The 60948-nt window shown below is 36.1% G+C and overlaps 5 protein-coding genes and 1 long non-coding RNA gene across 6 annotated transcripts; 3 read left to right on the top strand and 3 right to left on the bottom strand.

The window, feature by feature from the left end:
- The first annotated feature begins 524 nt into the window (after window positions 1–524).
- On the top strand, window positions 525–10520 carry LOC133875885 (probable thiol methyltransferase 2). The gene is made up of 8 exons (XM_062314151.1): window positions 525–837; window positions 2759–2889; window positions 3696–3782; window positions 9017–9117; window positions 9197–9296; window positions 9488–9534; window positions 9680–9758; window positions 10447–10520. Exons 1-8 carry the CDS (start codon window positions 651–653, stop codon window positions 10498–10500), a joined length of 786 nt encoding a protein of 261 aa, XP_062170135.1. The 5' UTR covers window positions 525–650; the 3' UTR covers window positions 10501–10520.
- A 1089-nt stretch (window positions 10521–11609) lies between these two features.
- LOC133875877 (type I inositol polyphosphate 5-phosphatase 12-like) lies at window positions 11610–19201 on the top strand. The gene is made up of 11 exons (XM_062314139.1): window positions 11610–12697; window positions 13551–13803; window positions 14095–14911; window positions 15078–15202; window positions 15373–15457; window positions 16669–16831; window positions 16932–16972; window positions 17071–17338; window positions 17560–17683; window positions 17760–18120; window positions 18550–19201. Exons 1-11 carry the CDS (start codon window positions 11851–11853, stop codon window positions 18922–18924), a joined length of 3459 nt encoding a protein of 1152 aa, XP_062170123.1. The 5' UTR covers window positions 11610–11850; the 3' UTR covers window positions 18925–19201.
- Window positions 19202–19676: 475 nt separating this feature from the next.
- On the bottom strand, window positions 19677–29093 carry LOC133875870 (ankyrin repeat-containing protein At5g02620-like). Its single transcript, XM_062314128.1, has 3 exons — window positions 27944–29093; window positions 25659–26068; window positions 19677–21025 (listed from the first exon to the last, which is right to left on the bottom strand). The coding sequence occupies exons 1-3, from the start codon at window positions 28515–28517 to the stop codon at window positions 20168–20170; spliced, it is 1842 nt and encodes a 613-aa protein (XP_062170112.1). The 5' UTR covers window positions 28518–29093; the 3' UTR covers window positions 19677–20167.
- An 8788-nt stretch (window positions 29094–37881) lies between these two features.
- On the bottom strand, window positions 37882–41334 carry LOC133858631 (polygalacturonase-like). The gene is made up of 4 exons (XM_062294106.1): window positions 40879–41334; window positions 39531–39820; window positions 38466–38694; window positions 37882–38360 (listed from the first exon to the last, which is right to left on the bottom strand). The coding sequence occupies exons 1-4, from the start codon at window positions 41311–41313 to the stop codon at window positions 38142–38144; spliced, it is 1173 nt and encodes a 390-aa protein (XP_062150090.1). The 5' UTR covers window positions 41314–41334; the 3' UTR covers window positions 37882–38141.
- Window positions 41335–47754: 6420 nt separating this feature from the next.
- On the top strand, window positions 47755–49599 carry LOC133858630 (polygalacturonase-like). Its single transcript, XM_062294105.1, has 3 exons — window positions 47755–48291; window positions 48462–48751; window positions 48883–49599. The coding sequence occupies exons 1-3, from the start codon at window positions 47848–47850 to the stop codon at window positions 49328–49330; spliced, it is 1182 nt and encodes a 393-aa protein (XP_062150089.1). The 5' UTR covers window positions 47755–47847; the 3' UTR covers window positions 49331–49599.
- Window positions 49600–51836: 2237 nt separating this feature from the next.
- LOC133866122 (uncharacterized) lies at window positions 51837–54371 on the bottom strand. The gene is made up of 4 exons (XR_009899862.1): window positions 54285–54371; window positions 54030–54121; window positions 52149–52611; window positions 51837–52049 (listed from the first exon to the last, which is right to left on the bottom strand). It is a non-coding gene; the product is annotated as an uncharacterized LOC133866122 (long non-coding RNA).
- Between the last annotated feature and the right edge of the window lie 6577 nt (window positions 54372–60948).

Here is a 60948-nt window from a genome sequence, read left to right as displayed (position 1 = left end):
TAAATATTAGCAAACAACGGGAGGAACTCCATAGCAAACAACATGAGTACATGAATGTCATTGGGTACATTGCTATATGTAAAAAAAAAAAAAGTAATTATATCTTCATTTTATTTTTAAAATAATATTTGAAGATGTTGTAGCCAAAATGCTGACGTGGCATTAATGAGAATTGCAAAATTAGACAAAAAAGTGACGGAAGAACTTATTTCAGATTTGCGAAAAAGTTAACATTGATTTTCAAAAAATGAGAAATTAATTTCAAATCACGTTCCGATTCAAAAAATTATGATATACTTACCCTTTGTATGGCATGCAAGCATTACTCCAACAATAATTGCCTTGCCTATGAAAAAATTGGAGGAACGAAAATTGGTGGTAAAGATTGAAACCATGACTTTATTTAAGAATTTATAGAGGGAAAAAGAAGAAATAAATTAAGGTAAAATAGAATGAAACAAAAAGTTATAAAAAAAAAAAAAAGAAAAAAGAAAAAAAGAAAAAGAAAAACAGAATGAAACCGTAAACTTTCTTCTTTCCTTTTCGACCGATCCAAACGATTTAGTGCAGGGCCTGCGCGTTGAAACAAAACGGAACAGAAACTTTCTTCATTCCTTTTCGACCGATCCAGACGATTTAGTGCAGGCGTTATGTCCCTCTTATTGGGCCACACTCTCTTCCCGATACGAAACGTGCAGCTGACTCTCCGGGGCGTTTCGTCCCGAAACCTGGCGAGGATGAGGAGAGATGAAACCCCCCTGAGTACTGGGGTAGAGACGACCATAAGATCGAACCACCCCCGCATTGATAAGCTTCAAGAACTTGTGCGCAGCGACGGTATGTAATGTGCCTTAAAAAATTTAATGTCTTTTATTATTTTTCTTTGATTTTTGGTCTTTTAAGATTGTTTTGTCATATGGGTTTGTTATTTTTGTTCTAAAGATGTGGACTCTTCTGTTGGGTTTTATTGTATTCACGTTCTTTGATTCATTTGTGTCTTATGTTATGTGTTTACCTTTTTATGGTTCATGAGAAATGAAAATTACTGGGCTGTGTAAGATTATTTATACTATGATTTATATTCTTATGTTATGGTTACTTATTGGTCTTTTGGTGTAGTAAATGTTGATCAATTTTTGATTGGCAAATCATTGTCAAAATGATATAGTAATGAGGGAATATTGTTGATAATCCTGGAATACATAGTGGTGGAAGCAATCATGAAACGACTAATTGTTTTCGTTAAAATATATGCAAATATATATATTTGAATTATAAGAGAATGTCAGATTTTGCATAGCTTGATATACAGCCAAGAAGAAGTTGGTATATTTGTGATTGATTGGTAAGTAGTGTCTCTGATAAATGGAGATTACTGTCATTGACTTATTGCTTTATATCCTTGACTGCATATGTATATATATGTGTAATACGAATATGGTTTATGCATATGGATAGATCGATAATGGAGGTGTTTGAGCTGTAATAGTTTGCTTTTGGATTTGAGGTTTAATGGTTTTATCTTTTTCTTTTTTAATCATTAAGTTACATAGCACTCATCCAGTTGTAAACCCACGACCTCACCCTGCATCCTGTTCATAAGTGATGTAGGACAACAAACCCCCCCTAAGCTTGTGTTCCATGCTTCCTTTGCCGCATCAATAAGGGAGGAGGAAGTGCCCTATGAGTTGAGCTCATTGGCAAGTTGAATGGTTGTTTCATGGCTTGGGTTTTGCTTGATTTTTCTTTCCTTTAGAGAGAGTACTTTTGGAATGTTAGTTATGTACTTTGCTTCCGTTTTTCATGCATTTTAGTCATCTTGAGATACCTCATGGACTCAAATTTGAAGAATTTATTGAACTACAGTATACCTGATTAGAAAAAGGGTAAATATCCAACCCACTCAATTCCTTTATTGTCAGAATTGATTTTAATGGGGTGCCAGTTTGTTGATTAAGATTCTTTGTCGGAGTTATATTACTTTATTGGTTATATATCACGGAGCCCAGAATATATGAAAGTTTGATGGACAAATAGCCCAATCTTACCCTGCCAAGCTAGTTGGACATGCCTAATTCCTTTAGTTTTGAAAATTGTACCCTTTTCCAATCATATGCATAGCTCAAAGTTACCTTCTTTGGGGCCAGTCATACAGTTTCTCAACTAGAAGATCAGTCATCTGCCACAGAAGCACCTGGAATGCATGCTGGGTGGGCCATTGAAGTTAGTTTTAATGATAGTGGACTTCCTCTAGGAAATTTGACTTCAAAGTTTGATTCTCTCCTGGGGTTTTTTATTGGACTTGTGTGTGATATGAACTTTGTTCAATAAGTCTTCTGGGACCTCCACGTGTGTGCGCTCGTGTTAGTCTTGCAGGCACACGTGCATGTGTGATAGTGGGTGGGCCATTGAAGCCAGTTTCAATGATAGTGGACTTCCTTGAAGAAATTTGGCTTCAAAGTTTGATTCTCTCCTCGGTTTTCTTATTGGACTTGTGTGTGATATGAACTTTGTTCAATAACTCTTCTGGGACTTTCACGTGTGTGTGCTTGTGTTAGTCTTGTAGGCACACGTGCTTGTGTAATTATTTAAGAATGGTATCCTAGATTTATTTCAGTTCATGCAAAATAAAATGTCATTTATTTAGTGTTTGTGCTTTTGGATGCATTGAATGAATTGGATTAGTTTTATTTGGTATGGGGTCTTTTAGTATCCATTTGCTATCTGAGATTTTGTACTCGAGTTTTTAACTCATCAGGTAGTTGGGAAGCAAGTTGGGAGAAAGGTGTGACCCCATGGGATCTAGGACAACCAACACCTGTTATTTTACATCTTCATCAGACAGGAGCCCTTCCCAAGGGCAGGGCTTTAATCCCAGGATGTGGCAGTGTTAGTTCTATGGTTCTTTCTAACAAGATGTTAATGTATCAATTCAATTTCATATATTTCAATGCGAGTGTTTGAAACCTCTGCATATCAATATTTTTTTTTATATATATATATATATATATATATATATATATATATATATATATTTTGGTGTGTGTGTGGGGGGGGGGGGGGGTGATTAGATAAATTTCAAGAATGCCCGTGAGAACTGTAGAAAATATGCCTGTTAATCTGCATTTGATGATCGAATGAAAAAAGAAACATTTCTACAAGCAAATATAATTACTTATCAAAAAATGAATTAGTCAATGCTCATCAATTATAAGTAGAATTACTCACATCTTAAAACATGGTAGATACTTTCAAAAAAGAAAAAAAAAACATGGTAGATGAAGTTTAACATTATACCTAGCACACCCCAAAGGAAAAAGTTGAAAAAAATTAAAAGATTAAACAAAAACGATTGAGCATGATGAAATAAGCTTATCTGCTTGCATCTCATTTGCAATTGAGTATGAAGTTGAAGCTAAATTGAATGAATTTCTGATGTAACTATTCCACTATATCAGATCAATCAGTTGGTATATTCTTTCCCCTTGCCTTTTTTGACACATGGAGTTATAACTATTCCTTGATTGTGCATTACTGCAAAGGACACAAGTTGCAACATATATCAAAATTTTTGTAAATTGCAGCAATTGCTCCCTTTCCCCTGTCTACATGTTCCATTATTTATGTGCTATCTTAGCTTTTCATACGTTTTTTTGTATTGTTATCATGGCCAACAACACACTTTCACATGGCAGGGTTACGACGTACAAGCAATTGCATGCCCTGAACGCTATGTTGTTGGATTGGACATATCAGACAGTGCCATTAAGAAAGCACTGGAGGTAAGAGCAGTCAGTCAGAAAATTCCAACTTCAATAAGGCTTGAGATCTCTTAGTATGACATGAGGCATTGAAAGGTTAAACATATATTATTTCGTTTCTTTTACCTTTGGAGACACAATCACACATGTTGATTTAGTCTTTAAAACTAAATTACCCATGTTAATTTGGTCATTACTCTCTAACTTACCAACTTTGTGGAATGCCTCAATGAACTTGTTGGAATGCAGAATAACCTAAATAGTAATATTATTAGTAGTAATCGTAGCACTAACAATAAGAACAAAAATTGCTAGTAATAGTAGTGGCAGCAGCAGGAGTGCTAGTAGAAGTAGTAACAGTATACTAGCAGTGACAGGAACACTTGATGTTCTTTGTTTTATTGAATGACGATGCCAACATGGGTTTCCTGAGATGGAATTGAGATGTTGGACATGGTGAATTCAAAATATATTACTTTAAGGGAGAAAAAAAAAGAGGAAAGAAAGAAAAGCCTGGCGCTGTTGCCTGACATGGTTCTGCCACATGCCTATCAACATCTTCACTATGAACAGTAGAAAGATGCTAGTAATAGGAGGTTTTTTTTATAGGTTTAATATGTCCAACCCATAAAAAAAAAAAAAAAAAACCGCTATAGCAGGAGATTCCTTTCATAGCTCATAAGTGTATCTTTGTTTTTTTGATAACTAAGCGAATTATCATTAAAAGTGCAACCCAGGTACGCTGGAAGTATACAAGAGAAACACTTAATTAGGAGAAGAAAAAAGAACAAGGGAATCATTAAAACTAATCACTAAAGGAGCTAAGTACGCAGTTGTCCAAGTAAAAAGAGAATAAAAGAAGAAGGTCTTGAGCTCCTCTCACGCCCTTTCTTGATCCTTGAAATTTCTATCATTTTGTTCCCTCCATAGGCACCACAAAAGGCAAGAAGGCACCATCTTCCACACAACAACACTCATAAGTGTATCTTATTTCACGTAAGAATTTTTTTCTTGATGTAAATGCAGGTGGTCTCTTTTATCCATATAATTCTTAATTGACGTAGAACCACTTCTAACATGCCAAGGCAATATCTTTTATACCATCGCTGTAGCCTTTACGGTTACCTCAGCTATACCCAATTTTGTTATGTTAAGGACAGTGAATATAAGTATCTCACTGGTGATCTTGGTTGGATTGGAACTAGGAACTCTAGCCTGGTTGTTCTTATTTCTGAAAACACACCGTTATTCATTTTCAAATTAAAATTTATGTTTAGGGAGTTTGTGTTATAGAAAACTTTTTTTTTTTTTTAATAAGTAATAAGCCAATCTCATTAAAAGCGTGAGACGTCCCTTAATATACTAGTAGTATATAAAAGGAAACGCCTAACTAGAGAAACAAGTAAAAAAATCAAGAAAGCTAAAAGATAAGGGGAACACATAAGCCGTAGTCCAAAGATACAAAGTGTGATAAAAGCTCCCCAAAGGTCTGCTCCACGTCCTCAAAGCTTCGGTTATTTCTTTCCCTCCATAAGCACCAAAAGAGGCAAGTGGGCGCCATTTTCCACATCGTAGCACTCCTCAACCGGCCCGAAGACCACCAACAAGCAAGCAGATCGATAACCCGTTGTGGCATAATCGAAGACAACCCAAAGTGATTGAAAAGAGAATACCACAGAGCAAAAGCCACATCACAATGGAGAAGAAGATGGTCCACGGACTCCTCTGTCTTCTTACACATGCAACATCTGTTTATCACGATAACATGACGCTTTCTGAGATTGTCTAAGGTGAAGATCTTTCCAAGAGCATTTGACCACGAAAAGAAGGCTGCCCTTGAAGGGGCTTGGGTTTGGAACACACACTTCTAGGGAAAGCGAGTACCTATAGAACGAGCGAAGGAGTGGAAGAAAGACTTGACCTTGAATAAGCCTTTTTTAGAAGGGACCCACCAAAGCTTGTCTTCGCCGCCTCTTCTAACTATGATTGAATGCAACACCTGGAAGAAATAAGTAAAAATATCCACCCTCTCAATCATGCGCGTCTCTAGCAAAGCTCATGTTCCACTGGTTGGAACCACCAAAAAAGTCTAAATTATTTGCAACAGAGGCGTCCTTCGCAGAGGCTATACCAAACAGAGCTGGAAAAGCTGCCTTGAGAGTCATATCCCTACACCACAGATTGTGCCAAAAGCTAATCCTGGTCCCATCCCGCACTTCGAATTTGGTGTAGCCTAAAAAAGTCTCCCAACCTTTTCTAACATTCTTCCATAATCCCACCCCAAAAGCTCTTGCGGTAACATGGGAGCACCACCCGCCCCGTAAACAACCATATTTGGATTCCATCACAATTCTCCACCATGCATCTCTCTCAATACTAAAGTGCCACAACCATTTACCTAAAAGAGTGCGGTTGAACATCCTCTAAGTTACGGATACCCAACCCTCCCACAGAGATCGGAGAGCAAACCTTAGTCTAGCTAACAAGATGATATTTAAATTCTTCACCAATCCCTCCCCATAGAAAGTCTCGTTGGAGCTTCTCAATGCGATTAGCTACACTAGCCAGGATGGAGAAGGTGGACAAAAAGTACGTAGGTAGGTTAGAAAGTGTGCTCTTAATAAGGGTGACCCTGCCACCTTTGGAAAGATACATCCGTTTCCAACTTTTCCACAATGACATCCCAAATAGACTTTGCCTTGTAAGAAGCCCTTAATGGAATACCAAGATACTTCAGGGGCAGAGAAGAAGTCCCACAACCCAAGATGCCAGCCAACTTACCTATGTTGTCCACATTTCCCACAGGAACAAAAATAGACTTAGCCAGATTAACCTTTAAAGCAGAAACATCTTTAAAAAATAAGAGTAGAACTCGAAGACAACAGAGATGATTAGGGTTGGCCCCACAAAAAACCAAAGTATCATCTGCAAACAACAAGTGTGAGATATTTATGGCTGGAGGCCTAGAATCCACAGAGAAAACCTCTATCAACAGTAGCAGTAATCATTTTACTCAAAGCCTCCATGACTATTACGAAAAGAAAAGGGGATAGTGGATTGCCTTGCCTCAACCCACAAGAGCTATTGAAAAAACCAGCTGGAGAGCCATTTACCAAAACGGAGAAGCAAACCGAAGATATGCAATGCGCTATCCAAGATCACCATTTCTCCATGAACCACACCCATCATGTACAAAAGGAAATTCCAGTTGACATGGTCAAAAGCCTTTACAATATCTAGCTTGCAAAGTAACCCAGGATTGCTAGAATTGAGACGAATGTCCAAACATTCGCTAGCTATGAGGACCGAATCCAGAATTTGCCCACCTTTAACAAAAGCGTTTTGAGGCTTAGAGATGATCTTCTCCATAACAGGACTCATTCTATTAGTAAGGACTTTATTGATGATCTTATAAGCCCCACTGATAAGTCTAATAGGCCGAAAGTCAGGGATATCAATCACCCCAGCTTTCTTCGGAATTAAAACAATGAAGGAAGCATTAAGGCTTTTCTCAAAATAGCTATGAGCATGGAAATCTAGGAAAACCCTTATGAGATCGGTTTTGATTACATCCTAGCAGTCTTGAAAAAAAGCCATAGAGAAGTTATCTGGGCCTTATCTCTGTTCATACCTTTCACCACCTCTAAGACCTCCTTCTCCTTAAACGGGAGTTCTAGCCGAGAGGCCTCCTCCACCTTTAGAGAGTCGAAAGCAAGGCTATTCAATCTAGGCCTCCAGTTGTGATGTTTTGAAAATAAAGAGTCATAAAACTGAACAATGTGATCTCTGATAACTGTAGGATCGGAAGTAACTGAGCCGTTAACAGAAAGTGACTCTATAGAATTGAATCTTTGGTTCGAGTTAGCAAGTCGATGGAAAAACTTTTTGCATTTATTGCATTCTTTAAGCCAAAGACCCTTTGATTTTTGCTTCCAACTAATCTCTTCTTGAAGAGTAATTTTTTCCAGGTCACTAGAGATCAGACTTTTACTCAGCTTCTCTTTGGAGTCTAACACTTTCTCTGCCTCCGGTCTATCAAAAGTGTGCAGTTTCTCGAGGCGAGCTTGTTTAAGAGAGTCGACATTACCAAACACTTGAGTGTTCCACCTTATAAGATTGAACTTTAAAGCCTTCAGTATTTGAGCTAGAATGAAACTAGGAGAGCCTTGAAAACTTTAAGACGACCACCATTGCCTCTCCCTATCCACAAAATCAGCTTCTTTCAGCCAGATTCTCAAATTTAAAAGTCTTTTTGCCCTCTTGAATACCACCACAGTCAAGGAGAATAGGAAAATGATCCGAGCACAGTCTAGGGACCCTTTTATGAAGAAGCCTAGGATAATTAGCTTCCCAATCCGGAGAGACGAGAAACTGATCAAGTCTAGACTAAGAGGATTTGTTGGACCACGTAGACAGCCCCCCAGAAAGGGGATGATCCATGAGACCCTGCTCAGAAATTAAGTCTGAAAACTCTGTCATCGTGGGACTAAGACAAGCTTCTCCCGATCTTTCGCAAGGGAAATGGGAGACATTGAAGTCGCCTCCGATGCACCAAGGCAAATCCCACCAACAAAGAAGGCCAGCTAGCTCCTTCCAAAGAGACCTTCTATGACAATCGATATTGGGGCTATAGACCCCTGCAAAAGCCCAAATGAAATCATCTACAACATTTCTAAAGTAGCAGGCCACAACATACTCCCCCACACACACCTCAATCTTCTCCACAACCCTCTTGTCCCTCCATAGTAGAATACCACCTGACACCCCACTAGAAGGAAGGTAGCACCAGCCAACATGAAGAAAACCCCACAATTTCTCTCAATATTGATAGAAATAAACTCAAGTTTAGTTTCCTGTAAGCAAATAATGTCTGCCTTCCACTGCCTTAAACGGTTTCTAACTTTCAACCACTTGTCAACTTCATTTAGCCCTCTCACGTTCCATGAAAGCAATTTAGGCTTCATAAAATTCTGTTTGAGACTAATACCTATGGATGCATGCAATCATTTGCAAACCTCATGCATTGGGTTAGCCAAAAGTGAGTTGACGTGATGCATATGGTTCCTAGTTCATTGAGTAGCACTGTAAAGTGGAAGGCCTAGTGTGAGAGGATCATAAGAAGCTGGGATTTTGGTGACTTTAACTTGTGAAATCATGGAATCTTATTAGTTGGTTTTCAGTTAAATATGGTTCTTGTGTGCAGGTTTTCAACTCTTTCTCAATGTCTCATTTCTTCTGTTTCAATGTTAATGCAGTTGTCTTCCTCATCACTGAATGCAAGTAATTTTACCTTCTTGAAGGCAGACTTTTTCACTTGGAGTCCAACTGAATTGTTTGATCTTGTTATAGATTATACGTAAGTTGGCATGAACATTGGTTTTATTGGTCCATGAGAATAATCTTGCGATGACAACATTTTTACGGAGAATTTACAGGTTCTTCTGTGCCATTGAACGAGACATGAGGTTAGCATGGGCACAGCGAATTCATGATATTTTAAAACCTGGTGGAGAGCTCATAACGCTAATGTTTCCAGTAATTACCTTAATTTGTTCCTTCTTCCCTTTTTCTTCTCTTTTTGTACAACTGTTAAATAGTCATGCCCTTAAAATTTTAGAGTCCTTCCATTTTGCATATTGAAGTTCAGATATTGAAAATTTCAAAACAGATTTGTGCCAATATTTCCTAATGGCCCAATTGAAGACTAAAAGTTTATGTGGTGGCAGATCAGTGATCATGTTGATGGACCCCCTTACAAAGTATCAGTTTCAGAGTAATTATTTACCTTCTCATTTTTGTCCTCCAATTACCTGTTTCAGTGTTCCCTTGTCTATTGATATTACTGATGGAACTTTTGTGGAGATATTAATCTATCTCTAAAAAATAGTTTCAAACATTAATAATTTAATTCTTTGCAGTTATGAAGATGTATTGCATCCCTTGGGCTTTAAGGCAGTATCCATTGTGGATAATGAAATGGCTATTGGACCTCGCAAGGTATGTGAAAAAATTCTCCTACTTTTAAGTAGAAACTTACTATGTTGGGCTTGCAATGATGCTATTGATGTAACAAAATTTTCTTTAATTGGCTGTATGGCATGCTCTTCCAGTCTTATAAATCACTTCCATCTTTTCTCTCTTTGAATTAGGAAAAGAATGAAAATAAAATTATGGAGAAATTTTACTTAACCCCCCTTGAATTTGCATCACTTTTGCAATCTCCCCATCTCAAAGTTCAAAACCTCTCAATTTGGCGTATTCAACTTTCAATTTTTTACAATCTTTCCCCTCCTGGGATTAAATCAAACAGTCAAATGACACTCATACTCCTGTGATTTTTATTAAATTACAAAATTACCAGACAATTTTCATTTTTCAGAAGAAAAAAATGAGGGTATTTTTGTAATTTTCACGTCCCCTGTTAGGATTTAAACGGAAAATCCTAATAGAGTGTTGAGATTACAAAAAATTAAAAGTTTGATACACTAAATTGAGGGTTTTTGAACTTTGGAAGGGAAGAGATTATAAAAGTGATGAAAATTCAAAAAAGTTAGTTGAAATTTTCTTTAAAATTATTTAGTAACTTTCTGCTATATATATATATATATATAGAGGTTTAATTTTTTTTTTTCTGCAGATATCATAATACCTTCTAATTAAAGAGTGGCATTTTAAACTTTTACAGGGAAGAGAGAAGCTTGGCAGGTGGAAGAGATCCGTAGGCCAATCCTCTTTATGATAAAGATGGGGGGGGGGGGGGGGGGGGGGAGTTGTGAGCAAACATATTGTTTGAAGGAAAATCAATCATATAATTGATTGTTATTGTGGAAATACAAGCAAATATTGTTGCTCTACTAAATCATACACTATACGTTATTCAATCATGTACATCTCCAAAGTTAACAAGAAACTTGATTGTATTTTTACTTTATTGATTTTGTTATTTTCACAAATAATATAATTACCCAAAAATCCGCAAATATGCATTCACGACGAATACGATAATCAATACAGATGTAGGCTCCGTTTAATAACCCCCTCCCCTTATTTTCACCTCTCCGGGAGGGGGATTACTAAACGGCGCCGTATATTTTTAGGACAACTGCACTTAATTTCACTCCGAACACGACCTCTTTCAATTACCATTTGTTGGCAAAAAAAAAACTTTCCTGTTAGCCGAGCGCGTTAAATTTGACAGAAAAAAGCACATGTGACGTGCACGTGCTCTTTTTACTTGAAATAATGAAAATGCTCTCGAGTAAAAAAAAAAAGAATACAAAAAAAGAAGTTAAAAACTTAAAATTTCAAGATGCCACATGCTCTTTTTTACTAGAAATAATGAAAATGCTCTCAAGTAAAAATACAAAAAAAATGTTAAAAACTAACAAAATAAAAACTTAGAATTACAAGAAAAGAAGAAAGAAACAGAATATTGGATGGTTGAACCACTTTAGGTACTTGGGGGTGGCTTAGCCGCCTCTTAGAGGGGTGGATTGGTTGTCCTTAAGTCACATGAGGTGGATTAGTTCCAAGCGTGTTTTGGATGGTTTGACCAGACTTAAAGGTGAATCAGCTATTATCAAATAACACAAAGTAGTCTATGTTTGGAGAATGATTCTGCCAGTCACATGGTGGCTAACCACTTTTCACTTTCTTCTTCTTTCTTTTTTTATTCTTTTTTTTTTTTTTAATTTTTAATTTTTTTTTTTTAATTTTTTTAAAAATTATTATGATTATTATTTAACCACTTTATTTATTTATTTAGATATGTCTTACCTGTATATCCATATTTTGTATATTTTTATAATAAGAAAGACGTGCAAACAAGAGCGGGAAAAGAGGGGTGGAGTCGGAGACATCGATCGTTATCAGCCAACCAAAGAAACCTTCCTGTCCGTACAGCTCCCAGCATGCCCCGCCTCACTCCTCGCTCTTCTATGCAACGTGCTCCGCTTCCCTCCCTCTCCCTCGGATCGCCCTTTTGACTCTCTTTCTCTCTCTCTCTCTCTCTCCCCCATTTTCTTTCTTTCATTTTTTCTGAATTCTGGGTTTTGCTGAACTCTATCTTCTTTTGAAGCTTTTGTGCACTATGGACGACGAAGACGGCACGAGAGTTATCGAAGACGATGACATGGAGGCCTTGGCTGGCCTAAGCGCCGTACCTCCGCCCCGAAAGAATCAGTCTTACAGCCAACAACTCCGTGGCACATCGTCGCATAAACGCCACTCCCAACTGCGCAAGCACAGCCTCGACGATGTCCAAGTGGTTGGCCTTAAATCAGAACACCCCTTCTACGACTCTTCCGACGAGGACTTCTTCCCTTACTCCTCCACCACCACCACCCCCACCACCCCCACAACCCCCACAATCACCACTGCTTCTTTCGCTGGCGGTGGTGACAGGCTCTCCATGGAGGGTGCTGCTCCCGACGACTTCCGCCAATCCCAGCCATTGCCGGAGTTCATCGGCAGCGGCGGCGCCAGCGGAATCTTCAAGGTTCCTACTCGGGCGCCGGTCCATCCCGGTCGCCCGCCTTGCCTCGAGCTTAGGCCTCACCCGCTGAGGGAGACCCAGGTGGGAAAGTTCTTAAGAAACATTGCGTGCACGGAGACCCAGTTGTGGGCCGGCCAAGAGTGTGGCGTGAGGATGTGGGACTTCGAGAACGCGTATGAACCTGGCTGCGGGCTCGGTGGGTTCGGCGGGCGGGTGAGGAGGGGTGACGAGGACGCGGCGCCGTTTCATGAGTCGGTGAACACGTCGCCTACCATGTGTTTGTTGGTTGATTGTGCGAATAGGTTGATTTGGAGTGGGCATAAGGATGGGAAGATTAGATCCTGGAAAATGGACCAGCCTTTGGATGATACGCCTTTCAAAGAAGGTCTTTCCTGGCAGGCGCATCGTGGTCCTGTTCTTTCTATGGTTTTGACATCTCAGGGTGAGCCTTATTAGCATATGTTTCATATTTAGTCAATGAATTCTTCTCGAGGTTGATATGAATTGATGGAGATTATTATATTGATTTGGGCTAAGCGCTCTCTGTTTTTTGGTTTTAAGCATTTGAGGAAGAAATCTGAAGCATTGTTTGTTGTAGCAGGATCCTCTGGTGTAACTCCACGGTGGAGTTCTTGAAATCCTAGCCATTTTTAATTAGATGATTTAAAATTTTCCATTTCAAACTTTTACCAAATCTAGAAAATGTAGCAAAATGAGAAGCATTTAATTTTCTAAGAGAGCTGGCAAATTCTGAACCATTTTAATTATGATTTGGAGAGTTCTATAATGGAGTTACTCCCAAAAATCTAGAAGATCCTAATGGGTTATAGGATTGCTATGTCCTTGCAAATATTAATATTTCTTAATTTGCTAATTACTTCACCTAGTCATTTCTTATTCACTTGATATATTGTATCCTGGTAGTTTGGCACGTATTTTACATGTGCACATGAGAACTGATCTTTGTATGACATTATCTTAGGTGATGTTCCAAATCTAATAGAGATGATTATCTATTGCTTGAGGTTTCTTTATTAAAGATGCTAAAATACGAGGTGGTTGTTGTCAAAATGCTTTTTTATGTTGTTAAATCACCATTTATCTCAAAAGAAATATTTTGATTGAAATGAGAGATACATTGTGGGAGTCACTCTAATACTATGTTAAATTATCAATTATCCCAAAAGCTTAAGCTTGATAGGTAGGTGTGAATTTAATTATAATTTTAACATATGTCACATGCTACAGCTTTTTACACTTGCAAGTTTTTAAGTATTCGTGTTGCTTTGATCCAGGTGATCTATGGTCAGGGGCTGAAGGTGGTGTTATTAAAATCTGGCCATGGGAATCCATTGAAAAATCTCTTTCTCTAAAACCAGAGGAAAAACACATGGCAGCTTTACTGGTGGAGAGGACATATATTGACCTAAGAAGCCAAGTCACTGTTAATGGTGTCTGTAGTATATCTTCTCAAGAAGTAAAGTATTTGTTATCTGATAATATTAGAGCTAAAGTTTGGTCTGCTGGGCCCCTATCCTTCTCAATTTGGTACGGTTTTCTTTCATAGTAGCATTTTTGTTGGAGGTTTGATATTTAAAGAATGCAAGTGTAGAAATCTATGTACTGGCTTGCTGTGTGCTTCTTTTAACCCTGTAAGAACTTGAACATTCTATGGGGTGCTTCCATGGGGGGAAAAAAAATCTGCCCACCTTTACCATGTCGAAGCTGTGAATTTTCAGGGGAAAATATAGCATCTCAAAGTGCTTTATTGATTGTGAATAAATTCTTATAATATCAAAAATTACATCTTAATTACATCTAAAGTTGGTGTTCCCACAGGGATGCTCGTACAAGGGAGCTTCTGAAAGTATTCAATGTAGATGGTCAGATGGAGAATAGAGTTGAGATGTCATTGCCGCCGCAAGATCAAGCAGTAGAAGATGAGATGAAAGTAAAATTTGTTTCTACATCAAAAAAGGAGAAATCCCAGGGTACTAGCTTTTTGCAACGGTCACGTAATGCCATAATGGGAGCTGCAGATGCTGTTCGTCGAGTTGCAACTAAGGGGGCAGGGGCATTTGTAGAAGATGCCAAGAAAACAGAAGCACTAGTGCTAACAGTTGATGGAATGATTTGGAGTGGATGTACAAGTGGCTTACTTGTGCAGTGGGATGGGAACGGAAATCGACTGCATGAAGTTTTTCACCATCCTTGTTCTGTCCAATGCTTTTGCACTTCTGGGACACGAATTTATGTAGGCTATGTGAGTGGTGTTGTCCAAGTGTTGGATCTCGAGGGAAATATGATTGCAGGATGGGTTGCTCATAACAGTCCTGTGATAAAATTGGCAGTTGGGGCTGGCAATGTTTTTAGCTTAGCTACTCATGGTGGTATACGTGGATGGAACTTCACCTCTCCAGGGCCTCTTGACAACATAATACGGTCTGAATTGGCAGGAAAAGAACTGACATATACAAAACGGAACAATGTCAGAATCGTAGTTGGCACATGGAATGTTGGTCAAGGAAGAGCCTCTCACGATTCCCTTATGTCATGGTTGGGTTCTGTTGTATCAGATGTTGGCATTGTTGTTGTTGGGTTGCAAGAAGTAGAGATGGGCGCTGGTTTTCTTGCAATGTCTGCAGCAAAAGAGACTGTAAGATCCTGTTGACTGACTTCAGTAATGTTGCTGACCACTTGATTGTGGTGACTTCAGTCCTTTGGCAGTTTTTACTCTCTCTCTCTCTCTCTCTCTCTCTCTCTCTCTCGTGTGTATATCAGATTGTTTATTTATCTATTTACCACTTCTCTTTCAATTGTAGGTAGGACTTGAAGGGAGTTCTGTCGGGCACTGGTGGTTGGACACAATAGGAAAGGCCTTAGATGAAGGGAGTACTTTTGAGCGTATGGGTTCTAGGCAGCTCGCAGGCTTGCTTATATCTCTTTGGTAAGTAACTACATTTCATATGCATTGGAGATTTAGCCTGTTATTACAGTCGTGAATTTATACTACACTTTTCTTCGATGAGGCACCCGAATGTGGCCCTCTGGGTGTCCTTAGGGTTTCTATCCTCTTATAATGCTCCTTTCTTATGTAATTTAATATTCTTCAATTAGGGTGAAAAAGAATCTTAGACCATATCTTGGGGACATTGACGTTGCAGCAGTTCCATGTGGCCTTGGTCGTGCAATTGGTAATAAGGTTTGTATATCTTCCTTTGTAGCGCTTATTTGCCATGTATGAAGTAAGCAATCAGTAACTTAATGTGTGCAAAATAGACAAGAAATTAGTCAGTATGGAATTTTTAGTTCATTTTGTTCTCTCATAAAGAGCTATAAAGGCATTACTCTGTCTATTTTAAGAGTTTTTTGACTTCCAATGTATATGCCAACTGCCAAGTATAGCTTTGAGTTCATTTGATACATTCTTTTTCCTATTAAATGCCAAGTATGTCATTGCATTTTTTTTTTCTTAAACAATCTAAGAGTTGGGCACAATGGACATCTATTTTCCAATTGAGGGGAATATCTGGGAAGGGGCGTTTTCTTTATAGTTCAAAAACAACTAAACGCATATAGCTGTGAAAAAGAAGCAATATTATAAGTAGAAAGAGTAAAAAGACATGAGATGTCCAATCAAAAGAAGCCACATGGATGGAAAGAAGAAACCAGCAAAAGCATCCTCATGAAAAGTGAGGGACCTCTGGCAGGCGTATAATTTGCCATGCAAGTTCTCAGTTTTGATGCACTTGTAGATTTGCAAGAGTTGCAATCATTAGTAAAGTTTGTGATAAACCATCCTTTTGTGTCCTTAATTCCTTTCCATGGAGCAAAAATCTTTCTCAAATAGAAAAAAAAAATTAAAAATTAAAAAAAGAAAGAAATCTTGGTGAGAAACAAAACAACCTGATCCCTTATGATCCCAACTTCATTGTCATTGCCTATTGACTGTTTTTTTTTTTTCCCAATTTTTCTCCAAGAAGCACCTACTGGTGCTCAATTTCAGATCTCCCTCAGAGAGAAGCTTTCACTTCTTCATCAAGCCCACAAGGGTGCGGAAGCTCTTATATCATCTAATATTTGCCCTCTGGGGGAAATATTCTGCAGCAACTTGCCTTCTCTCTCTCTCTCTCTCTCTCTCTCTCTCCTTCCATAACTGATATTCCCACATCATTTCTGCAGAATCTTCCTTCTCTGACACCCAAAGCCAAGGACATAGCCGTAAAATGTGATTCATTTTCCCTAACCAAAGGAATGCAATCATCTTTTCCTAATAGTTGTGACCTGTGTGTTCGGCCTTAGCAGTACTTGACATAAATGTCGAATTTTTTTTTTTTCACTTAATAGCACGATTTTCTGTGTGCATTTGTTTTTCAATTTATAACATTGGCATGGCTACAACTGTCCAAACAGGGAGGTGTAGGTTTGAGAATCAGAGTATATGATCGGATAATGTGCTTTGTAAACTGTCACTTGGCTGCACATCTGGAAGCTGTCAATCGCCGCAATGCTGATTTTGATCACATATATCGAAATATGGTCTTCAGCCGGTCATCTAGTCTACTCAATGCAGCTGGTATGGTGCCATACTTGTTTTTGTATTGCTCTCGTCTTCTCCACATATTTATTTTGGCTGCTTTATTCTTCTGGCTTGCCATTGGTCCTCTCTGTTGCAGCTGGTGTCTCAACTTCTGCTCATATGCTTCGCGGTGCAAATGTATGCCCTTCTTATGATGGACATGATTTCTTGCCTTCTTATCAATTTTATATTCACCTTCATTGGCTAACAGTTGCAAGGGCTTGCTGCTTTCATAGGCTGGGGGTGGCAACTCTGAAGAACCAAGGCCTGAGTTATCTCAAGCAGATATGGTTGTATTTCTTGGTGACTTTAATTACCGGCTTTTTGGTATATCTTATGATGAGGCAAGGGACTTTGTTTCGCAAAGATGCTTTGATTGGCTCAGAGAAAAGGATCAGCTCAGAGCAGAGATGAAAGCTGGAAAAGTTTTCCAAGGAATGCGAGAGGCAATCATAAGATTCCCTCCAACATACAAGTTTGAAAAGCACCAAGCAGGTTTAGCAGGTACAAAGTAGAAACAATCATATGAGTTTCTGCATTAACTATATGAACTATCTGTGTCATGGTATTAGATATGAGTTTGGGCTTCTTGTTCAGAGAGTAGACAACATTTGAATTAGATTGGTACTCTGTATAAATTGAAATTGTCTTTGGATAGACTGTCCTGTCATCATGGGTTTTCATGGAAGCATTAATCTTGGAACTGTCACTATGTATTTTTCCAGGATATGATTCTGGTGAGAAGAAGCGCATTCCTGCCTGGTGTGACCGAATAATATATCGTGACAATCGGTCAGCTTCGGTGTCTGACTGCAGTTTAGAGTGCCCTGTGGTCTCATCAATTTTACAGTATGTTCTGTGGTAGGATTGTTTGCTGTTATCTTCATGATTTGTTTGTTGTAAATTTGGTCTTCCTCTTTGACAGGTATGAGGCATGCATGGATGTGACTGATAGCGATCACAAACCTGTCCGGTGTAAATTCAATGTGAGAATTGCTCATGGGGATAAATCTGTTAGAAGACAGGAGTTTGGGAAAATTTTCAGATCTAATGAAAAAATTAGGCCTATTCTTGAAAAATTAAGTTATGTTCCAGAAACCATTGTGAGCACCAACAATATAGTCCTTCAACACCAGGACTCATCCATCCTGCGAATCACCAACAAATGTGCGAAGGACACGGCTATATATAAAATCATTTGTGAAGGCCAGTTGACTGTCAAGGAGGATGGACAAACACCGGAGCATCGCCCAAGAGGTGGCTTTGGCTTTCCCCGATGGCTTGAGGTATCATGTTCTGCCTTTAGATTGGATTGAGACTCAACTGGCTTCAGAAACATGGGCTTCATGAATCATGGTTAAAATGAACTCGAGATACAGAATCTTAAAGAGACCACACCAACTTCATCCAAAAAATTGATCTGTATCTTCTTCCCTCACATGCATGTCTGCACTCAATAATTGGATAGAACTTGTACAATATGCATACAAGAATGTTCAGGACAGCAATTACCTGCTTTCACTTTCCCATTAGTGGTATCTTAAAGGCACACATACTCGATACATGTATTCTCATAGGTCCTGTACTTCCTTTTGCATACCCAATCTCCGAGGAAGTATAGCGTATGAGATTTTAACTCCATTCATAATTGTCACAAGGTGTACCTTTGCCTTCACTCTGAATTAGTGTTTGTTCTTGTATTGTGTTTGAATTAGGTTGTGCCAGCAGCTGGCATAATTAATCCTGAAGAATGCGCGGAGGTCTCAGTGAGTCACAAAGACTTTCATAACCTAGAAGAGTTTGTTGATGGCATCCCACAAAACTGGTGGAGTGAAGACACCCGGGACAAGGAGGTGATATTGGCCGTAACTGTGGGTGGCAGTTGCTCAATCCAAACATATAGTCACCGAATCCGTGTCCATCACTGCTACTCCGGCAAGACAATGCGCATTGACTCAAAAACCAACAGTTCTAGGAAGAATCAAGAAGGTTCAGTCCAACGGTCTGAATTCCGGCAACAAAGCACTTCCCATGTCACAGTTGATGACTTCCAAAATTTGAAAATCCATGAAGCTAGAAACAAAGACTAACAGTATGTGGCAGATGTAGATGCATTATCAGGGGGAGAAGTGCTTTGACTAGAAATGTTGGTGTAAATACTTTGTGAAGCCTGGTTCCCAGTACAATCATCTTAGGACAGGTTCAATTTGTTTATAATAATACGTTATATTATCAGTGTATCAGTTCTTACACTTCCAATTATTTAACTTCATGCTTTTAAGTCGAAGCGCATTGTAATTTTGGACAAATGATTCTTTCAAAACTGTAAGAAGCAGCGAAGTTGAGCTGCCTAGTTTCTTCTGAGTAGTACTAATATGTTGAATAAAATTCAGAATGTAAATCTTTCAAATTTAGTAACTTCACATAAAAAATTACTTAAAACACGTCACATCAACCGGTGAAAAACTGATGCGAAAAGTAGCATTACTAACCAAAAAAAAAAAAGCGCCAGCACACTCTAAACTAGCTTCAAGACTATCACATTTGTTCATGTTATTATAGGTATATTAGTTGTAAGCATCTCAACTGGCCATTGCAGCAAACAATATATAACAGCCAAAGCCCTAAAAATGACACAATAACTTTTATAACATAAACCCATTCTCTGTCTCACTGCCATGGTCACATGGATGCTGTTCTTCCTCAAAGTTGCTTTCATACGCACCCAAAATTACTCATTTTTAATGCCCCATGCCATGGTCACATGGCACACTTACTGAACCTCGAGATACACGAGTTCCAATCAAATTAAACACAAATTTGGAAGAGAAAAGCAATACCATGGAAAAAAAACAATTGTAAGCTGATTATAGAATAGATATCATAAGCCACTACAGCATTTGCACATAAAAGGAGTACCTATGAACTCCAAAGCTAGTAGTTGAATAGACATTAAATGTTGGCACCCCCAGCCTGCTCTTGAGCATCTAACAAATTCTATACTGATATCTAGGTTACAATTTGATTACTTCTAAATCATGGCAATGTCAATACCATAGAGGACCAGCAGGAGAAGGAAATTGTGGTACCCTTTTCATTGAAGTTTTTGTGTGTAGGTGCAAAGCAAGCACGAGATGAAAATCTGAACAACCTCATACCATCTCCACCTGATTGCTGATGACTAGTACTCTTTTCATTTCTTCTTGTACTCACCGAAACCTCAGCTTGAGCTCGTACAATCATATATTGATTACTCGAGCAGGCAGGGCAGATAGTTATATTGAGGTATATTAGGCTATCCAATCCTTCCAACTAAGCCTTATTCCAATGACATCAGAGTGCATACATCCTCTTATATCCACTGTTCAAAATCTCAGGTTCTGATGCCATAGAAACAGAGAAAGAACGAGATCGGCTCTCAGCTTTCCTTATGTTCCTCATTTTCTTCTCCTCCATTCTATGTAAAACGACGCAATAGCACATGGAGCCAATGGTAGTAAGCATGATTGTAGTACCTATTACTGTAGCACACACAGCAAGCCATTGGGCGTGTGAGCCCACCACCACATACGCCAGAGAAATGAAGGCAGCTGAAATGAAGAGACAAGCCAGCCACATAAGCTTGTTAATCACAAACACAAGCTGCCTCTTCGCCTTTTGTTCTATGACAACCACAGATGTTTGGACTACCACCACAGCCAAGGAAATGAATAATGCCAGGCTATCAAACACAACGAAGATTATGAAAGCCGGATTGTCTGCTATATTGGCCTGTCCAAGCGAAGTCCCCTTTCTTTTTTCCTCAACATACTGGCCAGGTACAGTAAAGATGGCAGCAAAAGCAACAGTAGCAATGAGAACTGCAACAACAGTTGCAGAGTTTATAGCATTGTTGAGACCACTAATGTGAAGCTTTTTTAGCTTCTTTGCAATTTTCTGGACCCTGAAACCAGTTTGACGGGTCTGTTTCAGTTGTGATTCGACATCGTGTTTTATGTCACTGACAGTCTGCTTAAGTTGCTTCACTGCACTTGGAGGTTTTCCATCTTTAGATTTGGTGGCCCCTGCTTCCCTTAAAATGGAGACGAGTTCTGGAGATCCACATTTTTCTGCAATGTCAAGTGGGGTCTCTCCATCCTTGTTCATAGCATTGATGCTAATACCCTCAACTAATATCAGACAACGTACATTCTGCAATGACATGAAGCCAACTTTCAACAGACTGTAAGAAACCGAGTAGAGACAGAAAATAGAAACAAAACTAAAATGAAGAAGTTAAGATATTTCAACATTTTATCTTATTATAAACAGAATTCATTATCTGGTCAGACATAGCTTCACTTTGGTTAAAATCCCAGTCACAAGGTAGTTTCATCCTATATCATTCTACCAAGATTCTTCCCTCAATCACGGCGGGGGGGGGGGGGATCCGATTGTATAATTGCAGAGAAAAAGACTGGTAACATAAGCAGTATAGCATCTGTCGTCGTAAGAAAATGCAATATTTCAAGACATAAGTTACATATGCACGCTTAAAACGAGAGAAATGAACAAGTATAGAACAGATTATATGTTATTTCTGTCGGGATATCATCTGAGACCCTGAAACAATAACAGATGTAAATGATTAAATCATCCTTTTATAATAACTGTGTTAGCTAGCATATATTTAGCCTTAATATCAGCTGTAGATATTCTGTAATTATAGGTTAATTATTCTTGCCTTATTTGGTTTCCTAGAATCATGTAATTGCTGATTTTCAGCATTGTAATTATCATTCTATTTTCTATATAAGATGTGAACCCTCACAAAAAGAGGTATTCAATCCAATTGACATGGTATCAAAGCAGGTTCTTTAAACGATGATGGGCATTTTCCTCTCGGTTGAACACGTGTTTGGCCAAAAGTTGTCACACGTGAGGGGGCATGTTAAAGTATCTCACATCTCTAAGAGGTACATAACTTGAGCACTTTATAAGCCATGGACACCCCTCCTCTCTCAAAGCGTTTTTTGAGAGTGAGTAAGGCCCATAGACTTTTACATGGTATCAAAGCTGACTACAGTGCGTACGATTCTTTCTATTGCCGCTTCCCAAGGCTGGCCACTTCACCAAATGGGCGTCAAAAATGCTTTTCTTCACGGTGATCTCAAAGAGGATATCTACATGAGTCCTCCTCCATGTTTATTTTCTTCCTCATCTTCCGCTGTGTGTAAGTTAAAGCGGTCTCTCTATGGATCAAAACAGGCTCCTCGGGCATGGTTTGAAAAATTCAGGTCTACTTTGATTCGCTTCTCCTTTGTTCAAAGCCAATACGACTCCTCTTTGTTTTTGTGCAAGACTCCGACTGGTCTTGTTCTCTTACTTGTATATGTAGATGATATTGTCATTATTGGCACTGACTCCACCATGATTGGCCACCTCAAGCAGAATCTTCAGGCTCCTTTTCATATGAAAGATCTTGGTCCTCTTAAGTATTTTTTGGGTTTGGAGGTGCACACGGATTCTTCAGGTATATTCTTGAATCAGCGCAAATATACCCATGATTTGATTGGGCTCGCGGGTCTTCAGGATTCGCCTTCGGTGGATACACCTATGGAGGTCAATGTGAAATATCGAAGTGAGGAGAGTGATCTTCTTGCTGATCCCACTATATTCCAACAGTTGGTAGGAAGCTTGAACTATTTGACTATTACTCGGCCTGATATTTCCTTCACTTTCCAGCAGGTTAGCCAGTTTATGCAAACTCCACGCCATCTTCATTTAGCTGCTGTTCACCGTATTATCCGATATCTTCGGGGGTCACCTGGTCGTGGGTTGTTCTTTCCGGCTGGCTCTCTGCTTCACCTTGTTGCTTATAGTGATGCGGATTGGGCCGGATGTCCTGATACTCCGCGGTCCGTCACAGGTTGGTGCATGCTTCTTGGTGATTCTTTGATCTCTTGGAAAAGTAAGAAACAAGCTCGCGTTTCTAAATCCTCTACTAAATCTGAATATCGGGCGATGTCTGCTGTTTGTTCTGAGATTGTCTGGCTCCGTGGGCTTTTGGCTGAGCTTGGTTTTCCTTAATCTGATTCTACTCCTCTTCATGCTGATAATATTAGTGCCATTCAAATCGCTGTTAATCCTGTTTATCATGAGCGTACCGAGCATATTGAAGTAGACTGTCATTCTATTCGGGAAGCAGTGGACACTCGAGTTATATCTCTTCCTCATGTTTATACTAATCTTCAGATTGCTGATGTCTTCACAAAGGCCATGACCTGATAGCGCCATCAATTTCTTGTGAGCAAATTGATGCTTTTTGATCGACCAACATCAATTTGTGGGGAGATGTTAGCTAGCATATATTTAATTATTCAGCATATATTTAGCCTTATATCAGCTGTAGATATTCTATAATTATAGGTTAATTATTCTTGCCTTATTTGGTTTCCTAGAATCATGTAATTGCTGATTTTCAGCATTGTAATTATCATTCTATTTTCTATATAAGATGTGAACCCTTACAAAGAGAGGTATTCAATCCAATTGACAAACTGGAGAAAAGAAGAAGATACAAAGACACTCCGGTTACGAAATATATCCTATTTCCCAAGACCCGTGAGATGCGAAAAATAAGAAGAAAGCAAAAACAAGCAATCACAAAAGACACAAAGATTTAAGTGGTTTCTTCAAGGTACGTCCACTGGCAGAGGCAATCATGAAAAAATTCAATATGAAGATGAAGTACAAAAATAGTAAAGAGAAAATCACTCAGAACCCAAAGTTCTAATACACTCAAATCTCACTATCACACAATAGAGATTATTCCCCAAAAGAGAAAACAAAAGATAGAAATACAAACTTTTCTTTTGCTGAAAACAGATGGCGGCTAGTCTCTCTATTTTCACTATAACACCCTTCTATTTTTCTCTTTTGTTTTGGCTCCTCCAAAACCAAGAAGAACATAGATCCGGCGCTGTGCGATGCGGCACCACAAAACCCAAAGACAAAGCTTGCAACAAAACAAACTCAAGCTTTTCTTTGTTTTTCCAAACATGCGGCGCCTCTCTTCTGCTCACTGAACAAAGGACTGATTGTATGTCCTTTTATTGATGTCTTATAGCCAGTTAGTGGTTCTCCTAATACAGGTCCAATAAGGACACATGAGAAACCAAAACCGTATGGGACTTCAACAAAAGGAGGTCGGTTAACACTCCAACTCCAAATAGAAGAAGGAATATACTGTTAGGAAAGAGAAGAAAGCGGAATGAAAGACTTTCAGGCAATCACACAAGAACAACAAGATTTACATGGTTCACCACTAAGGGCTATGTCCACAGAGTTGCAGCAAATTTCACTATGATAGAGAAAATAATACAAGAGACTTTTACAATCAAGAGACGCTAATTAAACTATTCAACTCTCAAACCCTCTATAGAAAACCTAGAAAATACTTCTCAATGTTTCCATTATTTTTTCATAGCAATAGAGTCTCATAACAAGTCTCTAAATAGAAAACTGGAGTTTTCAGGCGGCTGTGTCTGGACGCCCTCTTGGCGTGTCCGGACGCCCCGAGGGTTCCATAGCTTAAAGCCCCGCGTGTCCGAACATGCCAACGCCTTGTCCGAACATGCCTAAAAAGAACTGCTCCATGCAGCTCCTGTCCGGACGGGCCCTACTGCCTGTCCGGACGGGCTTGGCAGAAACTACTCCCTGGAGTGCCCTGTCCAGACAGGGTGTCCTACTTGTCCGGCCTAGGCTCCACTATCCAACATATACATGGGCCCACCAACTTCAGTAATTCACGTCACCCAAACGTCCAAGAACTCCCTGTATGTGTATCGTTTTTGAACTGTTTAGTTGTTGAAAGAAGTTTTGGTAATGACTGATGAGAATCAAGGTGTCAAATTTGCAGGTTTAGCTGATTTATGTCATCACTAAAGGCTAAAAGAGACATGGACTCCTCAAAATGTATGTGAGTTAAAAATGAAGACTTTGCTAAGTTTTCAAATTGAAGAAGTTCATGTAGTTGGCTGAATTTAGAGCATCAGTACAGTCAAGCAAACATTACTATCCTTATTTCCATGTCCTCTGGGAATGAGCAATAACCCCAATCCCAATCTAATCAATTTTACACTGAGCTTTCTACATTTGAAAACAAAGCTCCCCATTCCCTGAAATGCTGAGATTGTGGCATTAAGCAATCAGTTTAGTAAGTTTGAGTTTTGCTACACGCTTAGCAAATTGTATATTCAATCACACCTATCCACGTGCTTGCAAGTCCCCTCCTAAATAGGGACGTATATTTGGTATTCCAATGCCAAAGAACCAGAATTGCAGTTCTAGACTTCTCCAGAATTCTACCATTTGATTCTGCTTATAGTTGGAACATTTCCCAAAAGTGAGTAGAGTTTTATAGAAAGCTAAACCTTAAATTACTTGCTAGAAGAGGAAAAGAAAAATGTAAAACTGTCCACATAGATATTCAGTGGAGACTGAAGCCATTTCTTAGAATATAATTGCCTTGCGAAAAGAACTTTCAGAGGAAAAAAGAAAAAGGGAAAGAGAAAAGAAAAGAAAGAAGGTTCACTCTTGATGGACAGAACCAATGTTTTGGCCTCCATTTGAGTTCATATATCACATGCATATTAATTCTTGCTTTGACAGGTATCACAAAACTTATAGTTTACATTAGTGGAAACATCAACCAGTTCATATAATTGTTGTTTTAGACAAGAAAATAGAGCATCGACATATTTCATAGAGCAAAATTCACTGCATTGATTTATATAAAATTGAAAAAGAACGACAGTTGAAAAATAAAGAAATCAGGATGCACCTGAATACGGCCCTTTTTTATGGCAATATGCAACGCTGTGTTTCCCTTATTATCCTCCAAACTCAAAACCGATGGGTCAGGTTTTATCAGTTCCAGCACAATCTCCTCATTTTGCCCTTTCACAGCCATGTGCAATGCAGTTTGGCCTTTTTTATCAGTTCTAAAACCAGTGCTTACGTCTTTGTTTAGTAGGGACTTCACAACCTCCAAGTGCCCCATCCTCGCAGCAGAATGAAGGACAGTCTTGCCATTGTTCTTGGCTATCTTGACAAGGTTGGAGTCTGTTTCCAAAAGAAGGTTGACTATGTCAATGTGGCCCTGAGTAGCAGCTGTGTGTAAGGCAGTTGAATTGGAGAGATCTGTGGTCATGGCCAAGTTGGGGAATACGTTCAAAAGCTCCTTCAACACCTCTGAAAGATTTTTTTTTATTTATTTTCCCCTTGGTTAGGATAATGAGAGAGAAGAAAATCTTCAAGACAAGAAATAACATATTAATTGGTACTTACCTAAACAAACTTAGTATTTTTACACAATAATTTACAAATTTAAATGACAATAATGATCAGCATATTGAAGCAATACAACCAGTATCAAGTTGACCGTAGCATATTATGGGGTCTTATTGACAGCCTGAAGTAATCAAAAAGGAAAAAGAGTAACGCACATGCATGCACACAAACTTGCACATGCTTATCCACTCCCTGTAAATACAGTATTGAGAATTCCATGAAATTCCTCCTTTTTTCTTTTTTCTTTTTTTTTTTTTAATTTTTTTTTTTTTATGATAAGTAAACTACGGCCTTATTCCATTGAGAATTTCATGAAAGTAAATTCTATGAAATTCTCAATGGAGGGAGGGGAAAAAACAAACACGCAGAGATTGCTGATGCCATATTGGATGAACTCAGAAAACAGCAGTAGTAAGTTCAATTTTAAACTGATTAGCTGAAAATGAACGCACATATAGACTTCTTAACAATACAGAACACAAATATGGATTACTGCCACACACAAGCAGAGAAGCCTTTCACCAAGCTATATCTCTAACCTACACTATATCAGATCATCATTCTCTGAAATGAAAAAGTACAGTAATGAAGAATGTAGAGTTTAGAACACGTCCATAAATTAAGAGGCATGTAATATCATCGATTCTCTAGCTCAATTAGAGGTACAGACTCTGTATTCCATTTTGCAATATATATTTCCAGCACCTTTTTTCCCTTAAGCGTACATAACAGTGACCAAGGAAAGTATCTGGGTTCTTGTCACATTTAAAATAAGCACACTAGGTCATCATTAAGGAGACACTTTTTTTCCTCAAGAAATGACATCAATTATTTTGATCATCAAGCTTCTATAATTGCTTGTTCACGACTCAGGAAAGCACTAGTCACATCTGCGCGGTTACTCTAAAAAGACTAGTCGAAATTACAATTAGAGGTCCCTGAAATCAGCACTAGCTACATCTGTGTGGTTACTTCAAGAGGAATAGTCAATGTTACAATCAAAGGTCCCTGAAATTACTTATAAAATTCCGTTTCCCTTACTAAGAAACCAATGTGGAACTTAGCAGCCATGCAACAAGGTGAGACTGGACTTGGTGAGTGATTTTAGGGAGTTCCAATTGTAAATTTGACGAGTCCTTTTAAAGTAATAACGTAGATATAGCTAGTGCTTCCCAAGGTCGTGACAAACGGTATCAAGAGCAAGCTAATAACACCATGTGATGCTGGAGTACTATAGCATGACATGGGCCCTGACAAGAATGTAGGGGGATTAAAGTGGAGGAGATGACACCCTATATAGTTAGTCCTACATTAGGTAGGTGGATTGCAAAGTTGTAGAATAGGTACTACGTCCCATATTGGTTCCTTACTTTGATAAGTAAAATTTTTTTTTTGATAAGTATATTGGTTCCTTACTAAACGAGATTAGGCTTTATAAGTGATTTCAAAAGGCTCTAATCGTAACTTCAACTAGTCCTTCTTGAGTAAAAACATAGATGTGGCTAGTACTTCCTTAAGTCGTGATAGCTTGAATCTTTTGCAGCACCCTAATTGTTGTTTTTGGCTACCCACTTTAGATTATGCAAAAGAAATTCAACTCCTACCAAAGACAAATGGGACAAATAACTTTTTAAGGGAATCTACATGACAATCAAGCAAATAAAGAGAGCTAAAGAATGAAGGGGTAATCAACAAACTACGTATTAAGATTGGGTATCAAGAATAACAATAATGGGGGTTATCTGCACGAGACAGGCAATCGGAATACATTCTTACCAAGATGACCCTGCTTTGCGGTAATATGGAAGGGATCATACCCGTTCCTGGCAGTGATAGATGCAGTTTGCAGGTCCAAATGTTTCAACATCTCCCCAACAACCAAAGCATGCCCGCTATCCGCCGCAGCATAAAGGGGAGTCTCCCCCTCCTGGTTCTGCCTTGCCAACAAATTCTTTGCCTCATCACCATCACAACTCTGAAGAACCTCTCTCACTCGACTTAAATTCCCTGCCCGAGCCGCCAAATGAAGGGGCAAGTCTCCTCTTTTTCCCGGCGAATCCTTGCTCTTCCTCCTATCACCACTTATGAAACTCAGCTGTTTTTCCATCACTATGCGAAAGCTCTTCTGCTTCTCCATAAGTCCTTTAAAACTCTTCTGTTTCTCCATAACCCCTTTAAAACTCTTCTGTTTCTCCATAGCCCCTTTAAAACTCTTCTGTTTCTCCATAACACCTTTGAAACTCAGTTGTTTCTCCATTGCCCCACGAGCATGACCCTGCTTTTCATCTACCCCGCGAAAATCCTGTTGTTTCTCCATTGTGGCACCCCTAAAGCTACTCTGTTTCTCCATGATCACCCGCAAAATTCCACTGAACTTACCAGAAAATCTAAAAGAAATCCACTTCCTTGTATTTGGGATTCTATTTGTCCATGATCAGACAAAAAGTGTTGCAGAGGAATCACAGTATGTCTCGACACATGTCACCTCCCTAAGGTTGAGATTCTGATCACCAGATTTCTTGAAGCAAACACAACCTTGGCAGATAAATAAAACTACTCTTTCGCACTTGGAATTCCAATCTTCCTCCTACAGAGAAATCAAAACCTTTATTTTTCACAAGCTGACAATCAGTGTTAAATACCTTGATATTAAGCTCTCCAGCCAGATTTTTGATGTGCAGAAAGAACCCAGTTGACACCTGCACTGAATCTGAAAACCCAAAAACTGATTCCCACAAGTGACGAAAAAGAAAAGGATTCAGCAGATCAGAAGCTCAAAACCAGAAGTTCTTTCAGAGACCCACCAGGAAGTGTAACTGAGAGAACATCATCATTATTAGAGGGAGAGCAAGCCGCCCATCTTTGCTTTCTCTAATTGCTGAAAACAACAGGACCGCAGGCGCACACACGCTGCACCATCTCTTTAAGATAAAGCTACTTATCTCAACTTTTTACTGAGGGAGTGAGAGGATAAAGGACGTTTATTTATTTATTTTTGCCTTTTCATTATTTGACATTTTAATGCTCCAATTTCAACATATAAAATAACCCCAACAACGTTGCAGTAAAGAACAAACAGTCAAATACAACCTGCTGTTAAACTAGTATTAATTCATTATCAGAACAAGTTCATGAAAGCTTGAATATAAATGTGTAAATGTTGTACGGTGTTTAAATATCATTTTTCAAACAAATATTATCCATCGGATTCCATTCCGATCCAAAGAAAGTTGAGAATTTTATTATTACCTTCTTCTTTTCACTACAATCATCTGTGAATATGTGCGTATATACGTTAGTGATATTTATCGGCCGCCACTCCATTGTCGTCTACTTCAGAAATTGCAATGATAGTCGTTTGGAAAGGAGCCAACTAGCCAAGTGGATGGCTCCAAGACAAACCGAAAGGGCACCAGAACCAAAACAAAAGCAGGCAACAACGAACAATCCGACCCTTGAGTTGTGTGGTCCAGATTGTTTCTTTGTGCGGTCATTGACCCATTCGTTTATTTCTTCATACGTAACTTTAATTATTGGAAAAATATTATATATCACGTTTTAATTTGACAATTATTTTATAATGCTGAGACAAACTATAGTCTTGGTCAATCTTTGTATGTAAGTGGAAATTATTATTCGATTTTTAATTGGTTAGTTTGCATATGATAGAGAAATATGTTTGGTTTTATTCTTTTGTACGTTTCACAGATTCAATGATGGATTTGCGCATTTTTTATGAGAAAATAGACAATAAATGTTCAGGAGAATGAAACTAAATATTTTTCTATAATATATCAATAGTGATTTTTACTACTATGACCCTGTTTAGTGAATCCATTCCCCTCATTTTATCCCGTTTGTGTCGGTACGGAAAAGTAGTGAAGTCGGAAAAAGAATTCAACATTTATTTCTATTTCCATTTTACCCCCGATCTTTCGATATGAAAAAACGAAAAAAAAAAAAAAATAGACTAAAAGGTTGGGGGTAAAATGGGAATATAATGAAATGTTGGCTTTCAGTCGTCTGATCATCCGTACTGACAAATAAAAAAAATAAAATCTAAGCTTTAGCGATGTATAAAAATTCTTGAGACATTTTGGTAATAATCATGGACAAACTATAGTCTTGGTCAATCTTTATATGTAAGTGGAAATTATTATTCGATTTTTAATTGGTTAGTTTGCATATGATAGAGAAATATGTTTAGTTTTATTCTTTTGTACGTTTCACAAATTCAATGGTGGATTTGCGCATCTCTTATAAAAAAATAGACAATAAATGTGCAGGAGAATGAAACTAAATATTTTTCTATAATATATCAATAGTAATTTTTACTACTATGACCCTGTTTAGTGAATCCATTCCCCTCATTTTATCCCGTTTGTGTCGGTACGGAAAAGTAGTGAAGTCGGAAAAAGAATTCAACATTTATTTCTATTTCCATTTTACCCCCGATCTTTCGATATGAAAAAACAAAAAAAACCAAAAAAAAAAAAAAGAAAAAAAAGAAAGAAAGAAAAAGAAATAAAAAAGAATAGACTGAAAGGTTGGGGGTAAAATGGGAATATAATGAAATGTTGGCTTTCAGTCGTCTGATCATCCGTACTGACAAATAAAAAAAATAAAATCTAAGCTTTAGCGATGTATAAAAATTCTTGAGACATTTTGGTAATAATCATGGACAAACTATAGTCTTGGTCAATCTTTATATGTAAGTGGAAATTATTATTCGATTTTTAATTGGTTAGTTTGCATATGATAGAGAAATATGTTTAGTTTTATTCTTTTGTACGTTTCACAGATTCAATGGTGGATTTGCGCATTTTTTATGAGAAAATAGACAATAAATGTTCAGGAGAATGAAACTAAATATTTTTCTATAATATATCAATAGTGATTTTTACTACTATGACCCTGTTTAGTAAATCCATTCCCCTCATTTTATCCCGTTTGTGTCGGTACGGAAAAGTAGTGAAGTCGGAAAAAGAATTCAACATTTATTTCTATTTCCATTTTACCCCAGATCTTTCGATATGAAAATACGAAAAAAAGAAGAAGAAAGAATAGACCGAAAGGTTGGGGGTAAAATGGGAAGAGAATGAAATGTTGGCTTCTAGAAGAAGCCAACCATTTCAATCGTCTTACCTTCCGTACTGACAAGAGGGGAAAAAAAAAAATCTCAAAGCTTTAGCGAGGTATAAAGATTCTTGAGACATTTTGGTAGTAATCTTGGACAAACTAAAAGGGCGACTGAGTCTAGAAAAATTAAATTATTGAAACATCTTTCCATGTGAGTATAATTAAATAAATAAATAAAAGATAAAAATAATCAGGTATTTAAAACAAATAACGAAATAATTAAGGAGAAACTGAGAAACTAGAAAGTGAGCTCCATGTGGCTTACATGCAAATCTGCTGAATTAGGTAATCAATTAATGTTGTCAAATATGATATAAAATTATAAATAGATGACCAACCTTTTAAATTAAGGTAGCCAAATATCTCAAAGCACACAAACAACCCTTCTTTTTTTTTTTTTTTCTTTTTTTTTTCTTAAATTTGATTAAGAGCATTCTGAATAGTCTCACTAGATTTTAAAAGCTAAAATAGTTAAAAATCACATTTTTTATTTTAATTATCAATTTTTTTAAGCACTCTCAACAGCCTCACAATTTCAACTATTCACATTCATTATTCCATTTAAATATTTTTTTTCAAATATTTCTTTATTCTTTTTCTAACATTTATATTTTTAAATGGCTGTCTTTTCCTAACAGTCATATTTCCAAAATTTTTGTTTTATCCAAACGGTGGTATTTTTAAAAATTTCACTTTTCCTAATGGTCACATTTTTAAATATTTGTCTATCCTAACGGTAATATTTTTGAAAATTTTCCTTTTACAATCATATTTTTTAAGATGACTTGGCAGCCTTGGCTTGGCTTTGTGTTGCTCCTAGTTTTGGTCCAATGCTGCATAGAAATGAGCGTTTGCTTGAGCATAAAACAAAATATGAAAAAAAAAAAAAAAAAAAAAAAAAAAAGAAGTACAATTTTTTGAATAAATTTATATTTTTTATTGTAAATGAGGAAGGAAGGCCGGTTAAAGGTCACTTCAATTATTTCTCTTTGTAGACATAATTCTACTTGTATGGCTACAACCAAGCTTCCAACCTGTCATTTTTTATTATTTTTTTATTTATTTATTTTTTGAACAAACTCCAGAGTCTTTCATTGCAGAAAAGAACCCCAAAGGGGAATACGACAAGGCCAAAGCCACAGAGCAAATACAGGAGTACAGAAGTTGAAATCTCTGCCCGAAGGCAACAACAAGCCCGTAGGCCAATGCAGTGAATGAAGCTGAAGAAACTCCATCCACAAAGTCTAGAGAATCCAGATTTAAAGCAGCTACCAAAAAGGTAGACTGTGATCAAAGAAAAGAATGTACAAATACAAACAGAAGAAACAAAAAAACAGCACCATGAGAACCGCCACCGGAGCACAGGCCGTGAAAAGCACGCACCTACTTCGGGTGCCCTTCCAGCATCGAGCGACCTCCAAAAGCCCAGATCGACACAAAACGAAGCCGGATATGCAAACCGTGGCCCACACGCGCTAATCTAGGGAGGACACTCCCCAGCGCGTGCTGGCCACGCGCCGCTCAAGAAAGAACCGTACAGCTCCATCGAGTGTCTACCGAAACCAAAGGAGGCCGACGACCACTATAGAAAAGCTCCTATCAACGAACACCCAGCAGAGGCTTATAGATCTAGAATTAAAGCACAACTCCACCGGAGACCACCGACATCCGCCATTCCCACAGGCTAGAGCCTGGATCCTTCTGTTTTCACCAACAACAACCAAACCAAACAACAAAACAACAAAGAAAAACACCAACCTCACCGGATTTAATGCCGAGAGGGGCCACAGCTCCACAACCCTAAGGTTGGGAGAACAAAACACCCACCACTGGAGACCAGTGGGAGGACAAAAAACCCATCTTAGCCCTCACGAGCTAGGGGAAGACCAACACCAGGAGGGGGAGACGTGAAGCCTCCCCCCCCCCCAGAACAAACTCTAAGATTTCCAGAGAGAGAGAGAGAGCTTGAAACGCGACTTTCTGTGCTTTCCAACCTGTCATTTGAGTAGCTTTTGCTGACTGACTTTTTGACCTTTCTCTTTTATTGTTACTTTACAAATTTATGATAAAAGAAGACATAAAAATGAGATAGAAATTAGGAAACAATGAAAAATTAATTTTTGTAATCGTCATAAATTACAAACTTGCTTACTGTCGTTTCAAAGTGAATTCAGATGTTCCTCGGATATGAAAAAAAAAAATTAACTCTTGGAATCAAATTCCGTTATGTATCACATCAACACCAATAAAATAAAGACATGTCATTTTTAAGATAAAAAAATATAAATATATAAAACTAAAAAAATTACTTAAGAAAAAGGTAAAATAAAAATAAAAATTAAGGAAATGAAAGTGGTAGGCAGCCAGCTTTTTGGGGGTGGCTTGCTTGACATCCCATCCCTTTACTCTTTTTATTTTTTTTTTTTATTTTTTTTATTTTTTTTTTAGTTTTATATATTGTATTTTTTTTTTATTTTATTAAGAATGACACGTGTTGTCATTTCATTAACGCTGACATGGCACCTAACAAAATCTGTCAAATTTTTTTAATGAAATTTTTCTCCAGTGAATAATATTTTTTTAGCATACCTCATGGACTTCTTAATTTACTTTGAAACGACATGAAATGATTTGTAATTTAGGCTAACCATATAGACTAATTTTTCATTTTTTTTTTCTTCTAGAAATTACATAAATTTGGGGTGATACGAAAATATGGTAGATTTGATAAAATGTTATTTAAAAATAACACATGAGAATATATATATTTAATAAATTTTCTTTCAACTTTATCTTGCTATTAAAAATGCATAGGTATCTCACATGAAAATTAACACATCATTTTTATGGACTAAGAACACAGTTTAAAGGAAATATTTGTCCTCTTAATGATGGTATTAGACTAGTTCGGAAATATTATGGTTATAATTTTTAGAATTTTTTTTTTAAAACTAATTTGTAAAAATTCGTACAAATCAGCATTTAAAAATGACTTGTTATTTAAACTAATAAGTAAGCATATAAAAAACAAGTGAAACTAAAAAAAAAAATGTGCATATTAAAGACACGTGTCACCTCAGTAAGAAATTTGAGTACGTAATCCGAGAGTTGACGTATACCTAAATTTTATTCCAGTGCATTGACTTTTCGTGTAATCACAGCAGTTAGGGACCGTGGATTGTTTGGAAACTGCATCCTTTGTTGACTGGCCCGCTGATTCATGAAGTCAAGTCAAAAATAGAATAGCGTCATATTACATACGATACTAACCCCGATCAAAGAAGCCATCAGGATTCTTTCCATTTCATTATTTCATCATATATATTATATATTAATTTATAACGAAAGGTTAAGATTTAAAGTTGTAGTTTGGCACCAATCTTTTTGGCCATTGGATATTCTTGTTTTAAATGTTTCTAAATCCGGAACGCATTGGCATTCCATGGGCAGATTTTCATCTGTTTCAAATCTTTGCTGTGATTGCATATGATGAACTTTGGTTTTTTAGGAATAAAGCTCACCGTGAGGATCTGATTCCAAATGCGTTATATCAGCTACTATTAACAAATTTGTTCTGGAACATCATTCTACCTGGTCTTCTAAATTGATCAAAACCCCAGAGGTTTGGAAGAAGCCCGCCAACTCCGGCCCCTTACTTAAAGATCAGCTATGATACTGTTACTCGTGACTCTTTCTCAGTACATGCTGCTGTTTGTAGGCACTATTATTAAATGCATCTCTCTCATCAGCCCCCCATATACAGCTCTTCATGATGAAGCCTTGGCAACTTTGTTGGCTGCTCGTTTGACTCTTTCTTTGGAAGCAACTTCTTTTATCTTAAAAAGTGATTCTCTCACAGTTATTTTAGCTCTTTAACATCCAGATATCACGCAAGACTGGCGCATTGCTACTACAATATCTCAAGTTTTTGCAACTATTCCATCAACAATTAGCTGGACAGCTAGTCATATTAAGCGAAGTACAAATTTTTGTGTCTATCATGTGGCAAACTGGACTGTGACCAAAAATTTTTCTGGCTGAATTCCCTTTTTTTTTTTTTATCTCAGGATATGTTCCTACTTGTTTTGGACTAGACTCCTCTATCTCATTCTTAGTCCCTTAGTTTTTTTTTTTTTTTTTTTTTTTTTCTTTCCAATTACTTCAAAAAAAAAAAAGAAGTAATAAATAAATCTTAACCATAAAAAGAATAGTATAGAGTTGAATTACGTCATCAATACTACTAAACTATATATCCCTTAAATTTAAATTAAAAAAAAGATTTATTTATAAATAAAAAGAAAAACTTTCAAATTCGTGTAGATTTTTGACCAAGCATGCACGATTAATCTCACCACGGACCACAAGTCCAATAAAACAAATAGAAGAAAGCAAGACGAAGTACGTATTGACCGCTGGAGACCGCACACAATCTGTCCACGTGTAACATGCATGTGTTATTTACTACTTATTTAGTATCGTTTGATGGTCAAAGGAAACGTCTGTAGTCAAACTTGGACACAAGCAGTCTATCCTCACCCGTCATCATCCACAAGTATTAACGTCCATCTTTTTATCCTTCAAAATGACGTGGCTTTTAAATTTATCATTAAATTTGAGATGAATTATTATTAAATTTTAATATAATAATTTTTAACATTACTTCACATCACTCACCAGCCCATTCTAAACCACGTCATTTTCATTTTGCCAGTCAGCATTAATTGTGATTTTCTTTTTGAAAAATGAATAAAGTTGCATCTTTTATACATCTCCATAACTAAGTTTTAAATCCACCATTAAATTTGTGAGATCTACATTTAGGTCTTATAAAATCAAAGGTGATGTACAAAAAATATATAAGAAATGCAAAAATATATCATTTCTCTTTGTTCTTACCATATTTTACTTTACGTTTATCTAAATCGGTCAACGTGATTTAGAGTTTTGACCGGTAGTTTTACCGGGGGTTTAAAAAAATAAATAAATCATGCTGTTAAAAAAAATTGACAAAATTTATTAATATGTCACATCAATACTAATCATGTGACAACTTATAATACCAAAAAAAAAAAATATATATTAAAAGAAAAACAAATATATATTAAAAGGAAGAAAATAAAGTGAACATGATTGAAAACGAATGGAAAACTCGACCCATTTGCTAGAATACAAAGAGGGCATGGAGAATTCTTACGCCTGGCGTTCATGACATGTCAATATCAATGTCCGTAGAAAGGCGCGCGCGCACATGGACTCGAGATTCCTTGAGGACAACTGGTGGACATGAGAGGTTTACTAATCGTTTGCTTAACAATTTCGATGGTACGGTACATACAACTACTATTTTTTTTTTATCTTTACTTTTATTTTATTAGATAAATTTGTGAAAAGATTCGAATATTCTAATTCAAATTTTAAATTTATATATAATACTTTAAAATTAAACCATTAAAAAAATAAAAGAAGAAAGTAAAGGAAAAGAGAGGGGGTGGTTGCCAGTTTATTTTTTAATAAAAAAGTATATATATATATATATATATTATTAAATTATTGTTTGATGGTATTTCTATTTTTAAACAAAATTTTGAAGTCTAAAAATTGAATATTTCGTCTAATTTAACGAAATTTCCTAACGGAATGTGGCAAAGATACAAAAATGGTAATTGTATGTTCTCTTTCGGTCAAGATGTCAGTTCGTGATAGCATGTTGACAATGACTGATAATTGATAAGAAGAAACAATAATTATCCCTATTAATTATTTGCATTCGTTATCCACGTATGCGAAAGTAGATAATAATTTTAAGGTATGCAAATATATATATTATATTTAATAAATTTATCAAAATGATGTTGTTTTGGTGTTTAATACCAAAATGATGTATTTTTTTTTTTTTTAAAAAAAAATTAGGTATAAGTTATATTTACATTATTTTCAAAAGTAGTGTGAAATCAAAATATTTTCAAAACATTAGGGCTTAAAAAAAAAATTAAAACAAGCCAAAAATACTAAAAATCAGCCAAATTATTTTCAAAGTTGTTTGAAACGGGCTCTATTAGAAACCCAAAGAAGGCAAAAAACTATAGTAGGTTCAAAAAGCCCATTATCTAATACACAGATAGCAGATAATAACCGCATTTAATAACTGCAATAACCGTACAAATGCGGTTAGTAAAAACTTGATGCAAAAAAAGGGATATCTACATTTTGTAGATGCGGGTGAAAATATTATAAATAACTGCATTCCGCATAATGGCGCATATACACCCCTAGTTGCAGTGGTTTTGATTTTCCAATGTTTTGAGTTTGCCAGTGGCTTTTATTTGCTTTATGTATATATATATTTTTTAATATTTGATTTTATTTTATATTGTGACATGTAACACATGTCACAATATAATTAATACTGATATTACACGTTAATAGATTTTGTCAACTTGGTCTCTAGTCAATTGAGCTACCCCTTGTGAACAATAGAAAATGAAATTGAATTCTCTTGAACGTTTGTCGTAATAACATTTACTGTTATTACAAATCAATGACATAATGTTATCGAATATAATATTAAATTCACATATTATTTCTTATAAAAAAGAAAAGAAAAGATTGCTACACTTTTTCACAAATTAAGATTATCTCAAATTATTTGTCTGAATTTGATAGAATCTAGGTAAGTGATTGTGAGATATCACTTATAAAATCTACCTAAATAAATAAAAATTAGGCTGTCCAACTACTTATCCGACCAGTCAAATGGGTTTCATGTGGTGTGGCGTACATTTAATTTTTTTTTTTAAAAAAAAAACAAAATTAAAAGAAATTACTGTTAGTGCTTTTATAAGCAGCTACCGGGCACGAGAATTCCGGTACTGCTTCCACCTATGTTCTTACACGACGCCGTTGCAGCCTTATTCATGTAAGTAAGCTTGATGTCCTCCAATCTGATCCCTCTGCATGGAGTGGTCGGGCTACAGTCAAAGGTCACAGCCTCCGGCGTGGCAGATGTTCCTTTGATGTTTCTATACGTCACTCCACTAATCTTCACACCCGAGCTCTATATATATATATATATATATATTAACCAAAATAAACATTAATTATAGAATATTTAATTATATATAAAAGATAATAAGATTAATCGTGGTTAATTAATAATTACCTGGGTAGGACAACCTTGGTTGTTGGGGCAATAATTCTGGTCAATGATTATGGGGTTCTCAACGTTGTTCATAACAATGTTTTCGAAGAGAATGTTACGAACAAACCCGTTGCTGGGCCTGGCCCATGATTTTATCCGTACTCCGTTATCTGATCCACTGAATACTGCGTTTCTTACCGTTACGTCTTGGACGCCTGCTTCGTTCACTTCCTTCCCCAAGCTGCCAATGCTGCCAACACCATATACAATTAATTTATCACTTCTATTGGATTAATTGCTTCCAAAACTACCCAACAAAATATCAAAATATTTGCAATATTTGTAGCCGAATCCGCAAAGTGCGGATATCATTATTTGTACTATATACCCAACAAAATATCAAAATATTTGCAATATTTGTAGCCGAATCCGCAAAGTGCGGATATCATTATTTGTACTATACTTTTATTAATCGCATCTGCGCGTTTATTGTGATTATTATCTGCTATTCACATATTAGATAATTGGTTTATTTTAATCTTTTGGCCGTTCTTCGGATTTCTATTAAGGCCTAGTTTAATAATTTTGAAAATAATTTAGGTCCATTTTTAGTGTTTTGAGCATTTTTTTTAAAAAAATATTTTTTAAGCCATAATATTTAAAAAATATATTATTTCGCATTACTTTTTTCCTTTTTGTTACACGAGAAAGCAACACAAGTAATTAAACCAATGTAAACATAACCTATACCTAATCCAAAACAACATCATTTTAGTTTTGAACACCAGAACGACGTTGTTTTGTTGAATTTAATAAATATAGTATATATAAAATATATATCATATGTAAAGGATCCGCTAATTGCATCGGCATATCCTAAAAATGCTATCAGAATTCGCATGTATATATGCAGGTAATATTTTTTTGCTAATCGCATCTATATTTACATGTACGGACAATGGATAACAAATAGTTGTAAATAACGGATGTGAACGGTTAGTATTCGTCGGCATATACACCTCTAACAGAAGCAGTAACTTACTTAATAACATTACTTTTTCTCGGTTAATGTCATGATCATTATACCTTACTCCATGTCCGGGGCCGCACTTGATGTTGTTTATCAGCAAGTTTTTGGTGCCGGGGCCGATTGATATGCAATCATCTCCGGTTTGCAGGGTGCTTCCTTCGATTGTAACGACGGTTGAAGTCTGAACATGAATTCCGTCCGTATTTGGGCTCTGATCAGGAGCGAAAAGCTTCACATTTCGGACTACCACATTGTTGCAGCTGTTGATAACAAGGTGGCTTAGCTGACTGTTGATGGATGTTAAGCCACTGATCACAATGTTGTTTGCCCAATTAAACGTTATCGACTGCATTGGAACACACATATTATATATAGATCGATCCTGTTAAAACAATTTATAGGAATTTATTTGCGTTTGTAATGCTATTTAATATACTGTTATACGATTATTATATAACTGGAATAACGTGACAATGAAAAATGGCCTTTAGATCAATAGGGACTTGTAAAAAGAAAACGGACAAATTTTTTTTACAAATCGATTTGTAGGTAGGATGGTACATGTAGATGCGGTTATTTGTAATGTTCGTAACCGCATCTGAGAGATTATTAAATGTAGTTATTATCCGTTATCCGAATATTAGGTAATGGACCTTCTTTGGGTTTCTTTTATGGCTTATTTTAAATGATTTTGAAAAACAATTTAGACTAGTTTTTAGTATTTTGGGCTTATTTTAATTTTTTTAAGCCATAATCTTTTGAAAATATATTGATTTCACATTATTTTTACCTTTTTGTTTAAAACGTTTTATACGAGAAAGCAACACAACCAACCAAACCAATGTAAACATAACTTCTACTTAATTCAAAACGTCATTTTGATATTAATTAAACACCAAAATGTCTATATACATATAAAGGCTAGGTGGATGCATCTTAAAACTGTTATCCGCGTATGCACGTGGATGCGGAAAGTGGATATGGTTTTTGCTAGCTAAAAAAACTAAAAAAAAATAAAAATGGGGGGGGGGGGGGGGGGGGGGTGGAATTTGTCCTCCCAAATGCTGGTTTCGCCCTACGGGCTGTTAATATATATCCATCCGTATGTACACTCCTATTTATAAGAAATTCATACAAACCAACTTCTAAAAGTGACATGTGTTCATTGCATGTGAGAAACACATATTTTTTTAATTATATGTGTTTTTTACATTCTTTTTTAATAGATTAAATGATACATATCACTTTTAAATACTGGTTTGAATGAGTTCCGTACAAACCAATTTATAAGAAATTTGTGTAAAAATGAAAATTAAGGGCGAAATAAAATTATCATGATATGCTAATTATATGATAATAATAACAGTATATTAAATAAAATTTATCATTATTTAAATAACATACTCTAGCACCAACGGGACAGGTCTTTCCAGATTTCCTGCAAGCCCAGAAGCCAGCGCCCTTTGCGTCGAGCGTGCCGCCATAAACTGTGACATCGTTCACCTGAATGAACAAAATCCAGTACCCGGAGTTACCGAGCGCACGGTAGTCCAACGGAGCCACAAGGGTCCCGTCAATCTGAACTGTGATTCTGCTCTTGCATGGGCCTCTGAAAACTGTCGCCTTCAGCAAGAACCTCCCCTTGGGGACGTAAATGGTGGATGGTCTGGCTGAGCTGCAAGCCGATGCCCACGCCTTGAGGAATGGTTGTGTTGCGTCAGCTTTTCCGTCCGGCTTGGCACCGAAACTGACCACGTTATAGGCTGCATTTGATAACTGAATCAACAGGGCTACGAAGATCAAGAGGCAGAGAAAACCAGAAACAGTTAGCTTAGCCATTTTTCTCTTAGCACGACAGGTAGCTTGAAGGTGGGATGATGAAATGACAATGGCAGTTAATGGCACGTATTTATAAACCACGACATGCTTTGATGCTAGCTTCCTTTTGTCAATTGTTGTTTAAGTATTGGATTTAATTAATTATTAATTAAGTCAAACAAAACTTTTATTTGCACGTTATCAAGTACGTACAACGAATCAAAAAAAAAAAAAAAGTACGTACAACGAAGAAATAAATAAAAAAGAAAAGAAAAGTACGTGAAGGTATGATATGTACGGCGACGCATGATATTTAAGGTGTGATAACTTGTCGATCATAATTGTAATTACTACTGAATTAATGCATGCAGCAGCCATAGATCGTGAGTAATAATATATTGTATGCAATTAATGTAATGTTTTTATTCCCAAATCTCAATTATTCCTCCTGATTAATTTTGTAACGTTTCTCTAGTTACTGTAGGAAGTTGATTCAAAAACAAATCAGATAAGAAATCGTTCAAATGCATGCATCCAAATTTATTTATTTATTTTTTTTCTCATGTGGTTTGGAGTTTTGGCAAATAGCTCTATATATGAGGTTTAAAAATGGATTAATCACTCACTAGGGTAAGCCAAAAAAAAAGTCCATATTGTTAAAAAAATTGACAGAATCTGTTAATGTGTTAAAAAGAAATTCAAGGGGTGATCAAACCACCTCCTTAATGGCAATGAGGGTGGTTTGGCCACCTCCTATGACCGGCTTGATTTGTGCTGATCAGGGCAGAGCTATACTTTGGCTTCCCCCCCCCCCCCCCCCAAGCCAAAGGTTTAAAAAAAAAAAAAATTGACAATTAGTTTTTACCCCTAGCTAATTTGTTTAATTTTTTTAGTTTTAGCTCCCCAAATTTTTTATTTTTTTCTTTTCAATTTGGCTCCTCCCCTGGTGCTGATGTAACACATTAACATATTTTGTCAACTTTTCTGACAGTATTGACTTATTTATTATATTTTGGCAACTCTAGGAAGTAATTAATCACTTTTTAAAATTCAGGGAATTATTTGTCAAAATCCTAAACCACATGCACTAACAAAAAAGAAAAAAAGAAAAAAAAAAGCATTTATCCCAAATTTTAATTTTTAATTTTTATCAATCTATATATGAAAAAAAAAAGAAGAAGAGGAAAAGATAACTTGTTTGATTATAGAAGATAAATTTATATTTTATTTACTTGGAAGAATAATTTTGTAGAATTAAAACACGTAGATGTAGACATACATGATACATGATGCATGTATCAGGTAATTACGTGTAGTGTTTGGTTGACGTAGGGGGTGAGATAATCTTTGCATGTGTAGCACTCATAGCATCCATTTTGCCATGTGACACGTGGAGGAAACGCGGAGGACTAAAGGGCGGGAAGGTCGCTGAAGTTCTAGCGGTCAACTCGCAGTTGGATCCAATGTGGCAGGGCCCACACTTGCCTAATTATAATATCTAATGCGGCGGGATATTATTGCTTCAAAGAAGTCGTTGGAGGAGGCGGTTATATCCTTGAACACCAAGTAACCGACGACGCGCGTCCGAGCATCAGACATGGCCGTACCCACGTACTGGTCAGTCAATTATTGGGAGGAGACGTACGGGTATACCGTACGTATATACTTTTCGTATACTCAAATTAAGTGCTGTTTGTTTAACACAAATATTCTATTCAATTTTCTATGGGCGTATAACTATCTAAGTAAAGGTGTATACGTGGACGGATATTAATTGATTATATTCGCTATTTGCATATATCTACTATTTACACATGTGGATGCAGATGAAGTTAGTAAAAATTACTATTCGTGTGTGCAGATGCAGATAGTGATTTACTTTTCTTTAAAATAAAATTTTATTAACTTATTCTTTTCTTTTCTTTTTTTCAGTTTTTTTTGTTTATTATTATTATTATTATTATTATTATTTTTTTTTTTAAAAAAAAACTAAGGATAACTTCACTTAAGGATACCGAACTGTCGCCATTTTTGACTTAAGGTACCTGAATTCCAAAACATCTTAATAACAGGTACTTCGTTAAATTTTGCCAAAATTCTCAAAATACCCATGTCTTTATTTTTTTTAAAAATTTTATAAATTTTTTCAAAGATTCAGGCATGAGTATTTTTGCAAATTTCGTTAAATTCAAACCAACACCTAAATCTCAGCAATTTTTTTTCCTAAAAAAAAACAGAGGTATTTTTGAAAATTTTGGCAAGATTTAACAACAAATCCTAACAGAGTACTTGTTATTGAGACGTTTTGAAAATTGAATACCTTGATTTGAGACGTTTTAGTTCAGGTACCTTAAGTGAAAAAGGGCGATATAGTTCAATACCCTTAAATAAAGTTAGCCTAAAAAACACTACGTACCCTATGACGAGGGTTATACGTGGGAGCTAGCCAAGTGTGGCGGAGCAATGTTGGACCAAACCTGGAAAGATTATAGGTAGGGTTTTGAACCATGCAGGCCGGCCCTGCTGGGCTCTCTTTGTAATATGCAGAGACAAAGGCCGGCCCAGTCTTTGAATGGCCTGCCAATTAAATTGCACATAAGATTAATATGGAAATTAATTAGAAAATTATTCACGATAAAAACATCTTAATTAGGCAGTCCCAAAAAGTCAATTCATTAGTCAAACCATGTGGTGAACTTGGATTAGTCCTTAATTAAAGGAAAGGCCTTACAGTTAGTTTGCTTTAGTTAGTTGAAAACCGTTGAAGTGTGATTCATTTTGCTGAAATTTGTTTGCGAGCAAAGAAAAAAAATGTCTTGAGCCACAAGTCAATATCATATTTTCTTGTATGTAGCTTTCGGTACATAATTGGCCATGAATATGGACCAAATTAATTCACTATGTATACATATACTTTCTATACAAGTTAGTTGGCACAGTTGATTATATATATTCGATCAGTTCACTGCATTCGAGCTTGATCATGTTTCGTCAATCGCGGCGCTTTACAACTCTCTTTCCTTATACATTTAAAATTAGCAAAAAAAAATATTTAAAAAGCTTTATATGAGAAAGATTATTCTAAAGAGTATATATATACTTAACTTTGGTTAGAAAAATAAAAAAAGACAAAATTAATCAACTATATTGGATTTGTGAGACCTACATGTGGGTCTGACAAATTTAATAGTTAATTTTTTAAAGAGATGGTCAAAGATGTACGTATAAGGTATGAAAGTACTGTATCAGGACCAAATTAAGGTCATGGGTTAATTGAACTCTGACGACTCTAGCTTACAATAATTCACCGGCCATTATCACCTGAACTGCACATGGGATTAGGAAAAACATATGGCTATTAACGCACTTTATGATCACATGATTGGCCTACAATTCTTTTTTTTCCATTAATTTTCATTCTAAGCAACTGGTTGACGAAGCTGTTAATCGTTGAACATGCATTTGTAGCGTGCCACGATTATCCCATTATTCTTCCTATATATATATATGTTGACCTATACATGTATGAACATGAGATTAATTAACTAGCTAGTATATACAAAATCTTTCTCAAAATTTGCACGTAAATCAAATGCATGAACTAGAAAGGAAAGACTAAAACAATAGTTAATAATTAAGTTAACCCCTTAAATAATGTGATATATATATATATATATATAGAGGCATACATATATATTATCAGTTGTCTAATTAAATAGTGATAAGTTGATATGGCTATATATATATATATATATATAGAAGGTATGATCATTAATTCAATAAATTATTTTCGATTCACATGCCTTTCTCTGATTGATTAGAATTCTATGGAATTCACAATTGGAATTGTGCCACGTAGAAGCTTAAGAATTCACCCCCAAAATCCGGCCCAGAAGTCATGGAAGTAAGCAAGCTAGATGAGGAAAAAGAAGAATATTTTATTTGGGGAATTAAGCGCAGATAATATATATTAATTCTAAGAATATATTTTATCTTTTCCTATTAATTAGGAATAATTAATATATATTTCTGAGTCTTGAATCACGTACAATGGAGGCCCCAGATATAGCCCATCCTGCTCGATCGATGGGATTCAGATTTATCATATTTGGAATATATAAAAGAAATGAAAAGACAAAATAAAGCTCCAAACTAATTATTTCAAAGCTAAAACTTATTTCCGGATATTGAGCACAATGTCTTATACATATATAGATTTGGAAGTACAAACAAATTTTATTTTATTTTATTTTTTAAAAATATTAGTTAAAATATATATATATATATATTTTTATCTACCTAGTTTTTTAAAGTATTTATATCATACTCTCTATTTTAGTTTTATCAACTTTCATTATTCTATTTAAATATCCTTTCTTTTTCAAAATATATCTACGTTCCAAGATTAATACGTGCATATATATCTTATCAAGAGTCAAAAAGTTTATTTTTTAGTTGGTGGGCAATATAGCATCTTATCCCCTACAATTTCAAAAAAATTATAACTTCTCAAATTACAAAATTTAGGTCATTTTTAAGCATCAAAATATTTGAAAAATGTCACATATTAAAAATTTGGCATGTTATCAAGGCAACCAGAAAGAATTTTCATCCCAAAAGACTTATTCTTCCCTTTTATAGAGACGCCTCTTATTCAGAAAACTAAAAGATCGACAATTTTTTACTCAAAACTTTTTTTTACAATATCGACAGCAAAAACCTGATGAAAATATACTTAATTCTCAACTGTAACATACCATATGTTTAATACATGGCATTTTTCAAGCGTTTCAATTGTAGGGAATCTTGATCGATGCAGCTACATTTTCATCCAAATTTGAATCCTGGTAGACAAACTAACTTTTTACTATACGAGTATGAATGCTCTTGTATATATCCATATATCTAGGTTATGTATGCTATTTATTCAACAAAGGAAAGTAAAGAAAAGCTGCGAGCATGCATGTTAGTATGTTACCTTTATGGCTAGACAATTTTGATCAATATGAGAAAATTACTGAATAAATCACGGCTAAAAGAAGAGGGTGGTTTTTTCTTGGTGCCACGATTTTGGGGCATACAAATGGCGCCGCTTTCTTCTCCGTTTTCTCCTGCACATGTCACGACGCCCCAGCCCACGTTGCTACAAAGGCTGCCTTCTAGTCTACATCTGCCCTTCGGATGTGCTCCAATTTACAGCTCTACCAACTACTTTGATTCTAGAATTGCATATATACTCTTTTATGTGTTTTATCCACTTTTATTTTTGTCTTAATTATTTAATTAGCAAAAAACATAATAGTATTTAAAATAAAAAAAAAGAAAATTGTAATTTGAAGTGAATTGGGTATGTTAATTAGATTATACAATAATTATGAGCTCACACAACCGCTGATGTGACTATTTTAGTGAACAACTGATACGCGTATTTTTTTTTGTTTTCAATTGAAAAAGGACAATACCATGATAGTATCTACCCGCTTTGAATTGCTGATCAGGAGGAGCTTAGACGGAGAAGAAACACAGGCGATCCCTCGAGACTAAATGAACTATAACTTGACCCAGCGCCACCTGGCATCAGTGGGATATTACAATGTGGATAAAACTAATCAAAAGTGAATGATTATGTACCATTGTGGAATTTGAACTCTCTCTCCGGTATGCATTTTTTGCCTTTTTTTTTGATATACCTAGAAAATTAATGTGTCAAGCTAAGAATTGGGCAGAAAATGTAATTGACAATGAAGCAATTCAATGAATATATTTGGGAAACATATATAATTGGAGGTTGTTTAGGTAAATGAAAGATTGAAAGGAGAAGGAGGAGGTGTTGATCTTGTGGTTAAAGCAAAGAGAGGCGCCGCAGAACACAGCACCAGGAAACAAGAAATGGTGGCTGCTGGGGGGGGGATGTTTTGATTGCTATGTCACGTTAATGTAACCGGTCCTCACTGCTTTCATTCCCTTCTTTTCTAATTTAATGTAACGAACACCTTTCTGTTTCTCTCCTCTCAAGCAACCATGTACGTCCATTAATCGTCCTTTCTCACTACCCTACGTACAGACACCCACTCCTTCGTAAGTATATATGCCATGTTTTCAAGTATAATTCTTCGCATCTATATATATTCCCTTCTTTTGGCTGTTTTCTTTATCCTTAAACAATGAGAAGAAGTCACATGAAAGAGAAAACAATGAGATAATTAAGTATATATGAATACAAAGAATGGAGTGAAATTAACAACATATATTAGTAGGAATATAATCCAAATCCATATCCGTAATTAAGGGTATTGTGGTAAGGAAGAGATTAAAGAAAAGTTTAACGTAAACATATATCCATATATTCAAAGTTCGGTTCGGCGCAGCTTTGCGTACAAATTTGACATTCTTAATTAGTCCCATCAAAGCCTATAAATATACGCACCTCAAACCGTTACAACTCCACCACCAATACTACTACAAACTCCTCAACTCTTCAACTCCCCATATAACTTCTCCCTCTCGATCTCTCTCTCTCTCTCTCACTCTCACAATTATACAAACACACGCAAAATGGGAAACCACAGAAGTCCTCTTCTTGTTGCGCTTGTGTCTGTCTTCTTTTATTCCTCAGTCGTCTTAGCTGCTCCAGTGACCTATAATGTGGTCAGTTTGGGAGCCAAAGGAGACGGCAAGACGGACTCTACCCGGGCTTTCCTTACTGCATGGACGCAAGCTTGTGCCTCCGTAAGCCCCGCCACCATTTACGTGCCTGCGGGGAGATTCTATCTTCGCAAGGTGGCTTTCAACGGGCCATGCAAGAACACGGCGATCTTAATCCGCATCGATGCCACGCTTGTGGCCCCATCGGACTATAATGTCCTCGGAAATTCCGGTAGCTGGCTCGCCTTCAGCCACGTTAAGGGGGTTACGTTATCTGGTGGGATTCTTGATGGCCAAGGCACTGGCTTGTGGGCCTGTAAGGCCTCAGGCAAGGGTTGCCCCACCGGCGCGACGGTACGTTGAGTGACAAATTTGCCCTTTTATCGTTAATTAGTAGTTTCGTGAGTGAGTGAATAATCCCATGTTCTGGAGTAGAATATTTTATTTTCTGCATCTTTAATTAATCTATATATATATCCCTCTAATATAATAATGGGAGCTTTTTCTTGGGTGTATGCAAGCAGACACTGGAATTTTCCAACTCCAACAACATCGTGGTGAGTGGGTTAACCTCCCTAAACAGCCAGATGTTCCACATCGTCGTCAATGGCTGCCAGAACGTGAAAATGCAAGGCGTCAAGGTCTCCGCTGATGGCAACAGCCCAAACACCGATGGCATTCACGTGCAGTTATCGTCAGGCGTCACCATCCTCAACTCCAATATCCGGACCGGCGATGACTGTATCTCAATTGGCCCCGGTGCCACCAACTTGTGGATGGAGAACATTGCCTGTGGACCGGGCCATGGAATCAGGTAAAAACATTACATGCATGATGCATTGCAGACCATGTATATATATTTATATAAAAAAGAAAATGCTATTTAATAGAATGTTATAATACTGTCAAATAACTTGATTTGATGAACGTGGTTGGGTGGTGCAGCATTGGGAGTCTAGGCAAGGACGCGAACGAGGCTGGAGTGCAAAATGTGACAGTAAAAACAGCTACTTTCACCGGTACTCAGAATGGGGTGAGGATCAAGTCTTGGGGAAGGGCCAGCAATGGTTTTGCTAGGAACATTCTTTTCCAACATGCCGTCATGGTGAATGTCCAGAATCCTATTGTAATTGATCAAAATTACTGCCCCGACAACAAAGGTTGCCCTGGACAGGTTTCTGGCGTAAAAATTAGTGACGTGACATACCAAGACATCCATGGATCATCGGCGACAGAAGTTGCAGTGAAATTTGATTGCAGTCCGGGGAATCCCTGCAGCAGAATAAGGTTGGAGAATGTGAAGCTAACTTATCAGAATCAAGTCGCCGCAGCCTCTTGTAGCCATGCAGTCGGGACATCTTCCGGTTTGGTCCAGCCCACAAGTTGCCTGTAGTCAGGGGGGGAAGACCCAAATTCATATCTTAAAATTAATTAATTAAGCATATATAGAAAAGGAATCTCTATAGTTTTGTCCTTACATTTCTAGAGGACAAATTACAATGATAGTACTCTATAGTATGAATGATATATAGTACTCTAGAGGTCATTGAAGAAGGTCTATTGCTCGAGTCTGTGGCGTTGATAGCCCATTGGGCTTTCTTGGAGCCTGGCCTTGCAATCAGCATATGTATTCGTTTGAGGTTTGTTTTGGATTCAGCTATATATGGAATTTATAGATAATTAATTACTATGAGAATGAGTTCACAGTTTAATTAAAATCCCATTTCGAACTTGCATTTGACACATCAAATTAATAACAACCGTGAAGCTCAAGCTTCTGGCTGCTGTAATAATATTTTTAAAAATGATCATATCGATCAAGAAGTGTGGAAGTAAGAATGAGAGTGTGTGATCCACTTACACTCTCCTCATACTTGGTCCGCTGCATATTCATGTTGGAATTTCATAACAATATAATTTTCAAAGATTTAGCTATGTGTATTTTTGTAAATTTCGTTAAATTCTGACAAACACCTAAATTATAGCATTTTTTTTCTTTTTCCAAAAAAAATGAGGGAGTATTTTGAAAATTTTGGCATGATTTAACAGCAAGTCATAACGGAATACCTGTTATTAAGACGTTTTGAAAATTGGATACCCTAGTTTGAGACGTTTTGAAGTTTAGTATATATCCTTAAGTGAAAAAAAAAAAACAATAGTTCGGTATCCTTAAGTGAAATTATCTCACTTATTATACGGAATCCTCTCGTTAATTGACCATAAATCGATTGAGTGGAAACAAGCTCCAACCCATAAATAAAAAAGTAATCATATGGAGGAATCCAATGGAAACAGATATCTCATTTTAGTGAACAAACTCATGCACGCATGTGTTTTTTGCTTTGCTAATTTCCTCTACATGTATTTTTTTTTTTTTTTTTTTTTTTCAAATTTCATTTTACTCTCTCATGATTAATTTGTTAATGACTGGAAATCGAGATACCCAAAAAATGCACATAAGAATTGGCCAAACATTCAGCCTCCTTACAGACACAAATTAAAGAGACAAAACCAACAAGCTTAAGCACCCGATCGAAAACCATTACTACAAACACTAGAAACCAACTAAAAAACAGATCTACAGAAAACTAGCCTACATAAATTGTCTGAAGAAACCAATTTAATTACAAAAAAAGAAAAAAAACTCAGTGTTAGGAAATATTCCCAAAAGTGAATAAATGGGGTTATTGAATACATATAAGTCCACCTATATATGAACCCAGAAAGACCGACTAAGCCTAAAACTCATCAAGAGACACTCGATAGAAGACAAGAAATATCGATCTTGAAAGAATTAATTAAACCCAGGATACCAAAAGCAGGAAGGATCAAATCTTGAGATACCGGGAACTATGTGTTGGAAATATGGATTCTGGATATGCTGGGAAGAGATCTCGGAATCAGGGAATCAACTCCCACCCAGTTTGGAACATCAGTTGAGCCTTGTCTATAAATAGGTGAAAACTACCAAGTATGAGATAGATGAATTTTTTACAATTGACACTTGATATAAATTCTTCTCCAAATATTGATTTAAGCATCAGAGTGAGTTCCAGCTGGCACCCTTGGTGAGCTCCTTTATTGATATATATTTATTATTTTCTAGAGGTTGATGAAGGATTTTGCCAAAGCCCGTGCCACTTTATCGGAAACTGTCCTAACATCCAACAACACTAACACAGTAATTATGCAAAAGCAATTGACTGCATATGCCAACACAACATAAAAACTATCTGAGAATTAACCATCAACTTCTCGTGAATGTTCCAAATACGACATAGAATAACATTTTCCACATTCTTCTTAAAACTACCACTACAAAAAAAATTGAATTTTGCCACTTCCAGGTTGCCACGTGTATTGGGCCAATACACGTGGCAAATTGTTAGACACGTGTAAATGGCCAAGTGTGCGCGGCATGGTAGATCTGGGTGTAGCGAAATGCACATTTTGCCACGTGTACAGTGAATACACGTTGCCATTGTGCCACGTGTTGCATAAACACGCTGCGACACGTCAGCCACGTGTAATATACACGTGGCCCCTGTGCCACGTGTATAGGCGTACATGTGGCTGATGTTGGCCGATTGTCAGCCACGTGGATATTTATCCACGTTGCCTACTGCTGGCCACGTCAATTATCATACACGTGGCCACAGTCGGTAGATGGCATTTTGCCACGTGGCCAGGTGCCACATGGCAATTTTTTTTTTCTCCCCCCCTCCCCCCAAAAAAAAAAAATCATAAAATCTATTTTACCCAAAAATATCACAAAAATATTAAGACAACATTTGAAATTTACCATGAATACAAAATCAAATTACACAAATCAATAATTAAGAACGTGTTTGTTAATTACACAAACCAACACAACAATACCTACAAATCTGAAGACCATGTACGAATAAACGTGTTCGTTACTAACAAAACAAAATTACACAGAATATCTACAAATCTGAAGACCATCTCAAGGATCACGAGCTCCTGTACCAGGCGTGTGTTCGCCAATAGGCGATTGCTGCGCAAGGGATGGTGTAGCGGTGTCCCGACGGGGGAGTGTTGGCTCAGCTGTCGTCCAATAGGCGAGAACGGACCAATCGTTGTCGTATTACCTGCAAGTAATGAAAATAATTAAAAAATATAAAATTATATGCAAATTTAAACAATGAAAACAAATTAAAAATAAGCAGTTTACACAATATTAATCATACCTGCAGATGCACTACTAACAAACGACGTACTACCTTGGTTTGCAGGTGGAGACCACTGAGCACCTGGACACCCATGTGATACTCCCATAGAGGTGAGGACGACCTCGAGTTGCACAGGTGTTGCTCCAAGGCGTCATTCCTCTCTCTCTCTCTCTCTCTCTCTCTCTCTCTCTCTCTCTCTCTCTCTCAGCCTGTAGCAACGTCTCCATCGTCGCCATCCTCCTGTCATGTACGCCCAGTCCCGAGATGTGCCTTGAGATGCTCCCCCTTGTGAGCGAGCCCGATACGAGAAACATGTCCCAAGAACAGGAGTAACGTTCGGGCCAACTTGCCGAACCCTCTTCGCGTACTCAGGCCTCCCCAACGCCTGTTCGTACTCGTCGTTCGGTGCCTAACACACTGTGTCTACTGAGACGCTCTGCGTGGTGGTAGGATCACTGTGTAAATTCTGCGTCATCCTCTCCTGTACGTCGTCAACAAAAAATACACATGTATTCAATACATACTTTATCACACGCAAAACTTAGAAATATTAGTAAAATATTTCAGTACATACTTTAATATTAGTAAAATATTGAAATATTAGTAAAATATTTCAATACATACTTTAATAAAAAAATATTAAAATTAATATTTTTTAAAAAAAAAAACTGAAAAAGGGCGCCACCCTTAGATTAATTTTTGTTTTTGTTTTTTTTTTTTTTTTAAAACAAAAAAATATATTAATTTTAATATTTTTTTATTAATTACTGTAGAGGGCATTTTGGTCTTTAAACAAAAATTAACACAAAAAAATGGAATATTCCATCCAAGTTAACGAAATCTTCTGACGGATGGGGGCAAAGTGGGTAACGATGGTAATTGGATGCTCTCTTTTGGTCGATGTGTCAGTTCATGGGGGCATGTTGACAATGGCTGGTAGTTGATGGGAGGAAAAGGTAATTACCCCAAAATTTTTAGAACCTTCCAACATTAACCCTGTTTTTTTCCCGCATTTTTTTTCTTCCGAATATAGTAAAATTCATCTATATTCATAGCAACGTTGAAATTTTTATAACGCTTTCGCATCTAACGATTAAACTTAGATTAAAGGGAAATTTTTTTTTAATAACATGGCCATTTTTTAAAGTGTTTGAATTTAGCGTTTGTTTCAAATTGTGGACTTCGTATATTATTTTAAATTTGCATGGTCAAAAAGAAAATGTTTTTACATTGTGGACAGTAAAATTCATATATATTCATAGTACCATGCAATTGTTAGAACATTCGCACATCTACATTTAAACTTAGGGTTTAGGGTTTAGGGTTTGGTGTTTAGGTTTTTTGGTTTTATGTTTTTCTCCACTTCACAAAAACTCCAAAATTCATAATAGCACATTAAAATATATATATAAACCTCTCACATCAATAATTAGAATTAAAAAATAAAAAATAATAAAAACACAACATTATAGTAAAATAAACACTAGAAAAAAAAAACAAACCTTGAATGAGACAAAAAATTTGAATGAGTGTACACAAAAATTCCATCATCCATGTAATAACCAAATAAAACAAAACCAAAACAGTCCAAAAAACAAAAAACAAAACAAAATCATATATATACAAATTACAATAAATCAGTAACATTGCAAAATAAAAATTAAAAAAAAAAGGTAGGAAAAACTATGCTACGTGCTGTTTTCCCAGTCCAAACAAATCAGAACATATCACAAACAAATCAGCAAAATGTACAGAGATAGAGGAAAAAATTAAAGACAAAAAATGGGAAAAAAATTACTCACAATAAATTTCGTAGTGTAAGGATTTAGGGTTGCTTATGTACTTGCAAATATGGAGGAAAAAGGAAGAAAAAAACATTAGCAAAATATATGTACAAACCGAGAAAGAGAGAGAGAGCAAACTGAGCTGAGAACATGGCCACTACCGGAGCAAAACCACGCACGGCCGAAGTATATTGTCAGAGAGTAGTCCTGCACAGCAGAGAAAGAGAGGGAGAGAGAGTGATAGAGAGAGAGAGAGAGAGAGATATTAGAGAGAGTAACCGGTATTGTACGTCAGAGAGAGAGAGAGAGAGAGAGAGAGAGAGAGAGAGAGAGAGAGAGAGAGATAGCCGGTGAGAGAGAGAGAGATCACTGGTGTTGGACGGTGACCACGCTGGAGAGAAGGCCGGGTAGCGGTGTAACGGATTGTGCTGCGAGAGAGAGAGAGAGAGAGAGAGAGAGAGAGAGAGAGAGAGTTGAGACCTGAGAATAGTTCAACTTTCTAATCCAACAGTGATGTATAGCATAATGAGTATCAATTACGATATATTTTTTTTTTAATACAATCACTTATTATATGTTTGACAGAAAGAATCTTAGTTTTTAGATATAAAAAACACTATTATATCTTGTCAAGCCAAAGGTTTATCGTTTATATATTTGTTGGCTAAAAGCTTCACTTGAACCCAAGATCTCAATTCATATATCCATGATACTATTGGTGTTTTACTGATATATAATATTACTACTGGATAATTTCACGATTTTAGCTGTTCTTTGGAATTATGTTCGATCATATACATGTTGGTAAGATGCATGTGTAGTAATTATATATAAAATATAAACAATGCTGCAAATAATTAATGAAATGCCATGAAGACTAACATGGTCATTAATAAGACATTAGTTTTATTTCTTATCCTTATATCATTATTAATTGTTACTACTCTAGCATAATTGCTCTCTAATGAACATGATGGTAAGATGAATGAGCAGTTTAAAAATTAAACTTGTAAATATATTTATTACTCATAATTGACATTACCCACTAATAAGGACAATGTAATCTGTCGCTTTTCTCTCTTTTTGTTCTTTTTTAAGTTTCACATAACTATATATCTTTTTGTTTAATTATACAAAAAATATATATATATATTACCATGTATATAATATGTAGCGTCAGAAACTTCTTCTTTTTTTTTTTTTGGCGATTTTTAGATTTTAATCTAATATATAATTAAAATACTTCTAAGGATAGCTTTTACAAAGTGCCCTAAAATAAACTGATTTTACTGCATACTTTTTCCTGCATAAATTTATATTTTTTAAAAGGATTATTGTAAAAACAATTCATGCATGAATTAAAATTAATTTATCCTTTTAGCAGGTAATGATAATATCTTTAGTCTCTGAAATTTGAACAGAGAATGAGATTAATCACATGAACACACAAAAAAAAAAGAGCCAAAAAATTGAAGCACTTACCTATACACCAGGCGTCCGGGGTGGGCTCCCGGGGCTGCTAGCTGCAAGAACGCCTCGGGTGTCGCCGGAGAAGGTGCGGCGAGCCAGTGTCTTCTCGATCTGACAGAGATAGGGGCCGGGCGGAGTACGAGCTAGAGAGAGAGAGAGAGAGAGAGAGAGAGAGAGAGAGGGCCGGATTGAGTGAGAGAGAGCGCCGGAGAATGGGTCGTTAGAAGGCCGCTGGCCGGAAGAGAGAGTGAGAGAGCTAGAAGGGGGATCTTGATCGAGCTAGGGAATGAAATATTATTAATTGCTTTTAGAATTAGGGTTATGGACAGTTGTTAAAAAACTGTCTGGAATTTTCCGGAATTAGAAAATTCCAAACGGTTTTTTAACAACCGTTGATGTATTTATAGATGGTTGGTAAAAAAAGTCCGGAATTTTCCGGAATAGAAAATTTCAGACGGTTTTTTTACAACCGTCTATGTATTTCTAGACGGCTATATTCAAACAGTCTATAATTTCTAATTACGGACGATCAATTTATAACCGTCTATATATTTATAGACGGTTTTAAATAAAGCTGTATGGAATTTTATAATTCCGGACGGTTTTATTAAAACCGTCTGTATTTTTAATGTCGGTTAAATTAAACTGACACAATTTTTTTTTTTTTTTACTAACGGTTTGAAAAAAAAAACGACTATAATTATTTTTTTATAGACAGTTTTTTAAACCGTCTATAAAAAAAGTCCAAAAATCCCTTTTTTTTTGGTAGTGCAGTGACGATAACTGTTGGTAATCGATTAGAGAGAAAAATATAAGCTCCAGACTCGGAGAGAGAGAGAGAGAGAGAGAGTTTGTTTTCACCGATCATACAAGTTGGGCTGGCCAAAAAAATTGATAAGCTTCAAACTTAGAGGTAAAGAGAGTTTTGAAGATTGTGGTAAGCTTTAGAGAGAGGTAGAGAGAGAGAGAGAGAGAGAGTTTGTTACTCTGATTTAACCAAACATGCAAGTTGAGATGTTCTCTCTCTCACTTACCCATTTTCGCCGAACATACATGAGAGTTATAACTCTGGGTATGTATGGTAAACGATTTTATAGTGAATTTTTTGTTTGAATAATAATAAGAAGTAATTGATATGATATAAAGTAATAAAAAATTTGAATTTTTTTGTAAGGAAAAGTAAAATGTTTAGTTCTTTAAGGGATTTTTTTTTGTTTAAATAATAACAACAAAGTGATTGATATGATAAAAAAAAATGTATGAATTTTTTTAGTTTGAATTATTTTTTTTTAGATAAAAAAATGGAATGGTTTGCCAAACTTTACCTTTGTTTCACGTTCAACAAAAATAAATAAATAATAAATTAAAAAATTAAAAATTTGGCATATAGGAACAAATACTATCGATATGGGGATCGGAAGCCGAACCTAAGGGAGTTTGCTCTAGATCGATCATCTTCATGTGCTCAGCGTACAAATTATTTGACGCCACCTAGATTTTATATTGAAATTCTAGCTGGATTGCTTACTCAACCGACTAATTAATCTTATTCAACACAGAAAATTATTTCTTTATTCCAATCTTATTAATATTCGTTATTTTCTTTATTTTTGGCATTAGACAATTTTTTTTTTATTTTTTTTATTTTTATTTAAGTCGAGAACTGGCCCAGCTAAATGGCAAAGTGACAGCTGACAAATACCAACCAAATTACTAAACTGTGGTAACTCGACCAGCTAGCAAGTTTGAAAAATGGAGATGGTTAATTAATTAGGTGTTGTAATTATGAAAAATCAAAAGACAAATAAGTTATAGAAGTTGAATAGACATGAAATATCAAAAGACGGATTAAGATCCTCTTAAGTTGTTTGCCCAAATTTGAGAAAAATCGGGCCGATGATTGTGAGAGACTATTTACAGGACCTACCTGATCAGATAAGTAGTTTGACAACCCAATTTTTATTTGTTTAAATAAATTCCATAAGTAATACCTACCCAAATTCTCGAATAAATAATTTAAGAGGATATGAACCCAAAACTAACTCCAAAAAAAAACTTATTCATTGTCTTCGTTACTTTGATTTGCTTGAGAATATTCCTTATCAACTAACAATTCAATCATCAATATTATATCACATGAAGTTTTCATGGGCGGCGTGAGGTTAGCTGCCAGCCATGAGACCATGATTCAACCAAGCATATTACATGTTGGTTATGGAGTTTTGCTTGTAGAGTTCGTATCCCATTTCTAAGGTCGACCCAGAATAAATGAAATATTGCAAAAACATTCCTTCATCACTCAAATTAGATAGAGACCACGCCTCATAAAACAGAAGTCACTAGTTTAAATCTCTCCTCTCTCTCTGATGTGGACATGTAAAATAATAATAAAAATAATCCCAAACCCTTACATTAATTATAGCAAGAAAACATAGACTACTTTTTTAGTCCTTTATTCACATAATGCATTAAATACACCCTCTCTTCAACGAAGCTTCTCAGTTTGTAACGTAGTGCCCCTCTCAAGAGAGAAACATTTCTTTACTGTGAAAAGGTTTTTTGTTGAAGGGCATGGAAAAAGATTGAGTATTTTCCTGCACGTTGTTTGTTGAGAGAGAGGCTCCAAATCTAACAAAATTTTATTCTCTAGCCTCTAACCCTTCGGATACATGCAATCTTTTCATTCCCGATGATAACGGAAAGTCAATGGTTTAAGTGGCAAGCTAAGGGCTGAGGCCTGAGGTTGACAGAATAGAATACAGATGTGCATGCCGCTAAAAAAAACTTCAATATTAGCGGCGTGCATGTCTAAAATAATTACTTTTTCGACGTGCTATTAATTAGGGAAGTGGCAAGTTATATCATGCTACTATTTTAATATAGTGGCATTTATATTTTGTCATGTCAGCATGTAGTGGCATGTCATCTTGACTAGGATTGTTAATTTTTGACACGACCCGCAAATTTGATATGAAGTTAAAAGGTTAGAGTTAAGCTTAAAAATGTTCGGGTCATAAAAGAGTTTACCTGTTAGACCCGTTTAATAAAAGAGTCGTTACAATGTCAACCTGTTTGACCCGTATATTTAAACATTTTTTTTCAACATTAAAAATTAAATCTAAACAATCATGTTACCTCTCTATTTCTCTCACTGTCTAAAGAGTAAAGACTAAACTAAAAAAATCTCACAAAAAAAAAAAAATTAGTTTTTTTCTTTTATTGAGTTAGAACTTGAACAAAAAAGGCAAAGACTAAAAAAAATTAGTGGAGTTTTTTTTTTCTTTCAAGTTTTCAAACTTAGAAGTTGAACCAAATTAAAACAAGTAAACAACAAAACAACTCAATGCTTTATATTTCAACTGTAAAATAATATGATTATTCAAACAATATGATTTTTTTTTTTATTTTTTTTAGTTTAAATTTGTGTTTTTATTTTTATTTTTATAGACTTTATTAATAAACGGGTTAAACGGGTCGGGTCGGGTCAACCTGTTATTTAACAGGGTCGTGTTAGGGTTTAAGAGTTTGGCCATTTTATTTAAACGAGTCGTGTCAGGGTTGACCCTTAACAGGTTGGCGGGTCAAACGGGTCGTGTCAACCCGTTTTGACAGCCCTAAATTCTTGACACCCCACTGAATAGTGGCATTTTATATGGACACGTCATTGACTACAAGAAATTCGCCCATTAGGGGCGACATTATCAGCGTTAACTAAAAGTCGATGCTAATTATCGACTTTTAGTCGACGCTAATAGTCGACTATCCGCATCTAATAGTTGACTATTAGCATCGACACTACAGTCGACGCTAATTGTACAAAAAAATGCTCTATTAGCGTCAACTTTGTTGTCAACACTAATGTGTCGGTGCTAATAGCCTCGTAGGAAATTTTACCTCACGTGGGTTGAGAAATAGCAGTGACATTTTAATATTAACGTCCACTTTCTTCGACGCTAATAAAAAACTATTAGCATCGACATCTGGGTCGACACTGATGTGGTAACTAAAGAACCACATCAGCGTCAACACCCAAAGTCAACGCTGATAACCTATTATCAGCGTCGACATATAGAGGTCGACGCTAACAATAGTTCATTAGCGTCGACTATGGGGTCGACGCTAATAACCCTGTATAAAAAAATTAATTTTTTTTAAACAAATTGAAAAGTATCAGCGTCGACCCCAAAGTCGACGCTGATAACCATATATAAAAAAAAAAAAAATTAAAATTCTTTTGAAAAAATTGAAAAGTATCAGCGTCGACTTAAAAGTGGACGCTGATGAGCATGTATAAAAAAATATATATATATATAAACCTATTAAACTTTTTTTTTTTTAAAAAAAGAAAACTTCTTTTTATATTATTAGTAAAGTTTTTCTCTTTTTTAGTTTTTATTTTTTATTTTTTATTTTCTGAGTTTTTAACGACTTTGTTTTTTTATAGCTAGGTTTTATTTTGTATCATAAACGAAATTTCATGTCAAACCAATCAAAACATGCCACGTGATCCTATGTCTCATAAAAAAACATAAAAATGAAGAAAATAGGTAATACATATACATATATACAAAAAAAAAGAGAGGAAGGGGTGGCAAAAAAAATAAAACTTTACAAAAAAAAAATGATTTTCATATTATTAGTAAAGTTTTTTTTTTTTGTTTTTCTATTTTTCTAATCTTATGAATTAATATTTTCTATTTCTTTCTTTCTTTCTTTTTTTTTTTATTATTTTATTTTATTTATTTATCCGTTCGCATTAATTCAATCAATAATGATAAGATCAATCTAATCGATCCTCACGCATTAATTTGATCGATCAAATTTGACACAATTGAAGGTTCGATCAAACATCCTATCTATCATTATGCATCACTTTGATCGATCGAACAATATGGATTTTGTATTATTAATGCTTGTGTATTAGTCCGATTAATCATTATAAGATCAATTCGATTGATCGCGATCCAATCGAAAGATCAATCAAACTTGACATGATTAAAGGTTTGATCGAACATCTAATCGATACTAATGCATTAGTCCAATTATTGTAAGATCGAATAAACCATAATCTTATTTAGAATCAATAGAACTTGACATAATTCAAGTTTTGATCGAACGTCTGATCGATTCTAGTTCATTAGTCTGATCGATCAAACTCTTTGAATTTTGTATTATCCTTACGCATAGTATGATTGATCGAAGGATTGATCGAATGATTGATCATTAGTCTGATCGATAATGATAAGATCAATCTAATCGATTCTTACACATTAGTTTAATCAGCTGTGATACAGTTGAATGATCGATTGAACTTGACACAATTGAAGGTTTTCGATCGATCATGGTTCATTAGTTTGATCAATCGGATTATTAGGATTTTTTTACTATTTATGCTTGTGTATTAGCCCGATCGATCCTATTGCATTAGTTTGATCAATTGAACATAATACGACTAAAAGTGTTATTATTATTATTTTTATATAATAATATTTGATTTTTTAAAAGATTTAAATAATATAATTTGTTTTTTTTTAAAAAAAGGCCAGGTGGCGCGTGGGAATTGT

This window comes from Alnus glutinosa, chromosome 1 (assembly GCF_958979055.1).
Source record: "Alnus glutinosa chromosome 1, dhAlnGlut1.1, whole genome shotgun sequence".
In the NCBI taxonomy this organism is placed as follows: domain Eukaryota; kingdom Viridiplantae; phylum Streptophyta; class Magnoliopsida; order Fagales; family Betulaceae; genus Alnus; species Alnus glutinosa.
The sequence above is the reverse complement of the archived record's forward strand: the minus strand, read 5'-3'. Positions and strand labels throughout refer to the sequence as shown.

Coding starts and splice junctions, on each gene's coding strand:
- LOC133875885 (XM_062314151.1), top strand. CDS start 651: ATGTCCCTCTTATTGGGCCACACTCTCTTCCCGATACGAAACGTGCAG. Junction 9,118..9,196: donor GATCTTGTTATAGATTATAC/GTAAGTTGGCAT, acceptor GAGAATTTACAG/GTTCTTCTGTGCCATTGAAC. Junction 9,535..9,679: donor TACAAAGTATCAGTTTCAGA/GTAATTATTTAC, acceptor AATTCTTTGCAG/TTATGAAGATGTATTGCATC.
- LOC133875877 (XM_062314139.1), top strand. CDS start 11,851: ATGGACGACGAAGACGGCACGAGAGTTATCGAAGACGATGACATGGAG. Junction 17,684..17,759: donor GTGGTCTCATCAATTTTACA/GTATGTTCTGTG, acceptor CCTCTTTGACAG/GTATGAGGCATGCATGGATG. Junction 18,121..18,549: donor GCTTTCCCCGATGGCTTGAG/GTATCATGTTCT, acceptor TGTTTGAATTAG/GTTGTGCCAGCAGCTGGCAT.
- LOC133875870 (XM_062314128.1), bottom strand. CDS start 28,517: ATGGAGAAACAGAGTAGCTTTAGGGGTGCCACAATGGAGAAACAACAG. Junction 26,069..27,943: donor CGCAAAGCAGGGTCATCTTG/GTAAGAATGTAT, acceptor AAAATCTTTCAG/AGGTGTTGAAGGAGCTTTTG. Junction 21,026..25,658: donor TAAAAAAGGGCCGTATTCAG/GTGCATCCTGAT, acceptor ATGTCATTGCAG/AATGTACGTTGTCTGATATT.
- LOC133858631 (XM_062294106.1), bottom strand. CDS start 41,313: ATGGCTAAGCTAACTGTTTCTGGTTTTCTCTGCCTCTTGATCTTCGTA. Junction 39,821..40,878: donor CCTGTCCCGTTGGTGCTAGA/GTATGTTATTTA, acceptor GTTCCAATGCAG/TCGATAACGTTTAATTGGGC. Junction 38,361..38,465: donor ACCAAGGTTGTCCTACCCAG/GTAATTATTAAT, acceptor ATATATATATAG/AGCTCGGGTGTGAAGATTAG.
- LOC133858630 (XM_062294105.1), top strand. CDS start 47,848: ATGGGAAACCACAGAAGTCCTCTTCTTGTTGCGCTTGTGTCTGTCTTC. Junction 48,292..48,461: donor GTTGCCCCACCGGCGCGACG/GTACGTTGAGTG, acceptor GTATGCAAGCAG/ACACTGGAATTTTCCAACTC. Junction 48,752..48,882: donor GGACCGGGCCATGGAATCAG/GTAAAAACATTA, acceptor TGGGTGGTGCAG/CATTGGGAGTCTAGGCAAGG.